Source organism: Osmia lignaria, unplaced genomic scaffold (assembly GCF_051020975.1).
Source record: "Osmia lignaria lignaria isolate PbOS001 unplaced genomic scaffold, iyOsmLign1 scaffold0006, whole genome shotgun sequence".
Classification (NCBI taxonomy): domain Eukaryota; kingdom Metazoa; phylum Arthropoda; class Insecta; order Hymenoptera; family Megachilidae; genus Osmia; species Osmia lignaria.
This window is the reverse complement of record NW_027478163.1, coordinates 16,483,018-16,555,106: the sequence shown is the minus strand read 5'-3', so window position 1 is coordinate 16,555,106 and position 72,089 is coordinate 16,483,018.

The following is a 72,089-nucleotide window of genomic DNA, read 5'->3' as shown; positions in this document are numbered from 1 at the left end:
TCAGATGCATAGTTCTCGAGATATATCAAGATATTTTAAAGTTCCGAAGCCACACCAACATAATAGAGATACAGAAGCACCGTGGCCCCTTTCTTTGAGATAACTCTGCACTATTGCGAGCTGTAAATGCCACTTCCAGCTTAGCTGTGCAGAAGAAGAACAACAAGAAGAAGAAATATCTCGAAATATGTCCGTCAGGCCCCTTCCCTTGAGATAAATCTGCAAATGTCTCGGAAACGAAGCGAGCTATGGCAAAATGTTAAGAGACCTTTTTTGTATAGAATTAAGTTTCCTACTTTTTATGTTCTATGATATTTTTTGATCAGATGCGTAGTTCTCGAGATATATCAAGATATTTAAAAGTTCCGAAGCCGCACCAACATAATAGAGATACAGAAACACCGTGGCCCCTTTCTTTGAGATAACTCTGCACTATTGCGAGCTGCAAATGCCACTTCCAGCTTAGCTGTGCAGAGGAAGAACAACAAGAAGAAGAAATATCTCGAAATATGTCCGTCAGGCCCCTTCCCTTGAGATATATCTGCAAATATCTCGGAAACGAAGCGAGCTATGGCAAAATGTTAAGAGACCTTTTTTGTAGAGAATTATGTTTCCTACAATGTATGCTCTATGATATTTTTTGATCAGAAGCGTAGTTTTCGAGATATATCGAGATATTTAAAAGTTCCGAAGCCGCACCAACATAATAGGGATACAGAAACACCGTGGCCCCTTTCTTTGAGATAACTCTGCACTAGTGCGAGCCGCAAATGCCACTTCCAGCTTAGCTGTGCAGAAGAAGAACAACAAGAAGAAGAAATATCTCGAAATATGTCCGTCAGGCCCCTTCCCTTGTGATAAATCTGCAAATATCTCGGAAACGAAGCGAGCTATGGCAAAATGTTAAGAGACCTTTTTTGTAGAGAATTATGTTTCCTACAATTTATGTTCTATGATATTTTTTGATCAGATGCGTAGTTCTCGAGATATATCAAGATATTTAAAAGTTCCGAAGCCACACCAACATAATAGAGATACAGAAACACCGTGGCCCCTTTCTTTGAGATAACTCTGCACTATTGCGAGCTGTAAATGCCACTGCCAGCTTAGCTGTGCAGAAGAAGAACAACAAGAAGAAGAAATATCTCGAAATATGTCCGTCAGGCCCCTTCCCTTGAGATAAATCTGCAAATATCTCGGAAACGAAACGAGCTATGGCAAAATGTTAAGAGACCTTTTTTGTAGAGAATTAAGTTTCCTACAATTTATGTTGTATGATATTTTTTGATCAGAAGCGTAGTTTTCGAGATATATCGAGATATTTAAAAGTTCCGAAGCCGCACCAACATAATAGAGATACAGAAACACCGTGGCCCCTTTCTTTGAGATAACTCTGCACTAGTGCGAGCCGCAAATGCCACTTCCAGCTTAGCTGTGCAGAAGAAGAACAACAAGAAGAAGAAATATCTCGAAATATGTCCGTCAGGCCCCTTCCCTTGAGATAAATCTGCAAATATCTCGGAAACGAAGCGAGCTATGGCAAAATGTTAAGAGACCTTTTTTGTAGAGAATTAAGTTTCCTACTTTTTATGTTCTATGATATTTTTTGATCAGATGTGTAGTTCTCGAGATATATCAAGATATTTAAAAGTTCCGAAGCCGCACCAACATAATAGAGATACAGAAACACCGTGGCCCCTTTCTTTGAGATAACTCTGCACTATTGCGAGCTGCAAATGCCACTTCCAGCTTAGCTGTGCAGAGGAAGAACAACAAGAAGAAGAAATATCTCGAAATATGTCCGTCAGGCCAGTTCCTTTGAGCTGAATCTGCAAATATCTCGGAAACGAAGCGAGCTATGGCAAAATGTTAAGAGACGTTTTTTGTAGACAATTATGTTTCCTACAATTTATGTTCTATGATATTTTTTGATCAGAAGCGTAGTTTTCGAGATATATCGAGATATTTAAAAGTTCCGAAGACGCACCAACATAATAGAGATACAGAAACACCGTGGCCCCTTTCTTTGAGATAACTGTGCACTAGTGCGAGCCGCAAATGCAACTTCCGGCTTAGCTGTGCAGAAGAAGAACAACAAGAAGAAGAAATATCTCGAAATATGTCCGTCAGGCCCCTTCCCTTGAGATAAATCTGCAAATGTCTCGGAAACGAAGCGAGCTATGGCAAAATGTTAAGAGACCTTTTTTGTATAGAATTAAGTTTCCTACTTTTTATGTTCTATGATATTTTTTGATCAGATGCGTAGTTCTCGAGATATATCAAGATATTTAAAAGTTCCGAAGCCGCACCAACATAATAGAGATACAGAAACACCGTGGCCCCTTTCTTTGAGATAACTCTGCACTATTGCGAGCTGCAAATGCCACTTCCAGCTTAGCTGTGCAGAGGAAGAACAACAAGAAGAAGAAATATCTCGAAATATGTCCGTCAGGCCCCTTCCCTTGAGATATATCTGCAAATATCTCGGAAACGAAGCGAGCTATGGCAAAATGTTAAGAGACCTTTTTTGTAGAGAATTATGTTTCCTACAATGTATGCTCTATGATATTTTTTGATCAGAAGCGTAGTTTTCGAGATATATCGAGATATTTAAAAGTTCCGAAGCCGCACCAACATAATAGGGATACAGAAACACCGTGGCCCCTTTCTTTGAGATAACTCTGCACTAGTGCGAGCCGCAAATGCCACTTCCAGCTTAGCTGTGCAGAAGAAGAACAACAAGAAGAAGAAATATCTCGAAATATGTCCGTCAGGCCCCTTCCCTTGTGATAAATCTGCAAATATCTCGGAAACGAAGCGAGCTATGGCAAAATGTTAAGAGACCTTTTTTGTAGAGAATTATGTTTCCTACAATTTATGTTCTATGATATTTTTTGATCAGATGCGTAGTTCTCGAGATATATCAAGATATTTAAAAGTTCCGAAGCCACACCAACATAATAGAGATACAGAAACACCGTGGCCCCTTTCTTTGAGATAACTCTGCACTATTGCGAGCTGTAAATGCCACTGCCAGCTTAGCTGTGCAGAAGAAGAACAACAAGAAGAAGAAATATCTCGAAATATGTCCGTCAGGCCCCTTCCCTTGAGATAAATCTGCAAATATCTCGGAAACGAAACGAGCTATGGCAAAATGTTAAGAGACCTTTTTTGTAGAGAATTAAGTTTCCTACAATTTATGTTGTATGATATTTTTTGATCAGAAGCGTAGTTTTCGAGATATATCGAGATATTTAAAAGTTCCGAAGCCGCACCAACATAATAGAGATACAGAAACACCGTGGCCCCTTTCTTTGAGATAACTCTGCACTAGTGCGAGCCGCAAATGCCACTTCCAGCTTAGCTGTGCAGAAGAAGAACAACAAGAAGAAGAAATATCTCGAAATATGTCCGTCAGGCCCCTTCCCTTGAGATAAATCTGCAAATATCTCGGAAACGAAGCGAGCTATGGCAAAATGTTAAGAGACCTTTTTTGTAGAGAATTAAGTTTCCTACTTTTTATGTTCTATGATATTTTTTGATCAGATGTGTAGTTCTCGAGATATATCAAGATATTTAAAAGTTCCGAAGCCGCACCAACATAATAGAGATACAGAAACACCGTGGCCCCTTTCTTTGAGATAACTCTGCACTATTGCGAGCTGCAAATGCCACTTCCAGCTTAGCTGTGCAGAGGAAGAACAACAAGAAGAAGAAATATCTCGAAATATGTCCGTCAGGCCAGTTCCTTTGAGCTGAATCTGCAAATATCTCGGAAACGAAGCGAGCTATGGCAAAATGTTAAGAGACGTTTTTTGTAGACAATTATGTTTCCTACAATTTATGTTCTATGATATTTTTTGATCAGAAGCGTAGTTTTCGAGATATATCGAGATATTTAAAAGTTCCGAAGACGCACCAACATAATAGAGATACAGAAACACCGTGGCCCCTTTCTTTGAGATAACTGTGCACTAGTGCGAGCCGCAAATGCAACTTCCGGCTTAGCTGTGCAGAAGAAGAACAACAAGAAGAAGAAATATCTCGAAATATGTCCGTCAGGCCCCTTCCCTTGAGATAAATCTGCAAATGTCTCGGAAACGAAGCGAGCTATGGCAAAATGTTAAGAGACCTTTTTTGTATAGAATTAAGTTTCCTACTTTTTATGTTCTATGATATTTTTTGATCAGATGCGTAGTTCTCGAGATATATCAAGATATTTAAAAGTTCCGAAGCCGCACCAACATAATAGAGATACAGAAACACCGTGGCCCCTTTCTTTGAGATAACTCTGCACTATTGCGAGCTGCAAATGCCACTTCCAGCTTAGCTGTGCAGAGGAAGAACAACAAGAAGAAGAAATATCTCGAAATATGTCCGTCAGGCCCCTTCCCTTGAGATATATCTGCAAATATCTCGGAAACGAAGCGAGCTATGGCAAAATGTTAAGAGACCTTTTTTGTAGAGAATTATGTTTCCTACAATGTATGCTCTATGATATTTTTTGATCAGAAGCGTAGTTTTCGAGATATATCGAGATATTTAAAAGTTCCGAAGCCGCACCAACATAATAGGGATACAGAAACACCGTGGCCCCTTTCTTTGAGATAACTCTGCACTAGTGCGAGCCGCAAATGCCACTGCCAGCTTAGCTGTGCAGAAGAAGAACAACAAGAAGAAGAAATATCTCGAAATATGTCCGTCAGGCCCCTTCCCTTGAGATAAATCTGCAAATATCTCGGAAACGAAACGAGCTATGGCAAAATGTTAAGAGACCTTTTTTGTAGAGAATTAAGTTTCCTACAATTTATGTTGTATGATATTTTTTGATCAGAAGCGTAGTTTTCGAGATATATCGAGATATTTAAAAGTTCCGAAGCCGCACCAACATAATAGAGATACAGAAACACCGTGGCCCCTTTCTTTGAGATAACTCTGCACTAGTGCGAGCCGCAAATGCCACTTCCAGCTTAGCTGTGCAGAAGAAGAACAACAAGAAGAAGAAATATCTCGAAATATGTCCGTCAGGCCCCTTCCCTTGAGATAAATCTGCAAATATCTCGGAAACGAAGCGAGCTATGGCAAAATGTTAAGAGACCTTTTTTGTAGAGAATTAAGTTTCCTACTTTTTATGTTCTATGATATTTTTTGATCAGATGTGTAGTTCTCGAGATATATCAAGATATTTAAAAGTTCCGAAGCCGCACCAACATAATAGAGATACAGAAACACCGTGGCCCCTTTCTTTGAGATAACTCTGCACTATTGCGAGCTGCAAATGCCACTTCCAGCTTAGCTGTGCAGAGGAAGAACAACAAGAAGAAGAAATATCTCGAAATATGTCCGTCAGGCCAGTTCCTTTGAGCTGAATCTGCAAATATCTCGGAAACGAAGCGAGCTATGGCAAAATGTTAAGAGACGTTTTTTGTAGACAATTATGTTTCCTACAATTTATGTTCTATGATATTTTTTGATCAGAAGCGTAGTTTTCGAGATATATCGAGATATTTAAAAGTTCCGAAGACGCACCAACATAATAGAGATACAGAAACACCGTGGCCCCTTTCTTTGAGATAACTGTGCACTAGTGCGAGCCGCAAATGCAACTTCCGGCTTAGCTGTGCAGAAGAAGAACAACAAGAAGAAGAAATATCTCGAAATATGTCCGTCAGGCCCCTTCCCTTGAGATAAATCTGCAAATGTCTCGGAAACGAAGCGAGCTATGGCAAAATGTTAAGAGACCTTTTTTGTAGAGAATTAAGTTTCCTACTTTTTATGTTCTATGATATTTTTTGATCAGATGCGTAGTTCTCGAGATATATCAAGATATTTAAAAGTTCCGAAGCCGCACCAACATAATAGAGATACAGAAACACCGTGGCCCCTTTCTTTGAGATAACTCTGCACTATTGCGAGCTGCAAATGCCACTTCCAGCTTAGCTGTGCAGAGGAAGAACAACAAGAAGAAGAAATATCTCGAAATATGTCCGTCAGGCCCCTTCCCTTGAGATATATCTGCAAATATCTCGGAAACGAAGCGAGCTATGGCAAAATGTTAAGAGACCTTTTTTGTAGAGAATTATGTTTCCTACAATGTATGTTCTATGATATTTTTTGATCAGAAGCGTAGTTTTCGAGATATATCGAGATATTTAAAAGTTCCGAAGCCGCACCAACATAATAGGGATACAGAAACACCGTGGCCCCTTTCTTTGAGATAACTCTGCACTAGTGCGAGCCGCAAATGCCACTTCCAGCTTAGCTGTGCAGAAGAAGAACAACAAGAAGAAGAAATATCTCGAAATATGTCCGTCAGGCCCCTTCCCTTGTGATAAATCTGCAAATATCTCGGAAACGAAGCGAGCTATGGCAAAAGGTTAAGAGACCTTTTTTGTAGAGAATTATGTTTCCTACAATTTATGTTCTATGATATTTTTTGATCAGATGCGTAGTTCTCGAGATATATCAAGATATTTAAAAGTTCCGAAGCCACACCAACATAATAGAGATACAGAAACACCGTGGCCCCTTTCTTTGAGATAACTCTGCACTATTGCGAGCTGTAAATGCCACTGCCAGCTTAGCTGTGCAGAAGAAGAACAACAAGAAGAAGAAATATCTCGAAATATGTCCGTCAGGCCCCTTCCCTTGAGATAAATCTGCAAATATCTCGGAAACGAAACGAGCTATGGCAAAATGTTAAGAGACCTTTTTTGTAGAGAATTAAGTTTCCTACAATTTATGTTGTATGATATTTTTTGATCAGAAGCGTAGTTTTCGAGATATATCGAGATATTTAAAAGTTCCGAAGCCGCAATAACATAATAGAGATACAGAAACACCGTGGCCCCTTTCTTTGAGATAACTCTGCACTAGTGCGAGCCGCAAATGCCACTTCCAGCTTAGCTGTGCAGAAGAAGAACAACAAGAAGAAGAAATATCTCGAAATATGTCCGTCAGGCCCCTTCCCTTGAGATAAATCTGCAAATATCTCGGAAACGAAGCGAGCTATGGCAAAATGTTAAGAGACCTTTTTTGTAGAGAATTAAGTTTCCTACTTTTTATGTTCTATGATATTTTTTGATCAGATGTGTAGTTCTCGAGATATATCAAGATATTTAAAAGTTCCGAAGCCGCACCAACATAATAGAGATACAGAAACACCGTGGCCCCTTTCTTTGAGATAACTCTGCACTATTGCGAGCTGCAAATGCCACTTCCAGCTTAGCTGTGCAGAGGAAGAACAACAAGAAGAAGAAATATCTCGAAATATGTCCGTCAGGCCAGTTCCTTTGAGCTGAATCTGCAAATATCTCGGAAACGAAGCGAGCTATGGCAAAATGTTAAGAGACGTTTTTTGTAGACAATTATGTTTCCTACAATTTATGTTCTATGATATTTTTTGATCAGAAGCGTAGTTTTCGAGATATATCGAGATATTTAAAAGTTCCGAAGACGCACCAACATAATAGAGATACAGAAACACCGTGGCCCCTTTCTTTGAGATAACTGTGCACTAGTGCGAGCCGCAAATGCAACTTCCGGCTTAGCTGTGCAGAAGAAGAACAACAAGAAGAAGAAATATCTCGAAATATGTCCGTCAGGCCCCTTCCCTTGAGATAAATCTGCAAATGTCTCGGAAACGAAGCGAGCTATGGCAAAATGTTAAGAGACCTTTTTTGTAGAGAATTAAGTTTCCTACTTTTTATGTTCTATGATATTTTTTGATCAGATGCGTAGTTCTCGAGATATATCAAGATATTTAAAAGTTCCGAAGCCGCACCAACATAATAGAGATACAGAAACACCGTGGCCCCTTTCTTTGAGATAACTCTGCACTATTGCGAGCTGCAAATGCCACTTCCAGCTTAGCTGTGCAGAGGAAGAACAACAAGAAGAAGAAATATCTCGAAATATGTCCGTCAGGCCCCTTCCCTCGAGATAAATCTGCAAATATCTCGGAAACGAAGCGAGCTATGGCAAAATGTTTAGAGACCTTTTTTGTAGAGAATTATGTTTCCTACAATTTATGTTCTATGATATTTTTTGATCAGAAGCGTAGTTTTCGAGATATATCGAGATATTTAAAAGATCCGAAGCCGCACCAACATAATAGAGATACAGAAACACCGTGGCCCCTTTCTTCGAGATAACTCTGCACTATTGCGAGCTGCAAATGCCACTTCCAGCTTAGCTGTGCAGAAGAAGAACAACAAGAAGAAGAAATATCTCGAAATATGTCCGTCAGGCCCCTTCCCTTGAGATAAATCTGCAAATATCTCGGAAACGAAGCGAGCTATGGCAAAATGTTAAGAGACCTTATTTGTAGAGAATTAGGTTTCCTACTTTTTATGTTCTATGATATTTTTTGATCAGATGTGTAGTTCTCGAGATATATCAAGATATTTAAAAGTTCCGAAGCCGCACCAACATAATAGAGATACAGAAACACCGTGGCCCCTTTCTTTGAGATAACTCTGCGCTATTGCGAGCTGGAAATGCCACTTCCAGTTTAGCTGTGCAGAAGAAGAACAACAAGAAGAGGAAATATCTCGAAATATGTCCGTCAGGCCCCTTCCCTTGAGATATATCTGCAAATATCTCGGAAACGAAACGAGCTATGGCAAAATGTTAAGAGACCTTTTTTGTAGAGAATTATATTTCCCACAATATAGGTTCTATGATATTTTTTGATCAGAAGCGTAGTTTTCGAGATATATCGAGATATTTAAAAGATCCGAAGCCGCACCAACATAATAGAGATACAGAAACACCGTGGCCCCTTTCTTTGAGATAACTCTGCACCATTGCGAGCTGCAAATGCCACTTCCAGCTTAGCTGTGCAGAAGAAGACCAACAAGAAGAAGAAATATCTCTAAATATGTCCGTCAGGCCCCTTCCCTTGAGATAAATCTGCAAATATCTCGGAAACGAAGCGAGCTATGGCAAAATGTTGAGAGACCTTATTTGTAGAGAATTAAGTTTCCTACTTTTTATGTTCTATGATATTATTTGATCAGATGCGTAGTTCTCGAGATATATCAAGATATTTAAAAGTTCCGAAGCCGCACCAACATAATAGAGATACAGAAACACCGTGGCCCCTTTCTTTAAGATAACTCTGCGCTATTGCGAGCTGGAAATGCCACTTCCAGTTTAGCTGTGCAGAAGAAGAACAAGAAGAAGAGGAAATATCTCGAAATATGTCCGTCAGGCCCCTTCCCTTGAGATATATCTGCAAATATCTCGGAAACGAAACGAGCTATGGCAAAATGTGAAGAGACCTTTTTTGTAGAGAATTATGTTTCCTACAATTTATGTTCTATGATATTTTTTGATCAGAAGCGTAGTTTTCGAGATATATCGAGATATTTAAAAGATCCGAAGCTGCACCAACATAATAGAGATACAGAAACACCGTGGCCCCTTTCTTTGAGATAACTCTGCACTAGTGCGAGCCGCAAATGCCGCTTCCAGCTTAGCTGTGCCGAAGAAGAACAACAAGAAGAAGAAATATCTCGAAATATGTCCGTCAGACCCCTTCCCTCGAGATAAATCTGCAAATATCTCGGAAACGAAGCGAGGTATGGCAAAATGTTAAGAGACCTTTTTTGTAGAGAATTAAGTTTCCTACTTTTTATGTTCTATGATATTTTTTGATCGGATGCGTAGTTCTCGAGATATATCAAGATATTTAAAAGTTCCGAAGCCGCACCGACATAATAGAGATACAGAAACACCGTGGCCCCTTTCTTTCAGATAACTCTGCACTATTGCGAGCTGGAAATGCCACTTCCTGTTTAGCTGTGCAGAAGAAGAACAACAAGAAGAAGAAATATCCCGCAATATGTCCGTCAGGCCCCTTCCCTTGAGATAAATCTGCATATATCTCGGAAACGAAGCGAGCTATGGCAAAATGTTAAGAGACCTTTTTGGTAGAGAATGAAGTTTCCTACTTTTTATGTTCTATGATATTTTTTGATCAGATGCGTAGTTCTCGAGATATATCAAGATATTTAAAAGTTCCGAAGCCGCACCAACATAATAGAGATACAGAAACACCGTGGCCCCTTTCTTTGAGATAACTCTGCACCATTGCGAGCTGCAAATGCCACTTCCAGCTTAGCTGTGCAGAAGAAGAACAACAAGAAGAAGAAATATCTCGAAATATGTCCGTCCGGCCCCTTCCCTTGAGATAAATCTGCAAATATCTCGGAAACGAAGCGAGCTATGGCAAAATGTTAAGCGACTTTATTTGTAGAGAATTAAGTTTCCTACTTTTTACGTTCTATGATATTTTTTGATCAGATGCGTAGTTCTCGAGATATATCAAGATATTTTAAAGTTCCGAAGCCGCACCAACATAATAGAGATACAGAAACACCGTGGCCCCTTTCTTTGAGATAACTCTGCACTACTGCGAGCTGGAAATGCCACTTCTAGTTTAGCTGTGCAGATGAAGAACAACAAGAAGAAGAAATATCTCGAAATATGTCCGTCAGGCCCCTTCCCTTGAGATAAATCTGCAAATATCTCGGAAACGAAGCGAGCTATGGCAAAATGTTTAGAGACCTTTTTTGTTGAGAATTAAGTTTCCTCCTTTTTATGTTCCATGATATTTTTTGATCAGATGCGTAGTTCTCGAGATATATCAAGATATTTAAAAGTTCCGAAGCCGCACCAACATAATAGAGATACAGAAACACCGTGGCCCCTTTCTTTGAGATAACTCTGCACTATTGCGAGCTGTAAATGCCACGTCCAGCTTAGCTGTGCAGAAGAAGAACAACAAGAAGAAGAAATATCTCGAAATATGTCCGTCAGGCCCCTTCCCTCGAGATAAATCTGCAAATATCTCGGAAACGAAGCGAGCTATGGCAAAATGTTAAAAGACCTTTTTTGTAGAGAATTAAGTTTCCTACTTTTTATGTTGTATGATATTTTTTGATCGGATGCGTAGTTCTCGAGATATATCAAGATATTTAAAAGTTCCGAAGCCGCACCAACATAATAGAGATACAGAAACACCGTGGCCCCTTTCTTTGAGATAACTCTGCACTATTGCGAGAAGCAAATGCCACTTCCAGCTTAGCTGTGCAGAAGAAGAACAACAAGAAGAAGAAATATCTCGAAATATGTCCGTCAGGCCACTTCCCTTGAGATAAATCTGCAAATATCTCGGAAACGAAGCGAGCTATGGCAAAATGTTGAGAGACCTTTTTTGTAGAGAATTATGTTTCCTACAATTTATGTTCTATAATATTTTTTGATCAGAAGCGTAGTTTTCGAGATATATCGAGATATTAAAAAGTTCCGAAGCCGCACCAACATAATAGAGATACAGAAACACCGTGGCCCCTTTCTTTGAGATAACTCTGCACTAGTGCGAGCCGCAAATGCCACTTCCAGCTTAGCTGTGCAGAAGAAGAACAACAAGAACAAGAAATATCTCGAAATATGTCCGTCAGGCCCCTTCCCTTGAGATAAATATGCAAATATCTCGGAAACGAAGCGAGCTATGGCAAAATGTTAAGAGACCTTTCTTGTAGAGAATTAAGTTTCCTACTTTTTATGTTCTATGATATTTTTTGATCAGATGCGTAGTTCTCGAGATATATCAAGATATTTAAAAGTTCCGAAGCCGCACCAACATAATAGAGATACAGAAACACCGTGGCCCCTTTCTTTGAGATAACTCTGCACTATTGCGAGCTGCAAATGCCACTTCCAGCTTAGCTGTGCAGAGGAAGAACAACAAGAAGAAGAAATATCTCGAAATATGTCCGTCAGGCCAGTTCCTTTGAGCTGAATCTGCAAATATCTCGGAAACGAAGCGAGCTATGGCAAAATGTTAAGAGACGTTTTTTGTAGAGAATTATGTTTCCTACAATTTATATTCTATGATATTTTTTGATCAGAAGCGTAGTTTTCGAGATATATCGAGATATAGAAAGTTCCGAAGCCGCACCAACATAATAGGGATACAGAAACACCGTGGCCCCTTTCTTTGAGATAACTCTGCACTAGTGCGAGCCGCAAATGCCACTTCCAGCTTAGCTGTGCAGAAGAAGAACAACAAGAAGAAGAAATATCTCGAAATATGTCCGTCAGGCCCCTTCCCTTGAGATAAATCTGCAAATATCTCGGAAACGAAGCGAGCTATGGGAAAATGTTAAGAGACCTCTTTTGTAGAGAATTAAGTTTCTTACTTTTTATCTTCTATGATATTTTTTGATCAGATGCGTAGTTCTCGAGATATATCAAGATATTTAAAAGTTCCGAAGCCGCACCAACATAACAGAGATACAGAAACACCGTGGCCCCTTTCTTTGAGATAACTCTGCACTATTGCGAACTGTAAATGCCACTTCCAGCTTAGCTGTGCGGAAGAAGAACAACAAGAAGAAGAAATATCTCGAAATATGTCCGTCAGGCCCCTTCCCTTGAGATATATCTGCAAATATCTCGGAAACGAAGCGAGCTATGGCAAAATGTTAAGAGACGTTTTTTGTAGACAATTATGTTTCCTACAATTTATGTTCTATGATATTTTTTGATCAGAAGCGTAGTTTTCGAGATATATCGAGATATTTAAAAGTTCCGAAGCCGCACCAACATAATAGAGATACAGAAACACCGTGGCCCCTTTCTTCGAGATAACTCTGCACTATTGCGAGCTGCAAATGCCACTTCCAGCTTAGCTGTGCAGAAGAAGAACAACAAGAAGAAGAAATATCTCGAAAAATGTCCGTCAGGCCCCTTCCCTTGAGATAAATCTGCAAATATCTCGGAAACGAAGCGAGCTATGGGAAAATGTTAAGAGACCTCTTTTGTAGAGAATTAAGTTTCTTACTTTTTATGTTCTATGATATTTTTTGATCAGATGCGTAGTTCTCGAGATATATCAAGATATTTAAAAGTTCCGAAGCCGCACCAACATAACAGAGATACAGAAACACCGTGGCCCCTTTCTTTGAGATAACTCTGCACTATTGCGAACTGTAAATGCCACTTCCAGCTTAGCTGTGCGGAAGAAGAACAACAAGAAGAAGAAATATCTCGAAATATGTCCGTCAGGCCCCTTCCCTTGAGATATATCTGCAAATATCTCGGAAACGAAGCGAGCTATGGCAAAATGTTAAGAGTCGTTTTTTGTAGAGAATTATGTTTCCTACAATTTATGTTCTATGATATTTTTTGATCAGAAGCGTAGTTTTCGAGATATATCGAGATATTTAAAAGTTCCGAAGCCGCACCAACATAATAGAGATACAGAAACACCGTGGCCCCTTTCTTCGAGATAACTCTGCACTATTGCGAGCTGCAAATGCCACTTCCAGCTTAGCTGTGCAGAAGAAGAACAACAAGAAGAAGAAATATCTCGAAAAATGTCCGTCAGGCCCCTTCCCTTGAGATAAATCTGCAAATATCTCGGAAACGAAGCGAGCTATTGCAAAATGTTAAGAGACCTTATTTGTAGAGAATTAAGTTTCCTACTTTTTATGTTCTATGATATTTTTTGATCAGATGCGTAGTTCTCGAGATATATCAAGATATTTAAAAGTTCCGAAGCCGCACCAACATAATAGAGATACAGAAACACCGTGGCCCCTTTCTTTGAGATAACTCTGCGCTATTGCGAGCTGGAAATGCCACTTCCAGTTTAGCTGTGCAGAAGAAGAACAACAAGAAGAGGAAATATCTCGAAATATGTCCGTCAGGCCCCTTCCCTTGAGATATATCTGCAAATATCTCGGAAACGAAACGAGCTATGGCAAAATGTTAAGAGACCTTTTCTGTAGAGAATTATGTTTCCTACAATTTATGTTCTATGATATTTTTTGATCAGAAGCGTAGTTTTCGAGATATATCGAGATATTTAAAAGATCCGAAGCTGCACCAACATAATAGAGATACAGAAACACCGTGGCCCCTTTCTTTGAGATAACTCTGCACTAGTGCGAGACGCAAATGCCGCTTCCAGCTTAGCTGTGCAGAAGAAGAACAACAAGAAGAAGAAATATCTCGAAATATGTCCGTCAGGCCCCTTCCCTCGAGATAAATCTGCAAATATCTCGGAAACGAAGCGAGCTATGGCAAAATGTTTAGAGACCTTTTTTGTAGAGAATTATGTTTCCTACAATTTATGTTCTATGATATTTTTTGATCAGAAGCGTAGTTTTCGAGATATATCGAGATATTTAAAAGATCCGAAGCCGCACCAACATAATAGAGATACAGAAACACCGTGGCCCCTTTCTTTGAGAGTACTCTGCACCATTGCGAGCTGCAAATGCCACTTCCAGCTTAGCTGTGCAGAAGAAGACCAACAAGAAGAAGAAATATCTCTAAATATGTCCGTCAGGCCCCTTCCCTTGAGATAAATCTGCAAATATCTCGGAAACGAAGCGAGCTATGGCAAAATGTTAAGAGACCTTATTTGTAGAGAATTAAGTTTCCTACTTTTTATGTTCTATGATATTATTTGATCAGATGCGTAGTTCTCGAGATATATCAAGATATTTAAAAGTTCCGAAGCCGCACCAACATAATAGAGATACAGAAACACCGTGGCCCCTTTCTTTGAGATAACTCTGCGCTATTGCGAGCTGGAAATGCCACTTCCAGTTTAGCTGTGCAGAAGAAGAACAAGAAGAAGAAGAAATATCTCGAAATATGTCCGTCAGGCCCCTTCCCTTGAGATAAATCTGCAAATATCTCGGAAACGAAGCGAGCTATGGGAAAATGTTAAGAGACCTCTTTTGTAGAGAATTAAGTTTCTTACTTTTTATGTTCTATGATATTTTTTGATCAGATGCGTAGTTCTCGAGATATATCAAGATATTTAAAAGTTCCGAAGCCGCACCAACATAACAGAGATACAGAAACACCGTGGCCCCTTTCTTTGAGATAACTCTGCACTATTGCGAACTGTAAATGCCACTTCCAGCTTAGCTGTGCGGAAGAAGAACAACAAGAAGAAGAAATATCTCGAAATATGTCCGTCAGGCCCCTTCCCTTGAGATATATCTGCAAATATCTCGGAAACGAAGCGAGCTATGGCAAAATGTTAAGAGACGTTCTTTGTAGAGAATTATGTTTCCTACAATTTATGTTCTATGATATTTTTTGATCAGAAGCGTAGTTTTCGAGATATATCGAGATATTTAAAAGTTCCGAAGACGCACCAACATAATGGAGATACAGAAACACCGTGGCCCCTTTCTTTGAGATAACTCTGCGCTATTGCGAGCTGGAAATGCCACTTCCAGTTTAGCTGTGCAGAAGAAGAACAACAAGAAGAGGAAATATCTCGAAATATGTCCGTCAGGCCCCTTCCCTTGAGATATATCTGCAAATATCTCGGAAACGAAACGAGCTATGGCAAAATGTTAAGAGACCTTTTTTGTAGAGAATTATGTTTCCTACAATTTATGTTCTATGATATTTTTTAATCAGAAGCGTAGTTTTCGAGATATATCAAGATATCCAAAAGTTCCGAAGCCGCACCAACATAATAGAGATACAGAAACACCGTGGCCCCTTTCTTCGAGATAACTCTGCACTATTGCGAGCTGGAAATGCCACTTCCAGTTTAGCTGTGCGGAAGAAGAACAACAAGAAGAAGAAATATCTCGAAATATGTCCGTCAGGCCCCTTCCCTTGAGATAAATATGCAAATATCTCGGAAACGAAGCGAGCTATGGCAAAATGTTAAGAGACCTTTTTTGTAGAGAATTAAGTTTCCTACTTTTTATGTTCTATGATATTTTTTGATCAGATGCGTAGTTCTCGAGATATATCAAGATATTTAAAAGTTCCGAAGCCGCACCAACATAATAGAGATAAAGAAACACCGTGGCCCCTTTCTTTGAGATAACTCTGCACTACTGCGAGCTGCAAATGCCACTTCCAGCTTAGCTGTGCAGAAGAAGAACAACAAGAAGAAGAAATATCTCGAAATATGTCCGTCAGGCCCCTTCCCTTGAGATAAATCTGCAAATATCTCGGAGACGAAGAGAGCTATGGCAAAATGTTAAGAGACCTTTTTTATAGAGAATTAAGTTTCCTACTTTTTATGTTCTATGATATTTTTTGATCAGATGCGTAGTTCTCGAGATATATCAAGATATTTAAAAGTTCCGAAGCCGCACCAACATAATAGAGATACAGAAACACCGTGGCCCCTTTCTTTGAGATAACTCTGCACTATTGCGAGCTGCAAATGCCACTTCCAGCTTAGCTGTGCAGAAGAAGAACAACAAGAAGAAGAAATATCTCGAAATATTTCCGTCAGGCCCCTTCCCTTGAGATAAATCTGCAAATATCTCGGAAACGAAGCGAGCTATGGCAAAATGTTAAGAGACCTTTTTTGTAGAGAATTACGTTTCCTACTTTCTATGTTCTATGATATTTTTTGATCAGATGCGTAGTTCTCGAGATATATCAAGATATTTAAAAGTTCCGAAGCCGCACCAAAATAATAGAGATACAGAAACACCGTGGCCCCTTTCTTTGAGATAACTCTGCACTATTGCGAGCTGTAAATGCCACTTCCAGCTTAGCTGTGCAGAAGAAGAACAACAAGAAGAAGAAATATCTCGAAATATGTCCGTCAGGTCCCTTCCCTTGAGATATATCTGCAAATATCTCGGAAACGAAGCTTGCTATGGCAAAATGTTAAGAGACCTTTTTTGTAGAGAATTATGTTTCCTACAATTTATGTTCTATAATATTTTTTGATCAGAAGCGTAGTTTTCGAGATATATCGAGATATTAAAAAGTTCCGAAGCCGCACCAACATAATAGAGATACAGAAACACCGTGGCCCCTTTCTTTGAGATAACTCTGCACTAGTGCGAGCCGCAAATGCCACTTCCAGCTTAGCTGTGCAGAAGAAGAACAACAAGAACAAGAAATATCTCGAAATATGTCCGTCAGGCCCCTTCCCTTGAGATAAATATGCAAATATCTCGGAAACGAAGCGAGCTATGGCAAAATGTTAAGAGACCTTTCTTGTAGAGAATTAAGTTTCCTACTTTTTATGTTCTATGATATTTTTTGATCAGATGCGTAGTTCTCGAGATATATCAAGATATTTAAAAGTTCCGAAGCCGCACCAACATAATAGAGATACAGAAACACCGTGGCCCCTTTCTTTGAGATAACTCTGCACTATTGCGAGCTGCAAATGCCACTTCCAGCTTAGCTGTGCAGAGGAAGAACAACAAGAAGAAGAAATATCTCGAAATATGTCCGTCAGGCCAGTTCCTTTGAGCTGAATCTGCAAATATCTCGGAAACGAAGCGAGCTATGGCAAAATGTTAATAGACGTTTTTTGTAGAGAATTATGTTTCCTACAATTTATGTTCTATGATATTTTTTGATCAGAAGCGTAGTTTTCGAGATATATCGAGATATAGAAAGTTCCGAAGCCGCACCAACATAATAGGGATACAGAAACACCGTGGCCCCTTTCTTTGAGATAACTCTGCACTAGTGCGAGCCGCAAATGCCACTTCCAGCTTAGCTGTGCAGAAGAAGAACAACAAGAAGAAGAAATATCTCGAAATATGTCCGTCAGGCCCCTTCCCTTGAGATAAATCTGCAAATATCTCGGAAACGAAGCGAGCTATGGGAAAATGTTAAGAGACCTCTTTTGTAGAGAATTAAGTTTCTTACTTTTTATGTTCTATGATATTTTTTGATCAGATGCGTAGTTCTCGAGATATATCAAGATATTTAAAAGTTCCGAAGCCGCACCAACATAACAGAGATACAGAAACACCGTGGCCCCTTTCTTTGAGATAACTCTGCACTATTGCGAACTGTAAATGCCACTTCCAGCTTAGCTGTGCGGAAGAAGAACAACAAGAAGAAGAAATATCTCGAAATATGTCCGTCAGGCCCCTTCCCTTGAGATATATCTGCAAATATCTCGGAAACGAAGCGAGCTATGGCAAAATGTTAAGAGACGTTTTTTGTAGACAATTATGTTTCCTACAATTTATGTTCTATGATATTTTTTGATCAGAAGCGTAGTTTTCGAGATATATCGAGATATTTAAAAGTTCCGAAGCCGCACCAACATAATAGAGATACAGAAACACCGTGGCCCCTTTCTTCGAGATAACTCTGCACTATTGCGAGCTGCAAATGCCACTTCCAGCTTAGCTGTGCAGAAGAAGAACAACAAGAAGAAGAAATATCTCGAAAAATGTCCGTCAGGCCCCTTCCCTTGAGATAAATCTGCAAATATCTCGGAAACGAAGCGAGCTATGGGAAAATGTTAAGAGACCTCTTTTGTAGAGAATTAAGTTTCTTACTTTTTATGTTCTATGATATTTTTTGATCAGATGCGTAGTTCTCGAGATATATCAAGATATTTAAAAGTTCCGAAGCCGCACCAACATAACAGAGATACAGAAACACCGTGGCCCCTTTCTTTGAGATAACTCTGCACTATTGCGAACTGTAAATGCCACTTCCAGCTTAGCTGTGCGGAAGAAGAACAACAAGAAGAAGAAATATCTCGAAATATGTCCGTCAGGCCCCTTCCCTTGAGATATATCTGCAAATATCTCGGAAACGAAACGAGCTATGGCAAAATGTTAAGAGACCTTTTCTGTAGAGAATTATGTTTCCTACAATTTATGTTCTATGATATTTTTTGATCAGAAGCGTAGTTTTCGAGATATATCGAGATATTTAAAAGATCCGAAGCTGCACCAACATAATAGAGATACAGAAACACCGTGGCCCCTTTCTTTGAGATAACTCTGCACTAGTGCGAGACGCAAATGCCGCTTCCAGCTTAGCTGTGCAGAAGAAGAACAACAAGAAGAAGAAATATCTCGAAATATGTCCGTCAGGCCCCTTCCCTCGAGATAAATCTGCAAATATCTCGGAAACGAAGCGAGCTATGGCAAAATGTTTAGAGACCTTTTTTGTAGAGAATTATGTTTCCTACAATTTATGTTCTATGATATTTTTTGATCAGAAGCGTAGTTTTCGAGATATATCGAGATATTTAAAAGATCCGAAGCCGCACCAACATAATAGAGATACAGAAACACCGTGGCCCCTTTCTTCGAGATAACTCTGCACTATTGCGAGCTGCAAATGCCACTTCCAGCTTAGCTGTGCAGAAGAAGAACAACAAGAAGAAGAAATATCTCGAAAAATGTCCGTCGGGCCCCTTCCCTTGAGATAAATCTGCAAATATCTCGGAAACGAAGCGAGCTATGGCAAAATGTTAAGAGACCTTATTTGTAGAGAATTAGGTTTCCTACTTTTTATGTTCTATGATATTTTTTGATCAGATGCGTAGTTCTCGAGATATATCAAGATATTTAAAAGTTCCGAAGCCGCACCAACATAATAGAGATACAGAAACACCGTGGCCCCTTTCTTTGAGATAACTCTGCGCTATTGCGAGCTGGAAATGCCACTTCCAGTTTAGCTGTGCAGAAGAAGAACAACAAGAAGAGGAAATATCTCGAAATATGTCCGTCAGGCCCCTTCCCTTGAGATATATCTGCAAATATCTCGGAAACGAAACGAGCTATGGCAAAATGTTAAGAGACCTTTTCTGTAGAGAATTATGTTTCCTACAATTTATGTTCTATGATATTTTTTGATCAGAAGCGTAGTTTTCGAGATATATCGAGATATTTAAAAGATCCGAAGCTGCACCAACATAATAGAGATACAGAAACACCGTGGCCCCTTTCTTTGAGATAACTCTGCACTAGTGCGAGACGCAAATGCCGCTTCCAGCTTAGCTGTGCAGAAGAAGAACAACAAGAAGAAGAAATATCTCGAAATATGTCCGTCAGGCCCCTTCCCTCGAGATAAATCTGCAAATATCTCGGAAACGAAGCGAGCTATGGCAAAATGTTTAGAGACCTTTTTTGTAGAGAATTATGTTTCCTACAATTTATGTTCTATGATATTTTTTGATCAGAAGCGTAGTTTTCGAGATATATCGAGATATTTAAAAGATCCGAAGCCGCACCAACATAATAGAGATACAGAAACACCGTGGCCCCTTTCTTCGAGATAACTCTGCACTATTGCGAGCTGCAAATGCCACTTCCAGCTTAGCTGTGCAGAAGAAGAACAACAAGAAGAAGAAATATCTCGAAAAATGTCCGTCGGGCCCCTTCCCTTGAGATAAATCTGCAAATATCTCGGAAACGAAGCGAGCTATGGCAAAATGTTAAGAGACCTTATTTGTAGAGAATTAGGTTTCCTACTTTTTATGTTCTATGATATTTTTTGATCAGATGCGTAGTTCTCGAGATATATCAAGATATTTAAAAGTTCCGAAGCCGCACCAACATAATAGAGATACAGAAACACCGTGGCCCCTTTCTTTGAGATAACTCTGCGCTATTGCGAGCTGGAAATGCCACTTCCAGTTTAGCTGTGCAGAAGAAGAACAACAAGAAGAGGAAATATCTCGAAATATGTCCGTCAGGCCCCTTCCCTTGAGATATATCTGCAAATATCTCGGAAACGAAACGAGCTATGGCAAAATGTTAAGAGACCTTTTTTGTAGAGAATTATATTTCCCACAATTTAGGTTCTATAATATTTTTTGATCAGAAGCGTAGTTTTCGAGATATATCGAGATATTTAAAAGATCCGAAGCCGCACCAACATAATAGAGATACAGAAACACCGTGGCCCCTTTCTTTGAGAGTACTCTGCACCATTGCGAGCTGCAAATGCCACTTCCAGCTTAGCTGTGCAGAAGAAGACCAACAAGAAGAAGAAATATCTCTAAATATGTCCGTCAGGCCCCTTCCCTTGAGATAAATCTGCAAATATCTCGGAAACGAAGCGAGCTATGGCAAAATGTTAAGAGACCTTATTTGTAGAGAATTAAGTTTCCTACTTTTTATGTTCTATGATATTATTTGATCAGATGCGTAGTTCTCGAGATATATCAAGATATTTAAAAGTTCCGAAGCCGCACCAACATAATAGAGATACAGAAACACCGTGGCCCCTTTCTTTGAGATAACTCTGCGCTATTGCGAGCTGGAAATGCCACTTCCAGTTTAGCTGTGCAGAAGAAGAACAAGAAGAAGAGGAAATATCTCGAAATATGTCCGTCAGGCCCCTTCCCTCGAGATAAATCTGCAAATATCTCGGAAACGAAGCGAGCTATGGCAAAATGTTAAGCGACTTTATTTGTAGAGAATTAAGTTTCCTACTTTTTACGTTCTATGATATTTTTTGATCAGATGCGTAGTTCTCGAGATATATCAAGATATTTTAAAGTTCCGAAGCCGCACCAACATAATAGAGATACAGAAACACCGTGGCCCCTTTCTTTGAGATAACTCTGCACTACTGCGAGCTGGAAATGCCACTTCTAGTTTACCTGTGCAGATGAAGAACAACAAGAAGAAGAAATATCTCGAAATATGTCCGTCAGGCCCCTTCCCTTGAGATAAATCTGCAAATATCTCGGAAACGAAGCGAGCTATGGCAAAATGTTTAGAGACCTTTTTTGTTGAGAATTAAGTTTCCTCCTTTTTATGTTCCATGATATTTTTTGATCAGATGCGTAGTTCTCGAGATATATCAAGATATTTAAAAGTTCCGAAGCCGCACCAACATAATAGAGATACAGAAACACCGTGGCCCCTTTCTTTGAGATAACTCTGCACTATTGCGAGCTGTAAATGCCACGTCCAGCTTAGCTGTGCAGAAGAAGAACAACAAGAAGAAGAAATATCTCGAAATATGTCCGTCAGGCCCCTTCCCTCGAGATAAATCTGCAAATATCTCGGAAACGAAGCGAGCAATGGCAAAATGTTAAGAGACCTTTTTTGTAGAGAATTAAGTTTCCTACTTTTTATGTTGTATGATATTTTTTGATCGGATGCGTAGTGCTCGAGATATATCAAGATATTTAAAAGTTCCGAAGCCGCACCAACATAATAGAGATACAGAAACACCGTGGCCCCTTTCTTTGAGATAACTCTGCACTATTGCGAGCTGCAAATGCCACTTCCAGCTTAGCTGTGCAGAAGAAGAACAACAAGAAGAAGAAATATCTCGAAATATGTCCGTCAGGCCCCTTCCCTCGAGATAAATCTGCAAATATCTCGGAAACGAAGCGAGCTATGGCAAAATGTTTAGAGACCTTTTTTGTAGAGAATTATGTTTCCTACAATTTATGTTCTATGATATTTTTTGATCAGAAGCGTAGTTTTCGAGATATATCGAGATATTTAAAAGATCCGAAGCTGCACCAACATAATAGAGATACAGAAACACCGTGGCCCCTTTCTTTGAGATAACTCTGCACTAGTGCGAGACGCAAATGCCGCTTCCAGCTTAGCTGTGCAGAAGAAGAACAACAAGAAGAAGAAATATCTCGAAATATGTCCGTCAGGCCCCTTCCCTCGAGATAAATCTGCAAATATCTCGGAAACGAAGCGAGCTATGGCAAAATGTTTAGAGACCTTTTTTGTAGAGAATTATGTTTCCTACAATTTATGTTCTATGATATTTTTTGATCAGAAGCGTAGTTTTCGAGATATATCGAGATATTTAAAAGATCCGAAGCCGCACCAACATAATAGAGATACAGAAACACCGTGGCCCCTTTCTTCGAGATAACTCTGCACTATTGCGAGCTGCAAATGCCACTTCCAGCTTAGCTGTGCAGAAGAAGAACAACAAGAAGAAGAAATATCTCGAAAAATGTCCGTCGGGCCCCTTCCCTTGAGATAAATCTGCAAATATCTCGGAAACGAAGCGAGCTATGGCAAAATGTTAAGAGACCTTATTTGTAGAGAATTAGGTTTCCTACTTTTTATGTTCTATGATATTTTTTGATCAGATGCGTAGTTCTCGAGATATATCAAGATATTTAAAAGTTCCGAAGCCGCACCAACATAATAGAGATACAGAAACACCGTGGCCCCTTTCTTTGAGATAACTCTGCGCTATTGCGAGCTGGAAATGCCACTTCCAGTTTAGCTGTGCAGAAGAAGAACAACAAGAAGAGGAAATATCTCGAAATATGTCCGTCAGGCCCCTTCCCTTGAGATATATCTGCAAATATCTCGGAAACGAAACGAGCTATGGCAAAATGTTAAGAGACCTTTTTTGTAGAGAATTATATTTCCCACAATTTAGGTTCTATAATATTTTTTGATCAGAAGCGTAGTTTTCGAGATATATCGAGATATTTAAAAGATCCGAAGCCCCACCAACATAGTAGAGATACAGAAACACCGTGGCCCCTTTCTTTGAGAGTACTCTGCACCATTGCGAGCTGCAAATGCCACTTCCAGCTTAGCTGTGCAGAAGAAGACCAACAAGAAGAAGAAATATCTCTAAATATGTCCGTCAGGCCCCTTCCCTTGAGATAAATCTGCAAATATCTCGGAAACGAAGCGAGCTATGGCAAAATGTTAAGAGACCTTATTTGTAGAGAATTAAGTTTCCTACTTTTTATGTTCTATGATATTATTTGATCAGATGCGTAGTTCTCGAGATATATCAAGATATTTAAAAGTTCCGAAGCCGCACCAACATAATAGAGATACAGAAACACCGTGGCCCCTTTCTTTGAGATAACTCTGCGCTATTGCGAGCTGGAAATGCCACTTCCAGTTTAGCTGTGCAGAAGAAGAACAAGAAGAAGAGGAAATATCTCGAAATATGTCCGTCAGGCCCCTTCCCTCGAGATAAATCTGCAAATATCTCGGAAACGAAGCGAGCTATGGCAAAATGTTAAGCGACTTTATTTGTAGAGAATTAAGTTTCCTACTTTTTACGTTCTATGATATTTTTTGATCAGATGCGTAGTTCTCGAGATATATCAAGATATTTTAAAGTTCCGAAGCCGCACCAACATAATAGAGATACAGAAACACCGTGGCCCCTTTCTTTGAGATAACTCTGCACTACTGCGAGCTGGAAATGCCACTTCTAGTTTACCTGTGCAGATGAAGAACAACAAGAAGAAGAAATATCTCGAAATATGTCCGTCAGGCCCCTTCCCTTGAGATAAATCTGCAAATATCTCGGAAACGAAGCGAGCTATGGCAAAATGTTTAGAGACCTTTTTTGTTGAGAATTAAGTTTCCTCCTTTTTATGTTCCATGATATTTTTTGATCAGATGCGTAGTTCTCGAGATATATCAAGATATTTAAAAGTTCCGAAGCCGCACCAACATAATAGAGATACAGAAACACCGTGGCCCCTTTCTTTGAGATAACTCTGCACTATTGCGAGCTGTAAATGCCACGTCCAGCTTAGCTGTGCAGAAGAAGAACAACAAGAAGAAGAAATATCTCGAAATATGTCCGTCAGGCCCCTTCCCTCGAGATAAATCTGCAAATATCTCGGAAACGAAGCGAGCAATGGCAAAATGTTAAGAGACCTTTTTTGTAGAGAATTAAGTTTCCTACTTTTTATGTTGTATGATATTTTTTGATCGGATGCGTAGTTCTCGAGATATATCAAGATATTTAAAAGTTCCGAAGCCGCACCAACATAATAGAGATACAGAAACACCGTGGCCCCTTTCTTTGAGATAACTCTGCACTATTGCGAGCTGCAAATGCCACTTCCAGCTTAGCTGTGCAGAAGAAGAACAACAAGAAGAAGAAATATCTCGAAATATGTCCGTCAGGCCCCTTCCCTTGAGATAAATCTGCATATATCTCGGAAGCGAAGCGAGCTATGGCAAAATGTTAAGAGACCTTTTTTGTGGAGAATTAAGTTTCCTACTTTTTATGTTCTATGATATTATTTGATCAGATGCGTAGTTCTAGAGATATATCAAGATATTTAAAAGTTCCGAAGCCGCACCAACATAATAGAGATACAGAAACACCGTGGCCCCTTTCTTTCAGATAACTCTGCACTATTGCGAGCTGGAAATGCCACTTCCAGTTTAGCTGTGCAGAAGAAGAACAACAAGAAGAAGAAATATCTCGAAATATGTCCGTCAGGCCCCTTCCCTTGAGATAAATCTGCATATATCTCGGAAACGAAGCGAGCTATGGCAAAATGTTGAGAGACCTTTTTTGTAGAGAATTAAGTTTTCTACTTTTTATGTTCTATGATATTTTTTGATCAGATGCGTAGTTCTCGAGATATATCAAGATATTTAAAAGTTCCGAAGCCGCACCAACATAATAGAGATACAGAAACACCGTGGCCCCTTTCTTTGAGATAACTCGGCACTACTGCGAGCTGGAAATGCCACTTCCAGTTTAGCTGTGCAGAAGAAGAACAACAAGAAGAAGAAATATCTCGAAATATGTCCGTCAGGCCCCTTCCATTGAGATAAATCTGCAAGTATCTTGGAAACGAAGCGAGCTATGGCAAAATGTTAAGAGACCTTTTTTGTAGAGAATTAAGTTTCCTACTTTTTATGTTCTATGATATTTTTTGATCAGATGCGTAGTTCTCGAGATATATCAAGATATTTAAAAGTTCCGAAGCCGCACCAACATAATAGAGATACAGAAACACCGTGGCCCCTTTCTTTGAGATAACTCTGCACTATTGCGAGCTGCAAATGCCACTTCCAGCTTAGCTGTGCAGAAGAAGAACAACAAGAAGAAGAAATATCTCGAAATATGTCCGTCAGGCCCCTTCCCTTGAGATAAATCTGCAAATATCTCGGAAACGAAGCGAGCTATGGCAAAATGTTAAGCGACTTTATTTGTAGAGAATTAAGTTTCCTACTTTTTACGTTCTATGATATTTTTTAATCAGATGCGTAGTTCTCGAGATATATAAAGATATTTTAAAGTTCCGAAGCCGCACCAACATAATAGAGATACAGAAACACCGTGGCCCCTTTCTTTGAGATAACTCTGCACTATTGCGAGCTGCAAATGCCACTTCCAGCTTAGCTGTGCAGAAGAAGAACAACAAGAAGAAGAAATATCTCGAAATATGTCCGTCAGGCCCCTTCCCTTGAGATAAATCTGCAAATATCTCGGAAACGAAGCGAGCTATGGCAAAATGTTAAGCGACTTTATTTGTAGAGAATTAAGTTTCCTACTTTTTACGTTCTATGATATTTTTTAATCAGATGCGTAGTTCTCGAGATATATAAAGATATTTTAAAGTTCCGAAGCCGCACCAACATAATAGAGATACAGAAACACCGTGGCCCCTTTCTTCGAGATAACTCTGCACTATTGCGAGCTGCAAATGCCACTTCCAGCTTAGCTGTGCAGAAGAAGAACAACAAGAAGAAGAAATATCTCGAAAAATGTCCGTCAGGCCCCTTCCCTTGAGATAAATCTGCAAATATCTCGGAAACGAAGCGAGCTATGGCAAAATGTTAAGAGACCTTATTTGTAGAGAATTAAGTTTCCTACTTTTTATGTTCTATGATATTTTTTGATCGGATGCGTAGCTCTCGAGATATATCAAGATATTTAAAAGTTCCGAAGCCGCACCAACATAATAGAGATACAGAAACACCGTGGCCCCTTTCTTTGAGATAACTCTGCACTATTGCGAGCTGCAAATGCCACTTCCAGCTTAGCTGTGCAGAAGAAGAACAACAAGAAGAAGAAATATCTCGAAATATGTCCGTCAGACCCCTTCCCTTGAGATAAATCTGCAAATATCTCGGAAACGAAGCGAGCTATGGCAAAATGTTAAGCGACTTTATTTGTAGAGAATTAAGTTTCCTACTTTTTACGTTCTATGATATTTTTTAATCAGATGCGTAGTTCTCGAGATATATAAAGATATTTTAAAGTTCCGAAGCCGCACCAACATAATAGAGATACAGAAACACCGTGGCCCCTTTCTTCGAGATAACTCTGCACTATTGCGAGCTGTAAATGCCACGTCCAGCTTAGCTGTGCAGAAGAAGAACAACAAGAAGAAGAAATATCTCGAAACATGTCCGTCAGGCCCCTTCCCTCGAGATAAATCTGCAAATATCTCGGAAACGAAGCGAGCTATGGCAAAATGTTAAGAGACCTTTTTTGTAGAGAATTAAGTTTCCCACAATTTACGTTCTATGATATTTTTTGATCAGATGCGTAGTTCTCGAGATATATCAAGATATTTAAAAGTTCCGAAGCCGCACCAACATAATAGAGATACAGAAACACCGTGGCCCCTTTCTTTGAGATAACTCGGCACTACTGCGAGCTGGAAATGCCACTTCCAGCTTAGCTGTGCAGAAGAAGAACAACAAGAAGAAGAAATATCTCGAAATATGTCCGTCAGGCCCCTTCCCTTGAGATAAATCTGCAAGTATCTTGGAAACGAAGCGAGCTATGGCAAAATGTTAAGAGACCTTTTTTGTAGAGAATTAAGTTTCCTACTTTTTATGTTCTATGATATTTTTTGATCAGATGCGTAGTTCTCGAGATATATCAAGATATTTTAAAGTTCCGAAGCCGCACCAACATAATAGAGATACAGAAACACCGTGGCCCCTTTCTTTGAGATAACTCTGCACTATTGCGAGCTGCAAATGCCACTTCCAGCTTAGCTGTGCAGAAGAAGAACAACAAGAAGAAGAAATATCTCGAAATATGTCCGTCAGGCCCCTTCCCTCGAGATAAATCTGCAAATATCTCGGAAACGAAGCGAGCTATGGCAAAATGTTAAGAGACGTTTTTTGTAGAGAATTATGTTTCCTACAATTTATGTTCTATGATATTTTTTGATCAGAAGCGTAGTTTTCGAGATATATCGAGATATTTAAAAGTTCCGAAGCAGCACCAACATAATAGAGATACAGAAACACCGTGGCCCCTTTCTTCGAGATAACTCTGCACTATTGCGAGCTGCAAATGCCACTTCCAGCTTAGCTGTGCAGAAGAAGACCAACAAGAAGAAGAAATATCTCGAAATATGTCCGTCAGGCCCCTTCCCTTGAGATAAATCTGCAAATATCTCGGAAACGAAGCGAGCTATGGCAAAATGTTAAGAGACCTTATTTGTGGAGAATTAAGTTTCCTACTTTTTATGTTCTATGATATTATTTGATCAGATGCGTAGTTCTCGAGATATATCAAGATATTTAAAAGTTCGGAAGCCGCACCAACATAATAGAGATACAGAAACACCGTGGCCCCTTTCTTTGAGATAACTCTGCACTATTGCGAGCTGCAAATGCCACTTCCAGCTTAGCTGTGCAGAAGAAGAACAACAAGAAGAAGAAATATCTCGAAATATGTCCGTCAGGCCCCTTCCCTTGAGATAAATCTGCATATATCTCGGAAACGAAGCGAGCTATGGCAAAATGTTGAGAGACCTTTTTTGTAGAGAATTAAGTTTTCTACTTTTTATGTTCTATGATATTTTTTGATCAGATGCGTAGTTCTCGAGATATATCAAGATATTTAAAAGTTCCGAAGCCGCACCAACATAATAGAGATACAGAAACACCGTGGCCCCTTTCTTTGAGATAACTCGGCACTACTGCGAGCTGGAAATGCCACTTCCAGTTTAGCTGTGCAGAAGAAGAACAACAAGAAGAAGAAATATCTCGAAATATGTCCGTCAGGCCCCTTCCCTTGAGATAAATCTGCAAGTATCTTGGAAACGAAGCGAGCTATGGCAAAATGTTAAGAGACCTTTTTTGTAGAGAATTAAGTTTCCTACTTTTTATGTTCTATGATATTTTTTGATCAGATGCGTAGTTCTCGAGATATATCAAGATATTTGAAAGTTCCGAAGCCGCACCAACATAATAGAGATACAGAAACACCGTGGCCCCTTTCTTTGAGATAACTCTGCACTATTGCGAGCTGCAAATGCCACTTCCACCTTAGCTGTGCAGAAGAAGAACAACAAGAAGAAGAAATATCTCGAAATATGTCCGTCAGGCCCCTTCCCTTGAGATAAATCTGCAAATATCTCGGAAACGAAGCGCGCTATGGCAAAATGTTAAGAGACCTTATTTGTAGAGAATTAAGTTTCCTACTTTTTATGTTCTATGATATTTTTTGATCAGATGCGTAGTTCTCGAGATATATCAAGATATTTAAAAGTTCCGAAGCCGCACCAACATAATAGAGATACAGACACACCGTGGCCCCTTTCTTTGAGATAACTCTGCACTATTGCGAGCTGCAAATGCCACTTCCAGCTTAGCTGTGCAGAAGAAGAACAACAAGAAGAAGAAATATCTGGAAATATGTCCGTCAGGCCCCTTCCCTTGAGATAAATCTGCAAATATCTCGGAAACGAAGCGAGCTACGGCAAAATGTTAAGAGACCTTTTTTGTAGAAAATTAGGATTCCTACTTTTTATGTTCTATGATATTTTTTGATCAGATGCGTAGTTCTCGAGATATATCAAGATATTTAAAAGTTCCGAAGCCGCACCAACATAATAGAGATACAGAAACACCGTGGCCCCTTTCTTTGAGATAACTCTGCACTACTGCGAGCTGCAAATGCCACTTCCAGCTTAGCTGTGCAGAAGAAGAACAACAAGAAGAAGAAATATCTCGAAATATGTCCGTCAGGCCCCTTCCCTTGAGATAAATCTGCAAATATCTCGGAAACGAAGCGAGCTATGGCAAAATGTTAAGAGACCTGTTTTGTAGAGAATTAAGTTTCCTACTTTTTATGTTCTATGATATTTTTCGATCAGATGCGTAGTTCTCGAGATATATCAAGATATTTAAAAGTTCCGAAGCCGCACCAACATAATAGAGATACAGAAACACCGTGGCCCCTTTCTTTGAGATAACTCTGCACTATTGCGAGCTGCAAATGCCACTTCCAGCTTAGCTGTGCAGAAGAAGAACAACAAGAAGAATAAATATCTCGAAATATGTCCGTCAGGCCCCTTCCCTTGAGATAAATCTGCATATATCTCGGAAACGAAGCGAGCTATGGCAAAATGTTGAGAGACCTTTTTTGTAGAGAATTAAGTTTTCTACTTTTTATGTTCTATGATATTTTTTGATCAGATGCGTAGTTCTCGAGATATATCAAGATATTTAAAAGTTCCGAAGCCGCACCAACATAATAGAGATACAGAAACACCGTGGCCCCTTTCTTTGAGATAACTCGGCACTACTGCGAGCTGGAAATGCCACTACCAGTTTAGCTGTGCAGAAGAAGAACAACAAGAAGAAGAAATATCTCGAAATATGTCCGTCAGGCCCCTTCCCTTGAGATAAATCTGCAAGTATCTTGGAAACGAAGCGAGCTATGGCAAAATGTTAAGAGACCTTTTTTGTAGAGAATTAAGTTTCCTACTTTTTATGTTCTATGATATTTTTTGATCAGATGCGTAGTTCTCGAGATATATCAAGATATTTAAAAGTTCCGAAGCCGCACCAACATAATAGAGATACAGAAACACCGTGGCCCCTTTCTTTGAGATAACTCTGCACTATTGCGAGCTGCAAATGCCACTTCCAGCTTAGCTGTGCAGAAGAAGAACAACAAGAAGAAGAAATATCTCGAAACATGTCCGTCAGGCCCCTTCCCTTGAGATAAATCTGCAAATATCTCGGAAACGAAGCGAGCTATGGCAAAATGTTAAGAGACCTTATTTGTAGAGAATTAAGTTTCCTACTTTTTATGTTCTATGATATTTTTTGATCAGATGCGTAGTTCTCGAGATATATCAAGATATTTAAAAGTTCCGAAGCCGCACCAACATAATAGAGATACAGAAACACCGTGGCCCCTTTCTTTGAGATAACTCTGCGCTATTGCGAGCTGGAAATGCCACTTCCAGTTTAGCTGTGCAGAAGAAGAACAACAAGAAGAGGAAATATCTCGAAATATGTCCGTCAGGCCCGTTCCCTTGAGATATATCTGCAAATATCTCGGAAACGAAACGAGCTATGGCAAAATGTTAAGAGACCTTTTTTGTAGAGAATTATGTTTCCTACAATTTATGTTCTATGATATTTTTTGATCAGAAGCGTAGTTTTCGAGATATATCGAGATATTTAAAAGATCCGAAGCTGCACCAACATAATAGAGATACAGAAACACCGTGGCCCCTTTCTTTGAGATAACTCTGCACTAGTGCGAGCCGCAAATGCCGCTTCCAGCTTAGCTGTGCAGAAGAAGAACAACAAGAAGAAGAAATATCTCGAAATATGTCCGTCAGGCCCCTTCCCTTGAGATAAATCTGCAAGTATCTTGGAAACGAAGCGAGCTATGGCAAAATGTTAAGAGACCTTTTTTGTAGAGAATTAAGTTTCCTACTTTTTATGTTCTATGATATTTTTTGATCAGATGCGTAGTTCTCGAGATATATCAAGATATTTTAAAGTTCCGAAGCCGCACCAACATAATAGAGATACAGAAACACCGTGGCCCCTTTCTTTGAGATAACTCTGCACTATTGCGAGCTGCAAATGCCACTTCCAGCTTAGCTGTGCAGAAGAAGAACAACAAGAAGAAGAAATATCTCGAAATATGTCCGTCAGGCCCCTTCCCTCGAGATAAATCTGCAAATATCTCGGAAACGAAGCGAGCTATGGCAAAATGTTAAGAGACCTTTTTTGTAGAGAATTAAGTTTCCTACTTTTTATGTTCTATGATATTTTTTGATCGGATGCGTAGCTCTCGAGATATATCAAGATATTTAAAAGTTCCGAAGCCGCACCAACATAATAGAGATACAGAAACACCGTGGCCCCTTTCTTTGAGATAACTCTGCACTATTGCGAGCTGGAAATGCCACTTCCAGTTTAGCTGTGCAGAAGAAGAAGAACAAGAAGAAGGAATATCTCGAAATATGTCCGTTAGGCCCCTTCCCTTGAGATAAATCTGCAAATATTTCGGAAACGAAGCGAGCTATGGCAAAATGTTAAGAGACGTTTTTTGTAGAGAATTATGTTTCCTACAATTTATGTTCTATGATATTTTTTGATCAGAAGCGTAGTTTTCGAGATATATCGAGATATTTAAAAGTTCCGAAGCAGCACCAACATAATAGAGATACAGAAACACCGTGGCCCCTTTCTTCGAGATAACTCTGCACTATTGCGAGCTGCAAATGCCACTTCCAGCTTAGCTGTGCAGAAGAAGACCAACAAGAAGAAGAAATATCTCGAAATATGTCCGTCAGGCCCCTTCCCTTGAGATAAATCTGCAAATATCTCGGAAACGAAGCGAGCTATGGCAAAATGTTAGGAGACCTTATTTGTGGAGAATTAAGTTTCCTACTTTTTATGTTCTATGATATTATTTGATCAGATGCGTAGTTCTCGAGATATATCAAGATATTTAAAAGTTCGGAAGCCGCACCAACATAATAGAGATACAGAAACACCGTGGCCCCTTTCTTTGAGATAACTCTGCACTATTGCGAGCTGGAAATGCCACTTCCAGCTTAGCTGTGCAGAAGAAGAACAACAAGAAGAAGAAATATCTCGAAATATGTCCGTCAGGCCCCTTCCCTTGAGATAAATCTGCATATATCTCGGAAACGAAGCGAGCTATGGCAAAATGTTGAGAGACCTTTTTTGTAGAGAATTAAGTTTTCTACTTTTTATGTTCTATGATATTTTTTGATCAGATGCGTAGTTCTCGAGATATATCAAGATATTTAAAAGTTCCGAAGCCGCACCAACATAATAGAGATACAGAAACACCGTGGCCCCTTTCTTTGAGATAACTCGGCACTACTGCGAGCTGGAAATGCCACTTCCAGTTTAGCTGTGCAGAAGAAGAACAACAAGAAGAAGAAATATCTCGAAATATGTCCGTCAGGCCCCTTCCCTTGAGATAAATCTGCAAGTATCTTGGAAACGAAGCGAGCTATGGCAAAATGTTAAGAGACCTTTTTTGTAGAGAATTAAGTTTCCTACTTTTTATGTTCTATGATATTTTTTGATCAGATGCGTAGTTCTCGAGATATATCAAGATATTTAAAAGTTCCGAAGCCGCACCAACATAATAGAGATACAGAAACACCGTGGCCCCTTTCTTTGAGATAACTCTGCACTATTGCGAGCTGCAAATGCCACTTCCAGCTTAGCTGTGCAGAAGAAGAACAACAAGAAGAAGAAATATCTCGAAATATGTCCGTCAGGCCCCTTCCCTTGAGATAAATCTGCAAATATCTCGGAAACGAAGCGCGCTATGGCAAAATGTTAAGAGACCTTATTTGTAGAGAATTAAGTTTCCTACTTTTTATGTTCTATGATATTTTTTGATCAGATGCGTAGTTCTCGAGATATATCAAGATATTTAAAAGTTCCGAAGCCGCACCAACATAATAGAGATACAGACACACCGTGGCCCCTTTCTTTGAGATAACTCTGCACTATTGCGAGCTGCAAATGCCACTTCCAGCTTAGCTGTGCAGAAGAAGAACAACAAGAAGAAGAAATATCTGGAAATATGTCCGTCAGGCCCCTTCCCTTGAGATAAATCTGCAAATATCTCAGAAACGAAGCGAGCTACGGCAAAATGTTAAGAGACCTTTTTTGTAGAAAATTAGGATTCCTACTTTTTATGTTCTATGATATTTTTTGATCAGATGCGTAGTTCTCGAGATATATCAAGATATTTAAAAGTTCCGAAGCCGCACCAACATAATAGAGATACAGAAACACCGTGGCCCCTTTCTTTGAGATAACTCTGCACTACTGCGAGCTGCAAATGCCACTTCCAGCTTAGCTGTGCAGAAGAAGAACAACAAGAAGAAGAAATATCTCGAAATATGTCCGTCAGGCCCCTTCCCTTGAGATAAATCTGCAAATATCTCGGAAACGAAGCGAGCTATGGCAAAATGTTAAGAGACCTGTTTTGTAGAGAATTAAGTTTCCTACTTTTTATGTTCTATGATATTTTTCGATCAGATGCGTAGTTCTCGAGATATATCAAGATATTTAAAAGTTCCGAAGCCGCACCAACATAATAGAGATACAGAAACACCGTGGCCCCTTTCTTTGAGATAACTCTGCACTATTGCGAGCTGCAAATGCCACTTCCAGCTTAGCTGTGCAGAAGAAGAACAACAAGAAGAATAAATATCTCGAAATATGTCCGTCAGGCCCCTTCCCTTGAGATAAATCTGCATATATCTCGGAAACGAAGCGAGCTATGGCAAAATGTTAGGAGACCTTATTTGTGGAGAATTAAGTTTCCTACTTTTTATGTTCTATGATATTATTTGATCAGATGCGTAGTTCTCGAGATATATCAAGATATTTAAAAGTTCGGAAGCCGCACCAACATAATAGAGATACAGAAACACCGTGGCCCCTTTCTTTGAGATAACTCTGCACTATTGCGAGCTGCAAATGCCACTTCCAGCTTAGCTGTGCAGAAGAAGAACAACAAGAAGAAGAAATATCTCGAAATATGTCCGTCAGGCCCCTTCCCTTGAGATAAATCTGCAAATATCTCGGAAACGAAGCGCGCTATGGCAAAATGTTAAGAGACCTTATTTGTAGAGAATTAAGTTTCCTACTTTTTATGTTCTATGATATTTTTTGATCAGATGCGTAGTTCTCGAGATATATCAAGATATTTAAAAGTTCCGAAGCCGCACCAACATAATAGAGATACAGACACACCGTGGCCCCTTTCTTTGAGATAACTCTGCACTATTGCGAGCTGCAAATGCCACTTCCAGCTTAGCTGTGCAGAAGAAGAACAACAAGAAGAAGAAATATCTCGAAATATGTCCGTCAGACCCCTTCCCTTGAGATAAATCTGCAAATATCTCGGAAACGAAGCGAGCTATGGCAAAATGTTACGCGACTTTATTTGTAGAGAATTAAGTTTCCTACTTTTTACGTTCTATGATATTTTTTAATCAGATGCGTAGTTCTCGAGATATATAAAGATATTTTAAAGTTCCGAAGCCGCACCAACATAATAGAGATACAGAAACACCGTGGCCCCTTTCTTCGAGATAACTCTGCACTATTGCGAGCTGTAAATGCCACGTCCAGCTTAGCTGTGCAGAAGAAGAACAACAAGAAGAAGAAATATCTCGAAACATGTCCGTCAGGCCCCTTCCCTCGAGATAAATCTGCAAATATCTCGGAAACGAAGCGAGCTATGGCAAAATGTTAAGAGACCTTTTTTGTAGAGAATTAAGTTTCCCACAATTTACGTTCTATGATATTTTTTGATCAGATGCGTAGTTCTCGAGATATATCAAGATATTTAAAAGTTCCGAAGCCGCACCAACATAATAGAGATACAGAAACACCGTGGCCCCTTTCTTTGAGATAACTCGGCACTACTGCGAGCTGGAAATGCCACTTCCAGCTTAGCTGTGCAGAAGAAGAACAACAAGAAGAAGAAATATCTCGAAATATGTCCGTCAGGCCCCTTCCCTTGAGATAAATCTGCAAGTATCTTGGAAACGAAGCGAGCTATGGCAAAATGTTAAGAGACCTTTTTTGTAGAGAATTAAGTTTCCTACTTTTTATGTTCTATGATATTTTTTGATCAGATGCGTAGTTCTCGAGATATATCAAGATATTTTAAAGTTCCGAAGCCGCACCAACATAATAGAGATACAGAAACACCGTGGCCCCTTTCTTTGAGATAACTCTGCACTATTGCGAGCTGCAAATGCCACTTCCAGCTTAGCTGTGCAGAAGAAGAACAACAAGAAGAAGAAATATCTCGAAATATGTCCGTCAGGCCCCTTCCCTCGAGATAAATCTGCAAATATCTCGGAAACGAAGCGAGCTATGGCAAAATGTTAAGAGACGTTTTTTGTAGAGAATTATGTTTCCTACAATTTATGTTCTATGATATTTTTTGATCAGAAGCGTAGTTTTCGAGATATATCGAGATATTTAAAAGTTCCGAAGCAGCACCAACATAATAGAGATACAGAAACACCGTGGCCCCTTTCTTCGAGATAACTCTGCACTATTGCGAGCTGCAAATGCCACTTCCAGCTTAGCTGTGCAGAAGAAGACCAACAAGAAGAAGAAATATCTCGAAATATGTCCGTCAGGCCCCTTCCCTTGAGATAAATCTGCAAATATCTCGGAAACGAAGCGAGCTATGGCAAAATGTTAAGAGACCTTATTTGTGGAGAATTAAGTTTCCTACTTTTTATGTTCTATGATATTATTTGATCAGATGCGTAGTTCTCGAGATATATCAAGATATTTAAAAGTTCGGAAGCCGCACCAACATAATAGAGATACAGAAACACCGTGGCCCCTTTCTTTGAGATAACTCTGCACTATTGCGAGCTGCAAATGCCACTTCCAGCTTAGCTGTGCAGAAGAAGAACAACAAGAAGAAGAAATATCTCGAAATATGTCCGTCAGGCCCCTTCCCTTGAGATAAATCTGCATATATCTCGGAAACGAAGCGAGCTATGGCAAAATGTTGAGAGACCTTTTTTGTAGAGAATTAAGTTTTCTACTTTTTATGTTCTATGATATTTTTTGATCAGATGCGTAGTTCTCGAGATATATCAAGATATTTAAAAGTTCCGAAGCCGCACCAACATAATAGAGATACAGAAACACCGTGGCCCCTTTCTTTGAGATAACTCGGCACTACTGCGAGCTGGAAATGCCACTTCCAGTTTAGCTGTGCAGAAGAAGAACAACAAGAAGAAGAAATATCTCGAAATATGTCCGTCAGGCCCCTTCCCTTGAGATAAATCTGCAAGTATCTTGGAAACGAAGCGAGCTATGGCAAAATGTTAAGAGACCTTTTTTGTAGAGAATTAAGTTTCCTACTTTTTATGTTCTATGATATTTTTTGATCAGATGCGTAGTTCTCGAGATATATCAAGATATTTGAAAGTTCCGAAGCCGCACCAACATAATAGAGATACAGAAACACCGTGGCCCCTTTCTTTGAGATAACTCTGCACTATTGCGAGCTGCAAATGCCACTTCCAGCTTAGCTGTGCAGAAGAAGAACAACAAGAAGAAGAAATATCTCGAAATATGTCCGTCAGGCCCCTTCCCTTGAGATAAATCTGCAAATATCTCGGAAACGAAGCGCGCTATGGCAAAATGTTAAGAGACCTTATTTGTAGAGAATTAAGTTTCCTACTTTTTATGTTCTATGATATTTTTTGATCAGATGCGTAGTTCTCGAGATATATCAAGATATTTAAAAGTTCCGAAGCCGCACCAACATAATAGAGATACAGACACACCGTGGCCCCTTTCTTTGAGATAACTCTGCACTATTGCGAGCTGCAAATGCCACTTCCAGCTTAGCTGTGCAGAAGAAGAACAACAAGAAGAAGAAATATCTGGAAATATGTCCGTCAGGCCCCTTCCCTTGAGATAAATCTGCAAATATCTCGGAAACGAAGCGAGCTACGGCAAAATGTTAAGAGACCTTTTTTGTAGAAAATTAGGATTCCTACTTTTTATGTTCTATGATATTTTTTGATCAGATGCGTAGTTCTCGAGATATATCAAGATATTTAAAAGTTCCGAAGCCGCACCAACATAATAGAGATACAGAAACACCGTGGCCCCTTTCTTTGAGATAACTCTGCACTACTGCGAGCTGCAAATGCCACTTCCAGCTTAGCTGTGCAGAAGAAGAACAACAAGAAGAAGAAATATCTCGAAATATGTCCGTCAGGCCCCTTCCCTTGAGATAAATCTGCAAATATCTCGGAAACGAAGCGAGCTATGGCAAAATGTTAAGAGACCTGTTTTGTAGAGAATTAAGTTTCCTACTTTTTATGTTCTATGATATTTTTCGATCAGATGCGTAGTTCTCGAGATATATCAAGATATTTAAAAGTTCCGAAGCCGCACCAACATAATAGAGATACAGAAACACCGTGGCCCCTTTCTTTGAGATAACTCTGCACTATTGCGAGCTGCAAATGCCACTTCCAGCTTAGCTGTGCAGAAGAAGAACAACAAGAAGAATAAATATCTCGAAATATGTCCGTCAGGCCCCTTCCCTTGAGATAAATCTGCATATATCTCGGAAACGAAGCGAGCTATGGCAAAATGTTGAGAGACCTTTTTTGTAGAGAATTAAGTTTTCTACTTTTTATGTTCTATGATATTTTTTGATCAGATGCGTAGTTCTCGAGATATATCAAGATATTTAAAAGTTCCGAAGCCGCACCAACATAATAGAGATACAGAAACACCGTGGCCCCTTTCTTTGAGATAACTCGGCACTACTGCGAGCTGGAAATGCCACTACCAGTTTAGCTGTGCAGAAGAAGAACAACAAGAAGAAGAAATATCTCGAAATATGTCCGTCAGGCCCCTTCCCTTGAGATAAATCTGCAAGTATCTTGGAAACGAAGCGAGCTATGGCAAAATGTTAAGAGACCTTTTTTGTAGAGAATTAAGTTTCCTACTTTTTATGTTCTATGATATTTTTTGATCAGATGCGTAGTTCTCGAGATATATCAAGATATTTAAAAGTTCCGAAGCCGCACCAACATAATAGAGATACAGAAACACCGTGGCCCCTTTCTTTGAGATAACTCTGCACTATTGCGAGCTGCAAATGCCACTTCCAGCTTAGCTGTGCAGAAGAAGAACAACAAGAAGAAGAAATATCTCGAAACATGTCCGTCAGGCCCCTTCCCTTGAGATAAATCTGCAAATATCTCGGAAACGAAGCGAGCTATGGCAAAATGTTAAGAGACCTTATTTGTAGAGAATTAAGTTTCCTACTTTTTATGTTCTATGATATTTTTTGATCAGATGCGTAGTTCTCGAGATATATCAAGATATTTAAAAGTTCCGAAGCCGCACCAACATAATAGAGATACAGAAACACCGTGGCCCCTTTCTTTGAGATAACTCTGCGCTATTGCGAGCTGGAAATGCCACTTCCAGTTTAGCTGTGCAGAAGAAGAACAACAAGAAGAGGAAATATCTCGAAATATGTCCGTCAGGCCCGTTCCCTTGAGATATATCTGCAAATATCTCGGAAACGAAACGAGCTATGGCAAAATGTTAAGAGACCTTTTTTGTAGAGAATTATGTTTCCTACAATTTATGTTCTATGATATTTTTTGATCAGAAGCGTAGTTTTCGAGATATATCGAGATATTTAAAAGATCCGAAGCTGCACCAACATAATAGAGATACAGAAACACCGTGGCCCCTTTCTTTGAGATAACTCTGCACTAGTGCGAGCCGCAAATGCCGCTTCCAGCTTAGCTGTGCAGAAGAAGAACAACAAGAAGAAGAAATATCTCGAAATATGTCCGTCAGGCCCCTTCCCTTGAGATAAATCTGCAAGTATCTTGGAAACGAAGCGAGCTATGGCAAAATGTTAAGAGACCTTTTTTGTAGAGAATTAAGTTTCCTACTTTTTATGTTCTATGATATTTTTTGATCAGATGCGTAGTTCTCGAGATATATCAAGATATTTTAAAGTTCCGAAGCCGCACCAACATAATAGAGATACAGAAACACCGTGGCCCCTTTCTTTGAGATAACTCTGCACTATTGCGAGCTGCAAATGCCACTTCCAGCTTAGCTGTGCAGAAGAAGAACAACAAGAAGAAGAAATATCTCGAAATATGTCCGTCAGGCCCCTTCCCTCGAGATAAATCTGCAAATATCTCGGAAACGAAGCGAGCTATGGCAAAATGTTAAGAGACCTTTTTTGTAGAGAATTAAGTTTCCTACTTTTTATGTTCTATGATATTTTTTGATCGGATGCGTAGCTCTCGAGATATATCAAGATATTTAAAAGTTCCGAAGCCGCACCAACATAATAGAGATACAGAAACACCGTGGCCCCTTTCTTTGAGATAACTCTGCACTATTGCGAGCTGGAAATGCCACTTCCAGTTTAGCTGTGCAGAAGAAGAAGAACAAGAAGAAGGAATATCTCGAAATATGTCCGTTAGGCCCCTTCCCTTGAGATAAATCTGCAAATATCTCGGAAACGAAGCGAGCTATGGCAAAATGTTAAGAGACGTTTTTTGTAGAGAATTATGTTTCCCACAATTTATGTTCTATGATATTTTTTGATCAGAAGCGTAGTTTTCGAGATATATCGAGATATTTAAAAGTTCCGAAGCAGCACCAACATAATAGAGATACAGAAACACCGTGGCCCCTTTCTTCGAGATAACTCTGCACTATTGCGAGCTGCAAATGCCACTTCCAGCTTAGCTGTGCAGAAGAAGACCAACAAGAAGAAGAAATATCTCGAAATATGTCCGTCAGGCCCCTTCCCTTGAGATAAATCTGCAAATATCTCGGAAACGAAGCGAGCTATGGCAAAATGTTAGGAGACCTTATTTGTGGAGAATTAAGTTTCCTACTTTTTATGTTCTATGATATTATTTGATCAGATGCGTAGTTCTCGAGATATATCAAGATATTTAAAAGTTCGGAAGCCGCACCAACATAATAGAGATACAGAAACACCGTGGCCCCTTTCTTTGAGATAACTCTGCACTATTGCGAGCTGGAAATGCCACTTCCAGCTTAGCTGTGCAGAAGAAGAACAACAAGAAGAAGAAATATCTCGAAATATGTCCGTCAGGCCCCTTCCCTTGAGATAAATCTGCATATATCTCGGAAACGAAGCGAGCTATGGCAAAATGTTGAGAGACCTTTTTTGTAGAGAATTAAGTTTTCTACTTTTTATGTTCTATGATATTTTTTGATCAGATGCGTAGTTCTCGAGATATATCAAGATATTTAAAAGTTCCGAAGCCGCACCAACATAATAGAGATACAGAAACACCGTGGCCCCTTTCTTTGAGATAACTCGGCACTACTGCGAGCTGGAAATGCCACTTCCAGTTTAGCTGTGCAGAAGAAGAACAACAAGAAGAAGAAATATCTCGAAATATGTCCGTCAGGCCCCTTCCCTTGAGATAAATCTGCAAGTATCTTGGAAACGAAGCGAGCTATGGCAAAATGTTAAGAGACCTTTTTTGTAGAGAATTAAGTTTCCTACTTTTTATGTTCTATGATATTTTTTGATCAGATGCGTAGTTCTCGAGATATATCAAGATATTTAAAAGTTCCGAAGCCGCACCAACATAATAGAGATACAGAAACACCGTGGCCCCTTTCTTTGAGATAACTCTGCACTATTGCGAGCTGCAAATGCCACTTCCAGCTTAGCTGTGCAGAAGAAGAACAACAAGAAGAAGAAATATCTCGAAATATGTCCGTCAGGCCCCTTCCCTTGAGATAAATCTGCAAATATCTCAGAAACGAAGCGAGCTACGGCAAAATGTTAAGAGACCTTTTTTGTAGAAAATTAGGATTCCTACTTTTTATGTTCTATGATATTTTTTGATCAGATGCGTAGTTCTCGAGATATATCAAGATATTTAAAAGTTCCGAAGCCGCACCAACATAATAGAGATACAGAAACACCGTGGCCCCTTTCTTTGAGATAACTCTGCACTACTGCGAGCTGCAAATGCCACTTCCAGCTTAGCTGTGCAGAAGAAGAACAACAAGAAGAAGAAATATCTCGAAATATGTCCGTCAGGCCCCTTCCCTTGAGATAAATCTGCAAATATCTCGGAAACGAAGCGAGCTATGGCAAAATGTTAAGAGACCTGTTTTGTAGAGAATTAAGTTTCCTACTTTTTATGTTCTATGATATTTTTCGATCAGATGCGTAGTTCTCGAGATATATCAAGATATTTAAAAGTTCCGAAGCCGCACCAACATAATAGAGATACAGAAACACCGTGGCCCCTTTCTTTGAGATAACTCTGCACTATTGCGAGCTGCAAATGCCACTTCCAGCTTAGCTGTGCAGAAGAAGAACAACAAGAAGAATAAATATCTCGAAATATGTCCGTCAGGCCCCTTCCCTTGAGATAAATCTGCAAATATCTCAGAAACGAAGCGAGCTACGGCAAAATGTTAAGAGACCTTTTTTGTAGAAAATTAGGATTCCTACTTTTTATGTTCTATGATATTTTTTGATCAGATGCGTAGTTCTCGAGATATATCAAGATATTTAAAAGTTCCGAAGCCGCACCAACATAATAGAGATACAGAAACACCGTGGCCCCTTTCTTTGAGATAACTCTGCACTACTGCGAGCTGCAAATGCCACTTCCAGCTTAGCTGTGCAGAAGAAGAACAACAAGAAGAAGAAATATCTCGAAATATGTCCGTCAGGCCCCTTCCCTTGAGATAAATCTGCAAATATCTCGGAAACGAAGCGAGCTATGGCAAAATGTTAAGAGACCTGTTTTGTAGAGAATTAAGTTTCCTACGTTTTATGTTCTATGATATTTTTCGATCAGATGCGTAGTTCTCGAGATATATCAAGATATTTAAAAGTTCCGAAGCCGCACCAACATAATAGAGATACAGAAACACCGTGGCCCCTTTCTTTGAGATAACTCTGCACTATTGCGAGCTGCAAATGCCACTTCCAGCTTAGCTGTGCAGAAGAAGAACAACAAGAAGAATAAATATCTCGAAATATGTCCGTCAGGCCCCTTCCCTTGAGATAAATCTGCATATATCTCGGAAACGAAGCGAGCTATGGCAAAATGTTAGGAGACCTTATTTGTGGAGAATTAAGTTTCCTACTTTTTATGTTCTATGATATTATTTGATCAGATGCGTAGTTCTCGAGATATATCAAGATATTTAAAAGTTCGGAAGCCGCACCAACATAATAGAGATACAGAAACACCGTGGCCCCTTTCTTTGAGATAACTCTGCACTATTGCGAGCTGCAAATGCCACTTCCAGCTTAGCTGTGCAGAAGAAGAACAACAAGAAGAAGAAATATCTCGAAATATGTCCGTCAGGCCCCTTCCCTTGAGATAAATCTGCATATATCTCGGAAACGAAGCGAGCTATGGCAAAATGTTGAGAGACCTTTTTTGTAGAGAATTAAGTTTTCTACTTTTTATGTTCTATGATATTTTTTGATCAGATGCGTAGTTCTCGAGATATATCAAGATATTTAAAAGTTCCGAAGCCGCACCAACATAATAGAGATACAGAAACACCGTGGCCCCTTTCTTTGAGATAACTCGGCACTACTGCGAGCTGGAAATGCCACTTCCAGTTTAGCTGTGCAGAAGAAGAACAACAAGAAGAAGAAATATCTCGAAATATGTCCGTCAGGCCCCTTCCCTTGAGATAAATCTGCAAGTATCTTGGAAACGAAGCGAGCTATGGCAAAATGTTAAGAGACCTTTTTTGTAGAGAATTAAGTTTCCTACTTTTTATGTTCTATGATATTTTTTGATCAGATGCGTAGTTCTCGAGATATATCAAGATATTTAAAAGTTCCGAAGCCGCACCAACATAATAGAGATACAGAAACACCGTGGCCCCTTTCTTTGAGATAACTCTGCACTATTGCGAGCTGCAAATGCCACTTCCAGCTTAGCTGTGCAGAAGAAGAACAACAAGAAGAAGAAATATCTCGAAATATGTCCGTCAGGCCCCTTCCCTTGAGATAAATCTGCAAATATCTCGGAAACGAAGCGCGCTATGGCAAAATGTTAAGAGACCTTATTTGTAGAGAATTAAGTTTCCTACTTTTTATGTTCTATGATATTTTTTGATCAGATGCGTAGTTCTCGAGATATATCAAGATATTTAAAAGTTCCGAAGCCGCACCAACATAATAGAGATACAGACACACCGTGGCCCCTTTCTTTGAGATAACTCTGCACTATTGCGAGCTGCAAATGCCACTTCCAGCTTAGCTGTGCAGAAGAAGAACAACAAGAAGAAGAAATATCTGGAAATATGTCCGTCAGGCCCCTTCCCTTGAGATAAATCTGCAAATATCTCAGAAACGAAGCGAGCTACGGCAAAATGTTAAGAGACCTTTTTTGTAGAAAATTAGGATTCCTACTTTTTATGTTCTATGATATTTTTTGATCAGATGCGTAGTTCTCGAGATATATCAAGATATTTAAAAGTTCCGAAGCCGCACCAACATAATAGAGATACAGAAACACCGTGGCCCCTTTCTTTGAGATAACTCTGCACTACTGCGAGCTGCAAATGCCACTTCCAGCTTAGCTGTGCAGAAGAAGAACAACAAGAAGAAGAAATATCTCGAAATATGTCCGTCAGGCCCCTTCCCTTGAGATAAATCTGCAAATATCTCGGAAACGAAGCGAGCTATGGCAAAATGTTAAGAGACCTGTTTTGTAGAGAATTAAGTTTCCTACTTTTTATGTTCTATGATATTTTTCGATCAGATGCGTAGTTCTCGAGATATATCAAGATATTTAAAAGTTCCGAAGCCGCACCAACATAATAGAGATACAGAAACACCGTGGCCCCTTTCTTTGAGATAACTCTGCACTATTGCGAGCTGCAAATGCCACTTCCAGCTTAGCTGTGCAGAAGAAGAACAACAAGAAGAATAAATATCTCGAAATATGTCCGTCAGGCCCCTTCCCTTGAGATAAATCTGCATATATCTCGGAAACGAAGCGAGCTATGGCAAAATGTTGAGAGACCTTTTTTGTAGAGAATTAAGTTTTCTACTTTTTATGTTCTATGATATTTTTTGATCAGATGCGTAGTTCTCGAGATATATCAAGATATTTAAAAGTTCCGAAGCCGCACCAACATAATAGAGATACAGAAACACCGTGGCCCCTTTCTTTGAGATAACTCGGCACTACTGCGAGCTGGAAATGCCACTTCCAGTTTAGCTGTGCAGAAGAAGAACAACAAGAAGAAGAAATATCTCGAAATATGTCCGTCAGGCCCCTTCCCTTGAGATAAATCTGCAAGTATCTTGGAAACGAAGCGAGCTATGGCAAAATGTTAAGAGACCTTTTTTGTAGAGAATTAAGTTTCCTACTTTTTATGTTCTATGATATTTTTTGATCAGATGCGTAGTTCTCGAGATATATCAAGATATTTAAAAGTTCCGAAGCCGCACCAACATAATAGAGATACAGAAACACCGTGGCCCCTTTCTTTGAGATAACTCTGCACTATTGCGAGCTGCAAATGCCACTTCCAGCTTAGCTGTGCAGAAGAAGAACAACAAGAAGAAGAAATATCTCGAAATATGTCCGTCAGGCCCCTTCCCTTGAGATAAATCTGCAAATATCTCGGAAACGAAGCGAGCTATGGCAAAATGTTAAGAGACCTTATTTGTAGAGAATTAAGTTTCCTACTTTTTATGTTCTATGATATTTTTTGATCAGATGCGTAGTTCTCGAGATATATCAAGATATTTAAAAGTTCCGAAGCCGCACCAACATAATAGAGATACAGAAACACCGTGGCCCCTTTCTTTGAGATAACTCGGCACTACTGCGAGCTGGAAATGCCACTTCCAGTTTAGCTGTGCAGAAGAAGAACAACAAGAAGAAGAAATATCTCGAAATATGTCCGTCAGGCCCCTTCCCTTGAGATAAATCTGGAAGTATCTTGGAAACGAAGCGAGCTATGGCAAAATGTTAAGAGACCTTTTTTGTAGAGAATTAAGTTTCCTACTTTTTATGTTCTATGATATTTTTTGATCAGATGCGTAGTTCTCGAGATATATCAAGATATTTAAAAGTTCCGAAGCCGCACCAACATAATAGAGATACAGAAACACCGTGGCCCCTTTCTTTGAGATAACTCTGCACTATTGCGAGCTGCAAACGCCACTTCCAGCTTAGCTGTGCAGAAGAAGAACAACAAGAAGAAGAAATATCTCGAAATATGTCCGTCAGGCCCCTTCCCTTGAGATAAATCTGCAAATATCTCGGAAACGAAGCGAGCTATGGCAAAATGTTAAGAGACCTTATTTGTAGAGAATTAAGTTTCCTACTTTTTATGTTCTATGATATTTTTTGATCAGATGCGTAGTTCTCGAGATATATCAAGATATTTAAAAGTTCCGAAGCCGCACCAACATAATAGAGATACAGAAACACCGTGGCCCCTTTCTTTGAGATAACTCTGCGCTATTGCGAGCTGGAAATGCCACTTCCAGTTTAGCTGTGCAGAAGAAGAACAACAAGAAGAGGAAATATCTCGAAATATTTCCGTCAGGCCCCTTCCCTTGAGATATATCTGCAAATATCTCGGAAACGAAACGAGCTATGGCAAAATGTTAAGAGACCTTTTTTGTAGAGAATTATGTTTCCTACAATTTATGTTCTATGATATTTTTTGATCAGAAGCGTAGTTTTCGAGATATATCGAGATATTTAAAAGATCCGAAGCTGCACCAACATAATAGAGATATAGAAACACCGTGGCCCCTTTCTTTGAGATAACTCTGCACTAGTGCGAGCCGCAAATGCCGCTTCCAGCTTAGCTGTGCAGAAGAAGAACAACAAGAAGAAGAAATATCTCGAAATATGTCCGTCAGGCCCCTTCCCTCGAGATAAATCTGCAAATATCTCGGAAACGAAGCGAGCTATGGCAAAATGTTAAGAGACCTTTTTTGTAGAGAATTAAGTTTCCTACTTTTTATGTTCTATGATATTTTTCGATCAGATGCGTAGTTCTCGAGATATATCAAGATATTTAAAAGTTCCGAAGCCGCACCAACATAATAGAGATACAGACACACCGTGGCCCCTTTCTTTGAGATAACTCTGCACTATTGCGAGCTGCAAATGCCACTTCCAGCTTAGCTGTGCAGAAGAAGAACAACAAGAAGAAGAAATATCTCGAAATATGTCCGTCAGGCCCCTTCCCTTGAGATAAATCTGCAAATATCTCGGAAACGAAGCGAGCTATGGCAAAATGTTAAGAGACCTGTTTTGTAGAGAATTAAGTTTCCTACTTTTTATGTTCTATGATATTTTTCGATCAGATGCGTAGTTCTCGAGATATATCAAGATATTTAAAAGTTCCGAAGCCGCACCAACATAATAGAGATACAGAAACACCGTGGCCCCTTTCTTTGAGATAACTCTGCGCTATTGCGAGCTGGAAATGCCACTTCCAGCTTAGCTGTGCAGAAGAAGAACAACAAGAAGAAGAAATATCTCGAAATATGTTCGTCAGGCCCCTTCCCTTGAGATAAATCTGCAAATATCTCGGAAACGAAGCGAGCTATGGCAAAATGTTAAGAGACCTTATTTGTAGAGAATTAAGTTTCCTACTTTTTATGTTCTATGATATTTTTTGATCAGATGCGTAGTTCTCGAGATATATCAAGATATTTAAAAGTTCCGAAGCCACACCAACATAATAGAGATACAGAAACACCGTGGCCCCTTTCTTTGAGATAACTCTGCGCTATTGCGAGCTGGAAATGTCACTTCCAGTTTAGCTGTGCAGAAGAAGAACAACAAGAAGAGGAAATATCTCGAAATATGTCCGTCAGGCCCCTTCCCGTGAGATATATCTGCAAATATCTCGGAAACGAAACGAGCTATGGCAAAATGTTAAGAGACCTTTTTTGTAGAGAATTATGTTTCCTACAATTTATGTTCTATGATATTTTTTGATCAGAAGCGTAGTTTTCGAGATATATCGAGATATTTAAAAGATCCGAAGCTGCACCAACATAATAGAGATACAGAAACACCGTGGCCCCTTTCTTTGAGATAACTCTGCACTAGTGCGAGCCGCAAATGCCGCTTCCAGCTTAGCTGTGCAGAAGAAGAACAACAAGAAGAAGAAATATCTCGAAATATGTCCGTCAGGCCCCTTCCCTCGAGATAAATCTGCAAATATCTCGGAAACGAAGCGAGCTATGGCAAAATGTTAAGAGACCTTTTTTGTAGAGAATTAAGTTTCCTACTTTTTATGTTCTATGATATTTTTCGATCAGATGCGTAGTTCTCGAGATATATCAAGATATTTAAAAGTTCCGAAGCCGCACCAACATAATAGAGATACAGACACACCGTGGCCCCTTTCTTTGAGATAACTCTGCACTATTGCGAGCTGCAAATGCCACTTCCAGCTTAGCTGTGCAGAAGAAGAACAACAAGAAGAAGAAATATCTGGAAATATGTCCGTCAGGCCCCTTCCCTTGAGATAAATCTGCAAATATCTCGGAAACGAAGCGAGCTACGGCAAAATATTAAGAGACCTTTTTTGTAGAAAATTAGGATTCCTACTTTTTATGTTCTATGATATTTTTTGATCAGATGCGTAGTTCTCGAGATATATCAAGATATTTAAAAGTTCCGAAGCCGCACCAACATAATAGAGATACAGAAACACCGTGGCCCCTTTCTTTGAGATAACTCTGCACTACTGCGAGCTGCAAATGCCACTTCCAGCTTAGCTGTGCAGAAGAAGAACAACAAGAAGAAGAAATATCTCGAAATATGTCCGTCAGGCCCCTTCCCTTGAGATAAATCTGCAAATATCTCGGAAACGAAGCGAGCTATGGCAAAATGTTAAGAGACCTGTTTTGTAGAGAATTAAGTTTCCTACTTTTTATGTTCTATGATATTTTTCGATCAGATGCGTAGTTCTCGAGATATATCAAGATATTTAAAAGTTCCGAAGCCGCACCAACATAATAGAGATACAGAAACACCGTGGCCCCTTTCTTTGAGATAACTCTGCGCTATTGCGAGCTGGAAATGCCACTTCCAGCTTAGCTGTGCAGAAGAAGAACAACAAGAAGAAGAAATATCTCGAAATATGTTCGTCAGGCCCCTTCCCTTGAGATAAATCTGCAAATATCTCGGAAACAAAGCGAGCTATGGCAAAATGTTAAGAGACCTTATTTGTAGAGAATTAAGTTTCCTACTTTTTATGTTCTATGATATTTTTTGATCAGATGCGTAGTTCTCGAGATATATCAAGATATTTAAAAGTTCCGAAGCCACACCAACATAATAGAGATACAGAAACACCGTGGCCCCTTTCTTTGAGATAACTCTGCGCTATTGCGAGCTGGAAATGTCACTTCCAGTTTAGCTGTGCAGAAGAAGAACAACAAGAAGAGGAAATATCTCGAAATATGTCCGTCAGGCCCCTTCCCGTGAGATATATCTGCAAATATCTCGGAAACGAAACGAGCTATGGCAAAATGTTAAGAGACCTTTTTTGTAGAGAATTATGTTTCCTACAATTTATGTTCTATGATATTTTTTGATCAGAAGCGTAGTTTTCGAGATATATCGAGATATTTAAAAGATCCGAAGCTGCACCAACATAATAGAGATACAGAAACACCGTGGCCCCTTTCTTTGAGATAACTCTGCACTAGTGCGAGCCGCAAATGCCGCTTCCAGCTTAGCTGTGCAGAAGAAGAACAACAAGAAGAAGAAATATCTCGAAATATGTCCGTCAGGCCCCTTCCCTCGAGATAAATCTGCAAATATCTCGGAAACGAATCGAGCTATGGCAAAATGTTAAGAGACCTCTTTTGTAGAGAATTAAGTTTCCTACTTTTTATCTTCTATGATATTTTTCGATCAGATGCGTAGTTCTCGAGATATATCAAGATATTTAAAAGTTCCGAAGCCGCACCAACATAATAGAGATACAGACACACCGTGGCCCCTTTCTTTGAGATAACTCTGCACTATTGCGAGCTGCAAATGCCACTTCCAGCTTAGCTGTGCAGAAGAAGAACAACAAGAAGAAGAAATATCTGGAAATATGTCCGTCAGGCCCCTTCCCTTGAGATAAATCTGCAAATATCTCGGAAACGAAGCGAGCTACGGCAAAATGTTAAGAGACCTTTTTTGTAGAAAATTAGGATTCCTACTTTTTATGTTCTATGATATTTTTTGATCAGATGCGTAGTTCTCGAGATATATCAAGATATTTAAAAGTTCCGAAGCCGCACCAACATAATAGAGATACAGAAACACCGTGGCCCCTTTCTTTGAGATAACTCTGCACTACTGCGAGCTGCAAATGCCACTTCCAGCTTAGCTGTGCAGAAGAAGAACAACAAGAAGAAGAAATATCTCGAAATATGTCCGTCAGGCCCCTTCCCTTGAGATAAATCTGCAAATATCTCGGAAACGAAGCGAGGTATGGCAAAATGTTAAGAGACCTGTTTTGTAGAGAATTATGTTTCCTACAATTTATGTTCTATGATATTTTTTGATCAGATGCGTAGTTCTCGAGATATATCAACATATTTAAAAGTTCCGAAGCCGCACCAACATAATAGAGATACAGAAACACCGTGGCCCCTTTCTTTGAGATAACTCTGCACTAGTGCGAGCCGCAAATGCCACTTCCAGCTTAGCTGTGCAGAAGAAGAACAACAAGAAGAAGAAATATCTCGAAATATGTCCGTCAGGCCCCTTCCCTTGAGATAAATCTGCAAATATCTCGGAAACGAAGCGAGCTATGGCAAAATGTTAAGAGACCTTTTTTGTAGAGAATTAAGTTTCCTACTTTTTATCTTCTATGATATTTTCTGATCAGATTCGTAGTTCTCGAGATATATCAAGATATTTAAAAGTTCCGAAGCCGCACCAACATAATAGAGATACAGAAACACCGTGGCCCCTCTCTTTGAGATAACTCTGCACAATTGCGAGCCGCAAATGCCACTTCCAGCTTAGCTGTGCAGAAGAAGAACAACAAGAAGAAGAAATATCTCGAAATATGTCCGTCAGGCCCCTTCCCTTGAGATAAATCTGCAAATATCTCGGAAACGAAGCGAGCTATTGCAAAATGTTGAGAGACCTTTTTTGTAGCGAATTGAGTTTCCTACTTTTTATGTTCTATGATATTTTTTGATCAGATGCGTAGTTCTCGAGATATATCAAGATATTTAAAAGTTCCGAAGCCGCACCAACATAATAGAGATACAGAAACACCGTGGCCCCTTTCTTTCAGATAACTATGCACTATTGCGAGCTGTAAATGCCACTTCCAGCTTAGCTGTGCAGAAGAAGAACAACAAGAAGAAGAAATATCTCGAAATATGTCCGTCAGGCCCCTTACCTTGAGATAAATCTGCAAATATCTCGGAAACGAAGCGAGCTATGGCAAAATGTTAAGAGACCTTTTTTGTAGAGAATTATGTTTCCTACTTTTTATGTTCTATGATATTTTTTGATCAGACGCGTAGTTCTCGAGATATATCAAGATATTTAAAAGTTCCGAAGCCGCACCAACATAATAGAGATACAGAAACACCGTGGCCCCTTTCTTTGAGATAACTCTGCACTACTGCGAGCTGCAAATGCCACTTCCAGCTTAGCTGTGCAGAAGAAGAACAACAAGAAGAAGAAATATCTCGAAATATGTCCGTCAGGCCCCTTCCCTTGAGATAAATCTGCAAATATCTCGGAAACGAAGCGAGCTATGGCAAAATGTTAAGAGACCTTTTTTGTAGCGAATTAAGTTTCCTACTTTTTAGGTTCTATGATATTTTTTGATCAGATCCGTAGTTCTCGAGATATATCAAGATATTCAAAAGTTCCGAAGCCGCACCAACATAATAGAGATACAGAAACACCGTGGCCCCTTTCTTTGAGATAACTCTGCACTATTGCGAGCTGCAAATGCCACTTCCAGCTTAGCTGTGCAGAGGAAGAACAACAAGAAGAAGAAATATCTCGAAATATGTCCGTCAGGCCAGTTCCTTTGAGCTGAATCTGCAAATATCTCGGAAACGAAGCGAGTTATGGCAAAATGTTAAGAGACGTTTTTTGTAGAGAATTATGTTTCCTACAATTTATGTTCTATGATATTTTTTGATCAGAAGCGTAGTTCTCGAGATATATCAAGATATTTAAAAGTTCCGAAGCCGCACCAACATAATAGGGATACAGAAACACCGTGGCCCCGTTCTTTGAGATAACTCTGCACTAGTGCGAGCCGCAAATGCCACTTCCAGCTTAGCTGTGCAGAAGAAGAACAACAAGAAGAAGAAATATCTCGAAATATGTCCGTCAGGCCCCTTCCCTTGAGATAAATATGCAAATATCTCGGAAACGAAGCGAGCTATGGCAAAATGTTAAGCGACCTTTTTTGTAGAGAATTAAGTTTCCTACTTTTTATGTTCTATGATATTTTTTGATCAGATGCGTAGTTCTCGAGATATATCAAGATATTTAAAAGTTCCGAAGCCGCACCAACAGAATAGAGATACAGAAACACCGTGGCCCCTTTCTTTGAGATAACTCTGCACTATTGCGACCTGCAAATGCCACTTCCAGCTCAGCTGTGCAGAAGAAGAACAACAAGAAGAAGAAATATCTCGAAATATGTCCGTCCGGCCAGTTCCTTTGAGCTGAATCTGCAAATATCTCGGAAACGAAGCGAGCTATGGCAAAATGTTAAGAGCCGTTTTTTGTAGAGAATTATGTTTCCTACAATTTATGTTCTATGATATTTTTTGATCAGAAGCGTAGTTCTCGAGATATATCAAGATATTTAAAAGTTCCGAAGCCGCACCAACATAATAGAGATACAGAAACACCGTGGCCCCTTTCTTTGAGATAACTCTGCACTATTGCGAGCTGTAAATGCCACTTCCAGTTAAGCTGTGCAGAAGAAGAACAACAAGAAGAAGAAATATCTCGAAATATGTCCGTCAGGCCCCTTCCCTTGAGATATATCTGCAAATATCTCGGAAACGAAGCGAGCTATGGCAAAATGTTAAGAGACCTTTTTTGTAGAGAATTATGTTTCCTACAATTTATGTTCTATGATATTTTTTGTTCAGAAGCGTAGTTTTCGAGATATATCGAGATATTTAAAAGTTCCGAAGCCGCACCAACATAATAGAGATACAGAAACACCGTGGCCCCTTCCGTTGAGATAACTCTGCACTAGTGCGAGCCGCAAATGCCACTTCCAGCTTAGCTGTGCAGAAGAAGAACAACAAGAAGAAGAAATATCTCGAAATATGTCCGTCAGGCCCCTTCCCTTGAGATAAATCTGCAAATATCTCGGAAACGAAGCGAGCTATGGCAAAATGTTAAGAGACCTTTTTTGTAGAGAATTAAGTTTCCTACTTTGTATGTTCTATGATATTTTTTGATCAGACGCGTAGTTCTCGAGATATATCAAGATATTTAAAAGTTCCGAAGCCGCACCAACAGAATAGAGATACAGAAACACCGTGGCCCCTTTCTTTGAGATAACTCTGCACTATTGCGACCTGCAAATGCCACTTCCAGCTCAGCTGTGCAGAAGAAGAACAACAAGAAGAAGAAATATCTCGAAATATGTCCGTCAGGCCAGTTCCTTTGAGCTGAATCTGCAAATATCTCGGAAACGAAGCGAGCTATGGCAAAATGTTAAGAGACGTTTTGTGTAGAGAATTATGTTTCCTACAATTTATGTTCTATGATATTTTTTGATCAGAAGCGTAGTTTTCGAGATATATCGAGATATTTAAAAGTTCCGAAGCCGCACCAACATAATAGAGATACAGAAACACCGTGGCCCCTTTCTTTGAGATATCTCTGCACTATTGCGAGCTGCAAATGCCACTTCCAGCTTAGCTGCGCAGAAGAAGAACAACAAGAAGAAGAAATATCTCGAAATATGTCCGTCAGGCCCCTTCCCTTGAGATATATCTGCAAATATCTCGGAAACGAAGCGAGCTATTGCAAAATGTTAAGAGACCTTTTTTGTAGACAATTGAGTTTCCTACTTTTTATGTTCTATGATATTTTTTGTTCAGAAGCGTAGTTTTCGAGATATATCGAGATATTTAAAAGTTCCGAAGCCGCACCAACATAATAGAGATACAGAAACACCGTGGCCCCTTCCGTTGAGATAACTCTGCACTAGTGCGAGCCGCAAATGCCACTTCCAGCTTAGCTGTGCAGAAGAAGAACAACAAGAAGAAGAAATATCTCGAAATATGTCCGTCAGGCCCCTTCCCTTGAGATAAATCTGCAAATATCTCGGAAACGAAGCGAGCTATGGCAAAATGTTAACAGACTTTTTTGTAGAGAATTAAGTTTCCTACTTTTTATGTTCTATGATATTTTTTGATCAGACGCGTAGTTCTCGAGATATATCAAGATATTTAAAAGTTCCGAAGCCGCACCAACATAATAGAGATACAGAAACACCGTGGCCCCTTTCTTTGAGATAACTCTGCACTAGTGCGAGCCGCGAATGCCACTTCCAGCTTAGCTGTGCAGAAGAAGAACAACAAGAAGAAGAAATATCTCGAAATATGTCCGTCAGGCCCCTTCCCTTGAGATAAATCTGCAAATATCTCGGAAACGAAGCGAGCTATGGCAAAATGTTAAGAGACCTTTTTTGTAGCGAATTAAGTTTCCTACTTTTTAGGTTCTATGATATTTTTTGATCAGATCCGTAGTTCTCGAGATATATCAAGATATTCAAAAGTTCCGAAGCCGCACCAACATAATAGAGATACAGAAACACCGTGGCCCCTTTCTTTGAGATAACTCTGCACTATTGCGAGCTGCAAATGCCACTTCCAGCTTAGCTGTGCAGAGAAAGAACAACAAGAAGAAGAAATATCTCGAAAAATGTCCGTCAGGCCAGTTCCTTTGAGCTGAATCTGCAAATATCTCGAAAACGAAGCGAGTTATGGCAAAATGTTAAGAGACGTTTTTTGTAGAGAATTATGTTTCCTACAATTTATGTTCTATGATATTTTTTGATCAGAAGCGTAGTTCTCGAGATATATCAAGATATTTAAAAGTTCCGAAGCCGCACCAACATAATAGGGATACAGAAACACCGTGGACCCGTTCTTTGAGATAACTCTGCACTAGTGCGAGCCGCAAATGCCACTTCCAGCTTAGCTGTGCAGAAGAAGAACAACAAGAAGAAGAAATATCTCGAAATATGTCCGTCAGGCCCCTTCCCTTGAGATAAATATGCAAATATCTCGGAAACGAAGCGAGCTATGGCAAAATGTTAAGCGACCTTTTTTGTAGAGAATTAAGTTTCCTACTTTTTATGTTCTATGATATTTTTTGATCAGATGCGTAGTTCTCGAGATATATCAAGATATTTAAAAGTTCCGAAGCCGCACCAACAGAATAGAGATACAGAAACACCGTGGCCCCTTTCTTTGAGATAACTCTGCACTATTGCGACCTGCAAATGCCACTTCCAGCTCAGCTGTGCAGAAGAAGAACAACAAGAAGAAGAAATATCTCGAAATATGTCCGTCAGGCCAGTTCCTTTGAGCTGAATCTGCAAATATCTCGGAAACGAAGCGAGCTATGGCAAAATGTTAAGAGCCGTTCTTTGTAGAGAATTATGTTTCCTACAATTTATGTTCTATGATATTTTTTGATCAGAAGCGTAGTTCTCGAGATATATCAAGATATTTAAAAGTTCCGAAGCCGCACCAACATAATAGAGATACAGAAACACCGTGGCCCCTTTCTTTGAGATAACTCTGCACTATTGCGAGCTGTAAATGCCACTTCCAGTTAAGCTGTGCAGAAGAAGAACAACAAGAAGAAGAAATATCTCGAAATATGTCCGTCAGGCCCCTTCCCTTGAGATATATCTGCAAATATCTCGGAAACGAAGCGAGCTATGGCAAAATGTTAAGAGACCTTTTTTGTAGAGAATTATGTTTCCTACAATTTATGTTCTATGATATTTTTTGTTCAGAAGCGTAGTTTTCGAGATATATCGAGATATTTAAAAGTTCCGAAGCCGCACCAACATAATAGAGATACAGAAACACCGTGGCCCCTTTCGTTGAGATAACTCTGCACTAGTGCGAGCCGCAAATGCCACTTCCAGCTTAGCTGTGCAGAAGACGAACAACAAGAAGAAGAAATATCTCGAAATATGTCCGTCAGGCCCCTTCCCTTGAGATAAATCTGCAAATATCTCGGAAACGAAGCGAGCTATGGCAAAATGTTAAGAGACCTTTTTTGTAGAGAATTATGTTTCCTACAATTTATGTTCTATGATATTTTTTGATCAGAAGCGTAGTTTTCGAGATATATCGAGATATTTAAAAGTTCCGAAGCCGCACCAACATAATAGAGATACAGAAACACCGTGGCCCCTTTCGTTGAGATAACTCTGCACTAGTGCGAGCCGCAAATGCCACTTCCAGCTTAGCTGTGCAGAAGAAGAACAACAAGAAGAAGAAATATCTCGAAATATGTCCGTCAGGCCCCTTCCCTTGAGATAAATCTGCAAATATCTCGGAAACGAAGCGAGCTATGGCAAAATGTTAAGAGACCTTTTTTGTAGCGAATTAAGTTTCCTACTTTTTAGGTTCTATGATATTTTTTGATCAGATCCGTAGTTCTCGAGATATATCAAGATATTCAAAAGTTCCGAAGCCGCACCAACATAATAGAGATACAGAAACACCGTGGCCCCTTTCTTTGAGATAACTCTGCACTATTGCGAGCTGCAAATGCCACTTCCAGCTTAGCTGTGCAGAGAAAGAACAACAAGAAGAAGAAATATCTCGAAAAATGTCCGTCAGGCCAGTTCCTTTGAGCTGAATCTGCAAATATCTCGGAAACGAAGCGAGTTATGGCAAAATGTTAAGAGACGTTTTTTGTAGAAAATTATGTTTCCTACAATTTATGTTCTATGATATTTTTTGATCAGAAGCGTAGTTCTCGAGATATATCAAGATATTTAAAAGTTCCGAAGCCGCACCAACATAATAGGGATACAGAAACACCGTGGCCCCGTTCTTTGAGATAACTCTGCACTAGTGCGAGCCGCAAATGCCACTTCCAGCTTAGCTGTGCAGAAGAAGAACAACAAGAAGAAGAAATATCTCGAAATATGTCCGTCAGGCCCCTTCCCTTGAGATAAATATGCAAATATCTCGGAAACGAAGCGAGCTATGGCAAAATGTTAAGCGACCTTTTTTGTAGAGAATTAAGTTTCCTACTTTTTATGTTCTATGATATTTTTTGATCAGATGCGTAGTTCTCGAGATATATCAAGATATTTAAAAGTTCCGAAGCCGCACCAACAGAATAGAGATACAGAAACACCGTGGCCCCTTTCTTTGAGATAACTCTGCACTATTGCGACCTGCAAATGCCACTTCCAGCTCAGCTGTGCAGAAGAAGAACAACAAGAAGAAGAAATATCTCGAAATATGTCCGTCAGGCCAGTTCCTTTGAGCTGAATCTGCAAATATCTCGGAAACGAAGCGAGCTATGGCAAAATGTTAAGAGCCGTTTTTTGTAGAGAATTATGTTTCCTACAATTTATGTTCTATGATATTTTTTGATCAGAAGCGTAGTTCTCGAGATATATCAAGATATTTAAAAGTTCCGAAGCCGCACCAACATAATAGAGATACAGAAACACCGTGGCCCCTTTCTTTGAGATAACTCTGCACTATTGCGAGCTGTAAATGCCACTTCCAGTTACGCTGTGCAGAAGAAGAACAACAAGAAGAAGAAATATCTCGAAATATGTCCGTCAGGCCCCTTCCCTTGAGATATATCTGCAAATATCTCGGAAACGAAGCGAGCTATGGCAAAATGTTAAGAGACCTTTTTTGTAGAGAATTATGTTTCCTACAATTTATGTTCTATGATATTTTTTGTTCAGAAGCGTAGTTTTCGAGATATATCGAGATATTTAAAAGTTCCGAAGCCGCACCAACATAATAGAGATACAGAAACACCGTGGCCCCTTTCGTTGAGATAACTCTGCACTAGTGCGAGCCGCAAATGCCACTTCCAGCTTAGCTGTGCAGAAGAAGAACAACAAGAAGAAGAAATATCTCGAAATATGTCCGTCAGGCCCCTTCCCTTGAGATAAATCTGCAAATATCTCGGAAACGAAGCGAGCTATGGCAAAATGTTAAGAGACGTTTTTTGTAGAGAATTATGTTTCCTACAATTTATGTTCTATGATATTTTTTGATCAGAAGCGTAGTTTTCGAGATATATCGAGATATTTAAAAGTTCCGAAGCCGCACCAACATAATAGAGATACAGAAACACCGTGGCCCCTTTCTTTGAGATAACTCTGCACTAGTGCGAGCCGCAAATGCCACTTCCAGCTTAGCTGTGCAGAAGAAGAGCAACAAGAAGAAGAAATATCTCGAAATATGTCCGACAGGCCCCTTCCCTTGAGATAAATCTGCAAATATCTCGGAAACGATGCGAGCTATGGCGAAATGTTAAGAGACCTTTTTTGTAGAGAATTAAGTTTCCTACTTTTTATCTTCTATGATATTTTTTGATCAGATGCGTAGTTCTCGAGATAGATCAAGATACTTAAAAGTTCCGAAGCCGCACCAACATAATAGAGATACAGAAACACCGTGGCCCCTCTCTTTGAGAAAACTCTGCACTATTGCGAGCTGCAAATGCCACTTCCAGCTTAGCTGTGCAGAAGAAGAACAACAAGAAGAAGAAATATCTCGAAATATGTCCGTCAGGCCCCTTCCCTTGAGATAAATCTGCAAATATCTCGGAAACGAAGCGAGCTATGGCAAAATGTTTAGAGACCTTTCTTGTAGAGAATTAAGTTTCCTACTTTTTATGTAGTATGATATTTTTTGATCAGATGCGTAGTTCTCGAGATATATCAAGATATTTAAAAGTTCCGAAGCCGCACCAACATAATAGAGATACAGAAACACCGTGGCCCCTTTCTTTGAGATAACTCTGCACTATTGCGCGCTGCAAATGCCACTTCCAGCTTAGCTGTGCAGAAGAAGAACAACAAGAAGAAGAAATATCTCGAAATATGTCCGTCAGGCCAGTTCCTTTGAGCTGAATCTGCAAATATCTCGGAAACGAAGCGAGCTATGGCAAAATGTTAAGAGACGTTTTTTGTAGAGAATTATGTTTCCTACAATTTATGTTCTATGATATTTTTTGATCAGAAGCGTAGTTTTCGAGATATATCGAGATATTTAAAAGTTCCGAAGACGCACCAACATAATAGAGATACAGAAACACCGTGGCCCCTTTCTTTGAGATAACTGTGCACCAGTGCGAGCCGCAAATGCCACTTCCAGCTTAGCTGTGCAGAAGAAGAACAACAAGAAGAAGAAATATCTCGAAATATGTCCGTCAGACCCCTTCCCTTGAGATGAATCTGCAAATATCTCGGAAACGAAGCGAGCTATGGCAAAATGTTAAGAGACCTTTTTTGTAGAGAATTAAGTTTCCTACTTTTTATGTTCTATGATATTTTTTGATCAGATGCGTAGTTCTCGAGATATATCAAGATATTTAAAAGTTCCGAAGCCGCACCAACATAATAGAGATACAGAAACACCGTGGCCCCTTTCTTTGAGATAACTCTGCACTAGTGCGAGCCGCAAATGCCACTTCCAGCTTGGCTGTGCAGAAGAAGAACAACAAGAAGAAGAAATATCTCGAAATATGTCCGTCAGGCCCCTTCCCTTGAGATAAATATGCAAATATCTCGGAAACGAAGCGAGCTATGGCAAAATGTTGAGAGACCTTTTTTGTAGAGAATTAAGTTTCCTACTTTTTATGTTCTATGATATTTTTTGATCAGATGCGTAGTTCTCGAGATATATCAAGATATTTAAAAGTTCCGAAGCCGCACCAACATAATAGAGATACAGAAACACCGTGGCCCCTCTCTTTGAGATAACTCTGCACTATTGCGAGCTGCAAATGCCACTTCCAGCTTAGCTGTGCAGAAGAAGAACAACAAGAAGAAGAAATATCTCGAAATATGTCCGTCAGGCCCCTTCCCTTGAGATAAATCTGCAAATGTCTCGGAAACGAAGCGAGCTATGGCAAAATGTTAAGAGACCTTTTTTGTAGAGAATTAAGTTTCCTACTTTTTATGTTCTATGATATTTTTTGATCAGATGCGTAGTTCTCGAGATATATCAAGATATTTAAAAGTTCCGAAGCTGCACCAACATAATAGAGATACAGAAACACCGTGGCCCCTTTCTTTGAGATAACTCTGCACTAGTGCGAGCTGCAAATGCCACTTCCAGCTTAGCTGTGCAGAAGAAGAACAACAAGAAGAAGAAATATCTCGAAATATGTCCGTCAGGCCCCTTCCCTTGAGATAAATCTGCAAATATCTCGGAAACGAAGCGAGCTATGGCAAAATGTTAAGAGACCTTTTTTGTAGAGAATTAAGTTTGCTACTTTTTATGTTCTATGATATTTTTTGATCAGATGCGTAGTTCTCGAGATATATCAAGATATTTAAAAGTTCCGAAGCCGCACCAACATAATAGGGATACAGAAACACCGTGGCCCCTTTCTTTGAGATAACTCTGCACTAGTGCGAGCCGCAAATGCCACTTCCAGCTTAGCTGTGCAGAGGAAGAACAACAAGAAGAAGAAATATCTCGAAATATGTCCGTCAGGCCAGTTCCTTTGAGCTGAATCTGCAAATATCTCGGAAACGAAGCGAGCTATGGCAAAATGTTAAGAGACGTTTTTTGTAGAGAATTATGTTTCCTGCAATTTATGTTCTATGATATTTTTTGATCAGAAGCGTAGTTTTCGAGATATATCGAGATATTTAAAAGTTCCGAAGACGCACCAACATAATAGAGATACAGAAACACCGTGGCCCCTTTCTTTGAGATAACTCTGCACTAGTGCGAGCTGCAAATGCCACTTCCAGCTTAGCTGTGCAGAAGAAGAACAACAAGAAGAAGAAATATCTCGAAATATGTCCGTCAGGCCCCTTCCCTTGAGATAAATCTGCAAATATCTCGGAAACGAAGCGAGCTATAGCAAAATGTTAAGCGACCTTTTTTGTAGAGAATTAAGTTTCCTACTTTTTATGTTCTATGATATTTTTTGATCAGATGCGTAGTTCTCGAGATATATCAAGATATTTAAAAGTTCCGAAGCCGCACCAACATAATAGAGATACAGAAACACCGTGGCCCCTTTCTTTGAGATAACTCTGCACTATTGCGAGCTGCAAATGCCACTTCCAGCTTAGCTGTGCACAGGAAGAACAACAAGAAGAAGATATATCTCGAAATATGTCCGTCAGGCCAGTTCCTTTGAGGTGAATCTGCAAATATCTCGGAAACGAAGCGAGCTATGGCAAAATGTTAAGAGACCTTTTTTGTAGAGAATTATGTTTCCTACAATTTATGTTCTATGATATTTTTTGATCAGAAGCGTAGTTTTCGAGATATATCGAGATATTTAAAAGTTCCGAAGCCGCACCAACATAATAGGGATACAGAAACACCGTGGCCCCTTTCTTTGAGATAACTCTGCACTAGTGCGAGCCGCAAATGCCACTTCCAGCTTAGCTGTGCAGAAGAAGAACAACAAGAAGAAGAAATATCTCGAAATATGTCCGTCAGGCCCCTTCCCTTGTGATAAATCTGCAAATATCTCGGAAACGAAGCGCGCTATGGCAAAATGTTAAGAGACCTTTTTTGTAGAGAATTAAGTTTCCTACAATTTATGTTGTATGATATTTTTTGATCAGAAGCGTAGTTTTCGAGATATATCGAGATATTTAAAAGTTCCGAAGCCGCACCAACATAATAGAGATACAGAAACACCGTGGCCCCTTTCTTTGAGATAACTCTGCACTAGTGCGAGCCGCAAATGCCACTTCCAGCTTAGCTGTGCAGAAGAAGAACAACAAGAAGAAGAAATATCTCGAAATATGTCCGTCAGGCCCGTTCCCTTGAGATAAATCTGCAAATATCTCGGAAACGAAGCGAGCTATGGCAAAATGTTAAGAGACCTTTTTTGTAGAGAATTAAGTTTCCTACTTTTTATGTTCTATGATATTTTTTGATCAGATGCGTAGTTCTCGAGATATATCAAGATATTTAAAAGCTCCGAAGCCGCACCAACATAATAGAGATACAGAAACACCGTGGCCCCTTTCTTTGAGATAACTCTGCACTATTGCGAGCTGCAAATGCCACTTCCAGCTTAGCTGTGCAGAGGAAGAACAACAAGAAGAAGAAATATCTCGAAATATGTCCGTCAGGCCAGTTCCTTTGAGATGAATCTGCAAATATCTCGGAAACGAAGTGATCTATGGCAAAATGTTAAGAGACGTTTTTTGTAGAGAATTATGTTTCCTACAATTTATGTTCTATGATATTTTTTGATCAGAAGCGTAGTTTTCGAGATATATCGAGATATTTAAAAGTTCCGAAGCCGCACCAACATAATAGAGATACAGAAACACCGTGGCCCCTTTCTTTGAGATAACTCTGCACTATTGCGAGCTGCAAATGCCACTTCCAGCTTAGCTGTGCACAGGAAGAACAACAAGAAGAAGATATATCTCGAAATATGTCCGTCAGGCCAGGTCCTTTGAGGTGAATCTGCAAATATCTCGGAAACGAAGCGAGCTATGGCAAAATGTTAAGAGACCTTTTTTGTAGAGAATTATGTTTCCTACAATTTATGTTCTATGATATTTTTTGATCAGAAGCGTAGTTTTCGAGATATATCGAGATATTTAAAAGTTCCGAAGCCGCACCAACATAATAGGGATACAGAAACACCGTGGCCCCTTTCTTTGAGATAACTCTGCACTAGTGCGAGCCGCAAATGCCACTTCCAGCTTAGCTGTGCAGAAGAAGAACAACAAGAAGAAGAAATATCTCGAAATATGTCCGTCAGGCCCCTTCCCTTGTGATAAATCTGCAAATATCTCGGAAACGAAGCGCGCTATGGCAAAATGTTAAGAGACCTTTTTTGTAGAGAATTAAGTTTCCTACAATTTATGTTGTATGATATTTTTTGATCAGAAGCGTAGTTTTCGAGATATATCGAGATATTTAAAAGTTCCGAAGCCGCACCAACATAATAGAGATACAGAAACACCGTGGCCCCTTTCTTTGAGATAACTCTGCACTAGTGCGAGCCGCAAATGCCACTTCCAGCTTAGCTGTGCAGAAGAAGAACAACAAGAAGAAGAAATATCTCGAAATATGTCCGTCAGGCCCCTTCCCTTGAGATAAATCTGCAAATATCTCGGAAACGAAGCGAGCTATGGCAAAATGTTAAGAGACCTTTTTTGTAGAGAATTAAGTTTCCTACTTTTTATGTTCTATGATATTTTTTGATCAGATGCGTAGTTCTCGAGATATATCAAGATATTTAAAAGCTCCGAAGCCGCACCAACATAATAGAGATACAGAAACACCGTGGCCCCTTTCTTTGAGATAACTCTGCACTATTGCGAGCTGCAAATGCCACTTCCAGCTTAGCTGTGCAGAGGAAGAACAACAAGAAGAAGAAATATCTCGAAATATGTCCGTCAGGCCAGTTCCTTTGAGATGAATCTGCAAATATCTCGGAAACGAAGTGATCTATGGCAAAATGTTAAGAGACGTTTTTTGTAGAGAATTATGTTTCCTACAATTTATGTTCTATGATATTTTTTGATCAGAAGCGTAGTTTTCGAGATATATCGAGATATTTAAAAGTTCCGAAGCCGCACCAACATAATAGGGATACAGAAACACCGTGGCCCCTTTCTTTGAGATAACTCTGCACTAGTGCGAGCCGCAAATGCCACTTCCGGCTTAGCTGTGCAGAAGAAGAACAACAAGAAGAAGAAATATCTCGAAATATGTCCGTCAGGCCCCTTCCCTTGTGATAAATCTGCAAATATCTCGGAAACGAAGCGAGCTATGGCAAAATGTTAAGAGACCTTTTTTGTAGAGAATTATGTTTCCTACAATTTATGTTCTATGATATTTTTTGATCAGATGCGTAGTTCTCGAGATATATCAAGATATTTAAAAGTTCCGAAGCCACACCAACATAATAGAGATACAGAAACACCGTGGCCCCTTTCTTTGAGATAACTCTGCACTATTGCGAGCTGTAAATGCCACTTCCAGCTTAGCTGTGCAGAAGAAGAACAACAAGAAGAAGAAATATCTCGAAATATGTCCGTCAGGCCCCTTCCCTTGAGATAAATCTGCAAATGTCTCGGAAACGAAGCGAGCTATGGCAAAATGTTAAGAGACCTTTTTTGTAGAGAATTAAGTTTCCTACTTTTTATGTTCTATGATATTTTTTGATCAGATGCGTAGTTCTCGAGATATATCAAGATATTTAAAAGTTCCGAAGCCGCACCAACATAATAGAGATACAGAAACACCGTGGCCCCTTTCGTTGAGATAACTCTGCACTATTGCGAGCTGCAAATGCCACTTCCAGCTTAGCTGTGCAGAGGAAGAACAACAAGAAGAAGAAATATCTCGAAATATGTCCGTCAGGCCCCTTCCCTTGAGATATATCTGCAAATATCTCGGAAACGAAGCGAGCTATGGCAAAATGTTAAGAGACCTTTTTTGTAGAGAATTATGTTTCCTACAATTTATGTTCTATGATATTTTTTGATCAGAAGCGTAGTTTTCGAGATATATCGAGATATTTAAAAGTTCCGAAGCCGCACCAACATAATAGGGATACAGAAACACCGTGGCCCCTTTCTTTGAGATAACTCTGCACTAGTGCGAGCCGCAAATGCCACTTCCAGCTTAGCTGTGCAGAAGAAGAACAACAAGAAGAAGAAATATCTCGAAATATGTCCGTCAGGCCCCTTCCCTTGAGATAAATCTGCAAATATCTCGGAAACGAAGCGAGCTATGGCAAAATGTTAAGAGACCTTTTTTGTAGAGAATTAAGTTTCCTACTTTTTATGTTCTATGATATTTTTTGATCAGATGCGTAGTTCTCGAGATATATCAAGATATTTAAAAGCTCCGAAGCCGCACCAACATAATAGAGATACAGAAACACCGTGGCCCCTTTCTTTGAGATAACTCTGCACTATTGCGAGCTGCAAATGCCACTTCCAGCTTAGCTGTGCAGAGGAAGAACAACAAGAAGAAGAAATATCTCGAAATATGTCCGTCAGGCCAGTTCCTTTGAGATGAATCTGCAAATATCTCGGAAACGAAGTGATCTATGGCAAAATGTTAAGAGACGTTTTTTGTAGAGAATTATGTTTCCTACAATTTATGTTCTATGATATTTTTTGATCAGAAGCGTAGTTTTCGAGATATATCGAGATATTTAAAAGTTCCGAAGCCGCACCAACATAATAGGGATACAGAAACACCGTGGCCCCTTTCTTTGAGATAACTCTGCACTAGTGCGAGCCGCAAATGCCACTTCCAGCTTAGCTGTGCAGAAGAAGAACAACAAGAAGAAGAAATATCTCGAAATATGTCCGTCAGGCCCCTTCCCTTGTGATAAATCTGCAAATATCTCGGAAACGAAGCGAGCTATGGCAAAATGTTAAGAGACCTTTTTTGTAGAGAATTATGTTTCCTACAATTTATGTTCTATGATATTTTTTGATCAGATGCGTAGTTCTCGAGATATATCAAGATATTTAAAAGTTCCGAAGCCACACCAACATAATAGAGATACAGAAACACCGTGGCCCCTTTCTTTGAGATAACTCTGCACTATTGCGAGCTGTAAATGCCACTTCCAGCTTAGCTGTGCAGAAGAAGAACAACAAGAAGAAGAAATATCTCGAAATATGTCCGTCAGGCCCCTTCCCTTGAGATAAATCTGCAAATGTCTCGGAAACGAAGCGAGCTATGGCAAAATGTTAAGAGACCTTTTTTGTAGAGAATTAAGTTTCCTACTTTTTATGTTCTATGATATTTTTTGATCAGATGCGTAGTTCTCGAGATATATCAAGATATTTAAAAGTTCCGAAGCCGCACCAACATAATAGAGATACAGAAACACCGTGGCCCCTTTCGTTGAGATAACTCTGCACTATTGCGAGCTGCAAATGCCACTTCCAGCTTAGCTGTGCAGAGGAAGAACAACAAGAAGAAGAAATATCTCGAAATATGTCCGTCAGGCCCCTTCCCTTGAGATATATCTGCAAATATCTCGGAAACGAAGCGAGCTATGGCAAAATGTTAAGAGACCTTTTTTGTAGAGAATTATGTTTCCTACAATTTATGTTCTATGATATTTTTTGATCAGAAGCGTAGTTTTCGAGATATATCGAGATATTTAAAAGTTCCGAAGCCGCACCAACATAATAGGGATACAGAAACACCGTGGCCCCTTTCTTTGAGATAACTCTGCACTAGTGCGAGCCGCAAATGCCACTTCCAGCTTAGCTGTGCAGAAGAAGAACAACAAGAAGAAGAAATATCTCGAAATATGTCCGTCAGGCCCCTTCCCTTGAGATAAATCTGCAAATATCTCGGAAACGAAGCGAGCTATGGCAAAATGTTAAGAGACCTTTTTTGTAGAGAATTAAGTTTCCTACTTTTTATGTTCTATGATATTTTTTGATCAGATGCGTAGTTCTCGAGATATATCAAGATATTTAAAAGCTCCGAAGCCGCACCAACATAATAGAGATACAGAAACACCGTGGCCCCTTTCTTTGAGATAACTCTGCACTATTGCGAGCTGCAAATGCCACTTCCAGCTTAGCTGTGCAGAGGAAGAACAACAAGAAGAAGAAATATCTCGAAATATGTCCGTCAGGCCAGTTCCTTTGAGATGAATCTGCAAATATCTCGGAAACGAAGTGATCTATGGCAAAATGTTAAGAGACGTTTTTTGTAGAGAATTATGTTTCCTACAATTTATGTTCTATGATATTTTTTGATCAGAAGCGTAGTTTTCGAGATATATCGAGATATTTAAAAGTTCCGAAGCCGCACCAACATAATAGGGATACAGAAACACCGTGGCCCCTTTCTTTGAGATAACTCTGCACTAGTGCGAGCCGCAAATGCCACTTCCAGCTTAGCTGTGCAGAAGAAGAACAACAAGAAGAAGAAATATCTCGAAATATGTCCGTCAGGCCCCTTCCCTTGTGATAAATCTGCAAATATCTCGGAAACGAAGCGAGCTATGGCAAAATGTTAAGAGACCTTTTTTGTAGAGAATTATGTTTCCTACAATTTATGTTCTATGATATTTTTTGATCAGATGCGTAGTTCTCGAGATATATCAAGATATTTAAAAGTTCCGAAGCCACACCAACATAATAGAGATACAGAAACACCGTGGCCCCTTTCTTTGAGATAACTCTGCACTATTGCGAGCTGTAAATGCCACTTCCAGCTTAGCTGTGCAGAAGAAGAACAACAAGAAGAAGAAATATCTCGAAATATGTCCGTCAGGCCCCTTCCCTTGAGATAAATCTGCAAATGTCTCGGAAACGAAGCGAGCTATGGCAAAATGTTAAGAGACCTTTTTTGTAGAGAATTAAGTTTCCTACTTTTTATGTTCTATGATATTTTTTGATCAGATGCGTAGTTCTCGAGATATATCAAGATATTTAAAAGTTCCGAAGCCGCACCAACATAATAGAGATACAGAAACACCGTGGCCCCTTTCGTTGAGATAACTCTGCACTATTGCGAGCTGCAAATGCCACTTCCAGCTTAGCTGTGCAGAGGAAGAACAACAAGAAGAAGAAATATCTCGAAATATGTCCGTCAGGCCCCTTCCCTTGAGATATATCTGCAAATATCTCGGAAACGAAGCGAGCTATGGCAAAATGTTAAGAGACCTTTTTTGTAGAGAATTATGTTTCCTACAATTTATGTTCTATGATATTTTTTGATCAGAAGCGTAGTTTTCGAGATATATCGAGATATTTAAAAGTTCCGAAGCCGCACCAACATAATAGGGATACAGAAACACCGTGGCCCCTTTCTTTGAGATAACTCTGCACTAGTGCGAGCCGCAAATGCCACTTCCAGCTTAGCTGTGCAGAAGAAGAACAACAAGAAGAAGAAATATCTCGAAATATGTCCGTCAGGCCCCTTCCCTTGTGATAAATCTGCAAATATCTCGGAAACGAAGCGAGCTATGGCAAAATGTTAAGAGACCTTTTTTGTAGAGAATTATGTTTCCTACAATTTATGTTCTATGATATTTTTTGATCAGATGCGTAGTTCTCGAGATATATCAAGATATTTAAAAGTTCCGAAGCCACACCAACATAATAGAGATACAGAAACACCGTGGCCCCTTTCTTTGAGATAACTCTGCACTATTGCGAGCTGTAAATGTCACTGCCAGCTTAGCTGTGCAGAAGAAGAACAACAAGAAGAAGAAATATCTCGAAATATGTCCGTCAGGCCCCTTCCCTTGAGATAAATCTGCAAATATCTCGGAAACGAAACGAGCTATGGCAAAATGTTAAGAGACCTTTTTTGTAGAGAATTAAGTTTCCTACAATTTATGTTGTATGATATTTTTTGATCAGAAGCGTAGTTTTCGAGATATATCGAGATATTTAAAAGTTCCGAAGCCGCACCAACATAATAGAGATACAGAAACACCGTGGCCCCTTTCTTTGAGATAACTCTGCACTAGTGCGAGCCGCAAATGCCACTTCCAGCTTAGCTGTGCAGAAGAAGAACAACAAGAAGAAGAAATATCTCGAAATATGTCCGTCAGGCCCTTTCCCTTGAGATATATCTGCAAATATCTCGGAAACGAAGCGAGCTATGGCAAAATGTTAAGAGACCTTTTTTGTAGAGAATTATGTTTCCTACAATTTATGTTCTATGATATTTTTTGATCAGAAGCGTAGTTTTCGAGATATATCGAGATATTTAAAAGTTCCGAAGCCGCACCAACATAATAGGGATACAGAAACACCGTGGCCCCTTTCTTTGAGATAACTCTGCACTAGTGCGAGCCGCAAATGCCACTTCCAGCTTAGCTGTGCAGAAGAAGAACAACAAGAAGAAGAAATATCTCGAAATATGTCCGTCAGGCCCCTTCCCTTGAGATAAATCTGCAAATATCTCGGAAACGAAGCGAGCTATGGCAAAATGTTAAGAGACCTTTTTTGTAGAGAATTAAGTTTCCTACTTTTTATGTTCTATGATATTTTTTGATCAGATGCGTAGTTCTCGAGATATATCAAGATATTTAAAAGCTCCGAAGCCGCACCAACATAATAGAGATACAGAAACACCGTGGCCCCTTTCTTTGAGATAACTCTGCACTATTGCGAGCTGCAAATGCCACTTCCAGCTTAGCTGTGCAGAGGAAGAACAACAAGAAGAAGAAATATCTCGAAATATGTCCGTCAGGCCAGTTCCTTTGAGATGAATCTGCAAATATCTCGGAAACGAAGTGATCTATGGCAAAATGTTAAGAGACGTTTTTTGTAGAGAATTATGTTTCCTACAATTTATGTTCTATGATATTTTTTGATCAGAAGCGTAGTTCTCGAGATATATCGAGATATTTAAAAGTTCCGAAGCCGCACCAACATAATAGGGATACAGAAACACCGTGGCCCCTTTCTTTGAGATAACTCTGCACTAGTGCGAGCCGCAAATGCCACTTCCAGCTTAGCTGTGCAGAAGAAGAACAACAAGAAGAAGAAATATCTCGAAATATGTCCGTCAGGCCCCTTCCCTTGTGATAAATCTGCAAATATCTCGGAAACGAAGCGAGCTATGGCAAAATGTTAAGAGACCTTTTTTGTAGAGAATTATGTTTCCTACAATTTATGTTCTATGATATTTTTTGATCAGATGCGTAGTTCTCGAGATATATCAAGATATTTAAAAGTTCCGAAGCCACACCAACATAATAGAGATACAGAAACACCGTGGCCCCTTTCTTTGAGATAACTCTGCACTATTGCGAGCTGTAAATGCCACTTCCAGCTTAGCTGTGCAGAAGAAGAACAACAAGAAGAAGAAATATCTCGAAATATGTCCGTCAGGCCCCTTCCCTTGAGATAAATCTGCAAATGTCTCGGAAACGAAGCGAGCTATGGCAAAATGTTAAGAGACCTTTTTTGTAGAGAATTAAGTTTCCTACTTTTTATGTTCTATGATATTTTTTGATCAGATGCGTAGTTCTCGAGATATATCAAGATATTTAAAAGTTCCGAAGCCGCACCAACATAATAGAGATACAGAAACACCGTGGCCCCTTTCGTTGAGATAACTCTGCACTATTGCGAGCTGCAAATGCCACTTCCAGCTTAGCTGTGCAGAGGAAGAACAACAAGAAGAAGAAATATCTCGAAATATGTCCGTCAGGCCCCTTCCCTTGAGATATATCTGCAAATATCTCGGAAACGAAGCGAGCTATGGCAAAATGTTAAGAGACCTTTTTTGTAGAGAATTATGTTTCCTACAATTTATGTTCTATGATATTTTTTGATCAGAAGCGTAGTTTTCGAGATATATCGAGATATTTAAAAGTTCCGAAGCCGCACCAACATAATAGGGATACAGAAACACCGTGGCCCCTTTCTTTGAGATAACTCTGCACTAGTGCGAGCCGCAAATGCCACTTCCAGCTTAGCTGTGCAGAAGAAGAACAACAAGAAGAAGAAATATCTCGAAATATGTCCGTCAGGCCCCTTCCCTTGAGATAAATCTGCAAATATCTCGGAAACGAAGCGAGCTATGGCAAAATGTTAAGAGACCTTTTTTGTAGAGAATTAAGTTTCCTACTTTTTATGTTCTATGATATTTTTTGATCAGATGCGTAGTTCTCGAGATATATCAAGATATTTAAAAGCTCCGAAGCCGCACCAACATAATAGAGATACAGAAACACCGTGGCCCCTTTCTTTGAGATAACTCTGCACTATTGCGAGCTGCAAATGCCACTTCCAGCTTAGCTGTGCAGAGGAAGAACAACAAGAAGAAGAAATATCTCGAAATATGTCCGTCAGGCCAGTTCCTTTGAGATGAATCTGCAAATATCTCGGAAACGAAGTGATCTATGGCAAAATGTTAAGAGACGTTTTTTGTAGAGAATTATGTTTCCTACAATTTATGTTCTATGATATTTTTTGATCAGAAGCGTAGTTTTCGAGATATATCGAGATATTTAAAAGTTCCGAAGCCGCACCAACATAATAGGGATACAGAAACACCGTGGCCCCTTTCTTTGAGATAACTCTGCACTAGTGCGAGCCGCAAATGCCACTTCCAGCTTAGCTGTGCAGAAGAAGAACAACAAGAAGAAGAAATATCTCGAAATATGTCCGTCAGGCCCCTTCCCTTGTGATAAATCTGCAAATATCTCGGAAACGAAGCGAGCTATGGCAAAATGTTAAGAGACCTTTTTTGTAGAGAATTATGTTTCCTACAATTTATGTTCTATGATATTTTTTGATCAGATGCGTAGTTCTCGAGATATATCAAGATATTTAAAAGTTCCGAAGCCACACCAACATAATAGAGATACAGAAACACCGTGGCCCCTTTCTTTGAGATAACTCTGCACTATTGCGAGCTGTAAATGCCACTTCCAGCTTAGCTGTGCAGAAGAAGAACAACAAGAAGAAGAAATATCTCGAAATATGTCCGTCAGGCCCCTTCCCTTGAGATAAATCTGCAAATGTCTCGGAAACGAAGCGAGCTATGGCAAAATGTTAAGAGACCTTTTTTGTAGAGAATTAAGTTTCCTACTTTTTATGTTCTATGATATTTTTTGATCAGATGCGTAGTTCTCGAGATATATCAAGATATTTAAAAGTTCCGAAGCCGCACCAACATAATAGAGATACAGAAACACCGTGGCCCCTTTCGTTGAGATAACTCTGCACTATTGCGAGCTGCAAATGCCACTTCCAGCTTAGCTGTGCAGAGGAAGAACAACAAGAAGAAGAAATATCTCGAAATATGTCCGTCAGGCCCCTTCCCTTGAGATATATCTGCAAATATCTCGGAAACGAAGCGAGCTATGGCAAAATGTTAAGAGACCTTTTTTGTAGAGAATTATGTTTCCTACAATTTATGTTCTATGATATTTTTTGATCAGAAGCGTAGTTTTCGAGATATATCGAGATATTTAAAAGTTCCGAAGCCGCACCAACATAATAGGGATACAGAAACACCGTGGCCCCTTTCTTTGAGATAACTCTGCACTAGTGCGAGCCGCAAATGCCACTTCCAGCTTAGCTGTGCAGAAGAAGAACAACAAGAAGAAGAAATATCTCGAAATATGTCCGTCAGGCCCCTTCCCTTGTGATAAATCTGCAAATATCTCGGAAACGAAGCGAGCTATGGCAAAATGTTAAGAGACCTTTTTTGTAGAGAATTATGTTTCCTACAATTTATGTTCTATGATATTTTTTGATCAGATGCGTAGTTCTCGAGATATATCAAGATATTTAAAAGTTCCGAAGCCACACCAACATAATAGAGATACAGAAACACCGTGGCCCCTTTCTTTGAGATAACTCTGCACTATTGCGAGCTGTAAATGTCACTGCCAGCTTAGCTGTGCAGAAGAAGAACAACAAGAAGAAGAAATATCTCGAAATATGTCCGTCAGGCCCCTTCCCTTGAGATAAATCTGCAAATATCTCGGAAACGAAACGAGCTATGGCAAAATGTTAAGAGACCTTTTGTGTAGAGAATTA